We start from the raw sequence: 72,089 nt of genomic DNA, 5'->3' as shown, positions 1-72,089 counted from the left end.
GCTTTTTTTTCAGACAAAAAAACGACCATGTATAGTAAGGCTTTTTTTTCAGACAAAAAAACGACCATGTATAGTAAGGCTTTATTTTCTGACAAAAAAAACGACCATGTATAGTAAGGCTTTTTTTTCCGACAAAAAACGACCATGTATAGTAAGGCTTTTTTTTTCGACAAAAAACGACCATGTATAGTAAGGCTTTTTTTTTTCGACAAAAAAACGACCATGTATAGTAAGGCTTTTTTTTCGACATAAAAACGACCATGTATAGTAAGGCTTTTTTTTCCCGATAAAAAAAACGACCATGTATAGTAAGGCTTTTTTTTCTGACAAAAAAACGACCATGTATAGTAAGGCTTTTTTTACCGACAAAAAAACGACCATGTATAGTAAGGCTTTTTTTTTCCGACAAAAAAACGACCATGTATAGTAAGGCTTTTTTTTTCCGACAAAAAAACGACCATGTATAGTAAGGCTTTTTTTTTCCGACAAAAAAACGACCATGTATAGTAAGGCTTTTTTTTTCCGACAAAAAAACGACCATGTATAGTAAGGCTTTTTTTTTCCGACAAAAAAACGACCATGTATAGTAAGGCTTTTTTTTCTCCGACAAAAATAACGACCATGTACAGTAAGGCTTTTTTTTTACGACAAAAAAACGACTATGTATAGTAAGGCTTTTTTTTTTCCGACATAAAAACGACCATGTATAGTAAGGCTTTTTTTTTTCGACAAAAAAACGACCATTTATAGTAAGGCTTTTTTTTCCGACAAAAAAACGACCATGTATAGTAAGGCTTTTTTTTCCGACAAAAAAACGACCATGTATAGTAAGGCTTTTTTTTCCGACATAAAAACGACCATGTATAGTAAGGCTTTTTTTTCAGACAAAAAAACGACCATGTATAGTAAGGCTTTTTTTTCAGACAAAAAAACGACCATGTATAGTAAGGCTTTTTTTTCCGACAAAAAAACGACCATGTATAGTAAGGCTTTATTTTCCGACAAAAAAAACGACCATGTATAGTAAGGCTTTTTTTTCCGACAAAAAAACGACCATGTATAGTAAGGCTTTTTTTTTCCGACAAAAAACGACCATGTATAGTAAGGCTTTTTTTTCTCCGACAAAAATAACGACCATGTACAGTAAGGCTTTTTTTTCCGACAAAAAAACGACCATATATAGTAAGGCTTTTTTTTCCGACATAAAAACAACCATGTATAGTAAGGCTTTTTTTTCCGACATAAAAACGACCATGTATAGTAAGGCTTTTTTTTCAGACAAAAAAACGACCATGTATAGTAAGGCTTTTTTTTCCCGATAAAAAAAACGACCATGTATAGTAAGGCTTTTTTTTCCGACATAAAAACGACCATGTATAGTAAGGCTTTTTTTTCCCGACAAAAAAACGACCATGTATAGTAAGGCTTTTTTTTCAGACAAAAAAACGACCATGTATAGTAAGGCTTTTTTTTCAGACCAAAAAAACGACCATGTATAGTAAGGCTTTTTTTTCAGACAAAAAAACGACCATGTATAGTAAGGCTTTATTTTCTGACAAAAAAAACGACCATGTATAGTAAGGCTTTTTTTTCCGACAAAAAACGACCATGTATAGTAAGGCTTTTTTTTTCGACAAAAAACGACCATGTATAGTAAGGCTTTTTTTTTTCGACAAAAAAAACGACCATGTATAGTAAGGCTTTTTTTTCGACATAAAAACGACCATGTATAGTAAGGCTTTTTTTTCCCGATAAAAAAAACGACCATGTATAGTAAGGCTTTTTTTTCTGACAAAAAAACGACCATGTATAGTAAGGCTTTTTTTTTCGACAAAAAAACGACCATGTATAGTAAGGCTTTTTTTTTCCGACAAAAAAACGACCATGTATATTAAGGCTTTTTTTTTCCGACAAAAAAACGACCATGTATAGTAAGGCTTTTTTTTTCCGACAAAAAAACGACCATGTATAGTAAGGCTTTTTTTTTCCGACAAAAAAACGACCATGTATAGTAAGGCTTTTTTTTCTCCGACAAAAATAACGACCATGTACAGTAAGGCTTTTTTTTACGACAAAAAAACGACTATGTATAGTAAGGCTTTTTTTTTTCCGACATAAAAACGACCATGTATAGTAAGGCTTTTTTTTTTCGACAAAAAAACGACCATGTATAGTAAGGCTTTTTTTTCCGACAAAAAAACGACCATGTATAGTAAGGCTTTTTTTTCCGACAAAAAAACGACCATGTATAGTAAGGCTTTTTTTTCCGACATAAAAACGACCATGTATAGTAAGGCTTTTTTTTCAGACAAAAAAACGACCATGTATAGTAAGGCTTTTTTTTCCGACAAAAAAACGACCATGTATAGTAAGGCTTTATTTTCCGACAAAAAAAACGACCATGTATAGTAAGGCTTTTTTTTCCGACAAAAAAACGACCATGTATAGTAAGGCTTTTTTTTTCGACAAAAAACGACCATGTATAGTAAGGCTTTTTTTTCTCCGACAAAAATAACGACCATGTACAGTAAGGCTTTTTTTTTCGACAAAAAAACGACCATGTACAGTAAGGCTTTTTTTTCCGACAAAAAAACGACCATGTATAGTAAGGCTTTATTTTCCGACAAAAAAAACGACCATGTATAGTAAGGCTTTTTTTTCCGACAAAAAAACGACCATGTATAGTAAGGCTTTTTTTTCCGACAAAAAAACGACCATGTATAGTAAGGCTTTTTTTTCCGACAAAAAAACGACCATGTATAGTAAGGCTTTTTTTTCCGACAAAAAAATGACCATGAATAGTAAGGCTTTTTTTTCCGACAAAAAAACGACCATGTATAGTAAGGCTTTTTTTTCCCGACAAAAAAACGACCATGTATAGTAAGGCTTTTTTTTTCAGACAAAAAAACGACCATGTATAGTAAGGCTTTTTTTTCCGACAAAAAAACGACCATGTATAGTAAGGCTTTTTTTTTCCGACATAAAAACGACCATGTATAGTAAGGCTTTTTTTTTTCGACAAAAAAACGACCATGTATAGTAAGGCTTTTTTTTCCGACAAAAAAACGACCATGTATAGTAAGGCTTTTTTTTCCGACAAAAAAACGACCATGTATAGTAAGGCTTTATTTTCCGACAAAAAAACGACCATGTATAGTAAGGCTTTTTTTTCCGACAAAAAAACGACCATGTATAGTAAGGCTTTTTTTTCCCGACAAAAAAACGACCATGTATAGTAAGGCTTTTTTTTTCAGACAAAAAAACCACCATGTATAGTAAGGCTTTTTTTTCCGACAAAAAAACGACCATGTATAGTAAGGCTTTTTTTTCAGACAAAAAAACGACCATGTATAGTAAGGCTTTTTTTTCTGACAAAAAAAACGACCATGTATAGTAAGGCTTTTTTTTCCGACAAAAAAACTACCATATATAGTAAGGCTTTTTTTTCAGACATAAAAACGACCATGTATAGTAAGGCTTTTTTTTCCGACATAAAAACGACCATGTATAGTAAGGCTTTTTTTTCCGACATAAAAACGACCATGTATAGTAAGGCTTTTTTTTCTCCGACAAAAATAACGACCATGTACAGTAAGGCTTTTTTTTCCGACAAAAAAACGACTATGTATAGTAAGGCTTTTTTTTCCGACATAAAAACGACCATGTATAGTAAGGCTTTTTTTTTCCGACAAAAAAACGACCATGTATAGTAAGGCTTTTTTTTCCGACATAAAAACGACCATATATAGTAAGGCTTTTTTTTCAGACATAAAAACGACCATGTATAGTAAGGCTTTTTTTTCCGACATAAAAACGACCATGTATAGTAAGGCTTTTTTTTCCGACATAAAAACGACCATGTATAGTAAGGCTTTTTTTTCCCGACAAAAAAACGACCATGTATAGTAAGGCTTTTTTTTTAAGACAAAAAAACCACCATGTATAGTAAGGCTTTTTTTTCCGACAAAAAAACGACCATGTATAGTAAGGCTTTTTTTTCAGACAAAAAAACGACCATGTATAGTAAGGCTTTTTTTTCTGACAAAAAAAACGACCATGTATAGTAAGGCTTTTTTTTCCGACAAAAAAACTACCATGTATAGTAAGGCTTTTTTTTCCGACAAAAAAACGACCATGTATAGTAAGGCTTTATTTTCCGACAAAAAAACGACCATGTATAGTAAGGCTTTTTTTTCCGACAAAAAAACGACCATGTATAGTAAGGCTTTTTTTTTCGACAAAAAACGACCATGTATAGTAAGGCTTTTTTTTCTCCGACAAAAATAACGACCATGTACAGTAAGGCTTTTTTTTCCGACAAAAAAACGACTATGTATAGTAAGGCTTTTTTTTCCCGACATAAAAACGACCATGTATAGTAAGGCTTTTTTTTTCCGACAAAAAAACGACCATGTATAGTAAGGCTTTTTTTTCCGACATAAAAACGACCATATATAGTAAGGCTTTTTTTTCCGACATAAAAACAACCATGTATAGTAAGGCTTTTTTTTCCGACATAAAAACGACCATGTATAGTAAGGCTTTTTTTTCAGACAAAAAAACGACCATGTATAGTAAGGCTTTTTTTTCCCGATAAAAAAAACGACCATGTATAGTAAGGCTTTTTTTTCCGACATAAAAACGACCATGTATAGTAAGGCTTTTTTTTCCCGACAAAAAAACGACCATGTATAGTAAGGCTTTTTTTTCAGACAAAAAAACGACCATGTATAGTAAGGCTTTTTTTTCAGACCAAAAAAACGACCATGTATAGTAAGGCTTTTTTTTCAGACAAAAAAACGACCATGTATAGTAAGGCTTTATTTTCTGACAAAAAAAACGACCATGTATAGTAAGGCTTTTTTTTCCGACAAAAAACGACCATGTATAGTAAGGCTTTTTTTTTCGACAAAAAACGACCATGTATAGTAAGGCTTTTTTTTTTCGACAAAAAAAACGACCATGTATAGTAAGGCTTTTTTTTCGACATAAAAACGACCATGTATAGTAAGGCTTTTTTTTCCCGATAAAAAAAACGACCATGTATAGTAAGGCTTTTTTTTCTGACAAAAAAACGACCATGTATAGTAAGGCTTTTTTTTTCGACAAAAAAACGACCATGTATAGTAAGGCTTTTTTTTTCCGACAAAAAAACGACCATGTATATTAAGGCTTTTTTTTTCCGACAAAAAAACGACCATGTATAGTAAGGCTTTTTTTTTCCGACAAAAAAACGACCATGTATAGTAAGGCTTTTTTTTTCCGACAAAAAAACGACCATGTATAGTAAGGCTTTTTTTTTCCGACAAAAAAACGACCATGTATAGTAAGGCTTTTTTTTCTCCGACAAAAATAACGACCATGTACAGTAAGGCTTTTTTTTACGACAAAAAAACGACTATGTATAGTAAGGCTTTTTTTTTTCCGACATAAAAACGACCATGTATAGTAAGGCTTTTTTTTTTCGACAAAAAAACGACCATGTATAGTAAGGCTTTTTTTTCCGACAAAAAAACGACCATGTATAGTAAGGCTTTTTTTTCCGACAAAAAAACGACCATGTATAGTAAGGCTTTTTTTTCCGACATAAAAACGACCATGTATAGTAAGGCTTTTTTTTCAGACAAAAAAACGACCATGTATAGTAAGGCTTTTTTTTCCGACAAAAAAACGACCATGTATAGTAAGGCTTTATTTTCCGACAAAAAAAACGACCATGTATAGTAAGGCTTTTTTTTCCGACAAAAAAACGACCATGTATAGTAAGGCTTTTTTTTTCGACAAAAAACGACCATGTATAGTAAGGCTTTTTTTTCTCCGACAAAAATAACGACCATGTACAGTAAGGCTTTTTTTTTCGACAAAAAAACGACCATGTACAGTAAGGCTTTTTTTTCCGACAAAAAAACGACCATGTATAGTAAGGCTTTATTTTCCGACAAAAAAAACGACCATGTATAGTAAGGCTTTTTTTTCCGACAAAAAAACGACCATGTATAGTAAGGCTTTTTTTTCCGACAAAAAAACGACCATGTATAGTAAGGCTTTTTTTTCCGACAAAAAAACGACCATGTATAGTAAGGCTTTTTTTTCCGACAAAAAAATGACCATGAATAGTAAGGCTTTTTTTTCCGACAAAAAAACGACCATGTATAGTAAGGCTTTTTTTTCCCGACAAAAAAACGACCATGTATAGTAAGGCTTTTTTTTTCAGACAAAAAAACGACCATGTATAGTAAGGCTTTTTTTTCCGACAAAAAAACGACCATGTATAGTAAGGCTTTTTTTTTCCGACATAAAAACGACCATGTATAGTAAGGCTTTTTTTTTTCGACAAAAAAACGACCATGTATAGTAAGGCTTTTTTTTCCGACAAAAAAACGACCATGTATAGTAAGGCTTTTTTTTCCGACAAAAAAACGACCATGTATAGTAAGGCTTTATTTTCCGACAAAAAAACGACCATGTATAGTAAGGCTTTTTTTTCCGACAAAAAAACGACCATGTATAGTAAGGCTTTTTTTTCCCGACAAAAAAACGACCATGTATAGTAAGGCTTTTTTTTTCAGACAAAAAAACCACCATGTATAGTAAGGCTTTTTTTTCCGACAAAAAAACGACCATGTATAGTAAGGCTTTTTTTTCAGACAAAAAAACGACCATGTATAGTAAGGCTTTTTTTTCTGACAAAAAAAACGACCATGTATAGTAAGGCTTTTTTTTCCGACAAAAAAACTACCATATATAGTAAGGCTTTTTTTTCAGACATAAAAACGACCATGTATAGTAAGGCTTTTTTTTCCGACATAAAAACGACCATGTATAGTAAGGCTTTTTTTTCCGACATAAAAACGACCATGTATAGTAAGGCTTTTTTTTCTCCGACAAAAATAACGACCATGTACAGTAAGGCTTTTTTTTCCGACAAAAAAACGACTATGTATAGTAAGGCTTTTTTTTCCGACATAAAAACGACCATGTATAGTAAGGCTTTTTTTTTCCGACAAAAAAACGACCATGTATAGTAAGGCTTTTTTTTCCGACATAAAAACGACCATATATAGTAAGGCTTTTTTTTCAGACATAAAAACGACCATGTATAGTAAGGCTTTTTTTTCCGACATAAAAACGACCATGTATAGTAAGGCTTTTTTTTCCGACATAAAAACGACCATGTATAGTAAGGCTTTTTTTTCCCGACAAAAAAACGACCATGTATAGTAAGGCTTTTTTTTTAAGACAAAAAAACCACCATGTATAGTAAGGCTTTTTTTTCCGACAAAAAAACGACCATGTATAGTAAGGCTTTTTTTTCAGACAAAAAAACGACCATGTATAGTAAGGCTTTTTTTTCTGACAAAAAAAACGACCATGTATAGTAAGGCTTTTTTTTCCGACAAAAAAACTACCATGTATAGTAAGGCTTTTTTTTCCGACAAAAAAACGACCATGTATAGTAAGGCTTTATTTTCCGACAAAAAAACGACCATGTATAGTAAGGCTTTTTTTTCCGACAAAAAAACGACCATGTATAGTAAGGCTTTTTTTTTCGACAAAAAACGACCATGTATAGTAAGGCTTTTTTTTCTCCGACAAAAATAACGACCATGTACAGTAAGGCTTTTTTTTCCGACAAAAAAACGACTATGTATAGTAAGGCTTTTTTTTCCCGACATAAAAACGACCATGTATAGTAAGGCTTTTTTTTTCCGACAAAAAAACGACCATGTATAGTAAGGCTTTTTTTTCCGACATAAAAACGACCATATATAGTAAGGCTTTTTTTTCCGACATAAAAACGACCATGTATAGTAAGGCTTTTTTTTCCGACATAAAAACGACCATGTATAGTAAGGCTTTTTTTTCAGACAAAAAAACGACCATGTATAGTAAGGCTTTTTTTTCCGACAAAAAAACGACCATGTATAGTAAGGCTTTTTTTTCCGACAAAAAAACGACCATGTATAGTAAGGCTTTTTTTTCCGACATAAAAACGACCATGTATAGTAAGGCTTTTTTTTCAGACAAAAAAACGACCATGTATAGTAAGGTTTTTTTTTAGACAAAAAAACGACCATGTATAGTAAGGCTTTTTTTTCAGACAAAAAAACGACCATGTATAGTAAGGCTTTATTTTCCGACAAAAAAAACGACCATGTATAGTAAGGCTTTTTTTTCCGACAAAAAAACGACCATGTATAGTAAGGCTTTTTTTTTCGACAAAAAACGACCATGTATAGTAAGGCTTTTTTTTCTCCGACAAAAATAACGACCATGTACAGTAAGGCTTTTTTTTCCGACAAAAAAACGACTATGTATAGTAAGGCTTTTTTTTCCGACAAAAAAACGACCATGTATAGTAAGGCTTTATTTTCCGACAAAAAAAACGACCATGTATAGTAAGGCTTTTTTTTCCGACAAAAAAACGACCATGTATAGTAAGGCTTTTTTTTTCGACAAAAAACGACCATGTATAGTAAGGCTTTTTTTTCTCCGACAAAAATAACGACCATGTACACTAAGGCTTTTTTTTCCGACAAAAAAACGACCATGTATAGTAAGGCTTTTTTTTCCGACAAAAAAACGACCATGTATAGTAAGGCTTTTTTTTTCGACAAAAAACGACCATGTATAGTAAGGCTTTTTTTTCTCAGACAAAAATAACGACCATGTACAGTAAGGCTTTTTTTTCCGACAAAAAAACGACCATGTATAGTAAGGCTTTTTTTTCCCGACAAAAAAACGACCATGTATAGTAAGGCTTTTTTGTCCGACAAAAAAACGACCATGTATAGTAAGGCTTTTTTTTCCCGATAAAAAAAACGACCATGTATAGTAAGGCTTTTTTTTCCGACAAAAAAACGACCATGTATAGTAAGGCTTTTTTTTCCGACAAAAAAACGACCATGTATAGTAAGGCTTTTTTTTCCGACAAAAAAACGACCATGTATAGTAAGGCTTTTTTTTCCGACAAAAAAATGACCATGAATAGTAAGGCTTTTTTTTCCGACAAAAAAACGACCATGTATAGTAAGGCTTTTTTTTCCGACATAAAAACGACCATGTATAGTAAGGCTTTTTTTTCCGACATAAAAACGACCATGTATAGTAAGGCTTTTTTTTCCGACATAAAAACGACCATGTATAGTAAGGCTTTTTTTTCCCGACAAAAAAACGACCATGTATAGTAAGGCTTTTTTTTTCAGACAAAAAAACGACCATGTATAGTAAGGCTTTTTTTTCCGACAAAAAAACGACCATGTATAGTAAGGCTTTTTTTTTTCCGACATAAAAACGACCATGTATAGTAAGGCTTTTTTTTCCGACAAAAAAACGACCATTTATAGTAAGGCTTTTTTTTCCGACAAAAAAACGACCATGTATAGTAAGGCTTTATTTTCCGACAAAAAAACGACCATGTATAGTAAGGCTTTTTTTTCCGACAAAAAAACGACCATGTATAGTAAGGCTTTTTTTTTCGACAAAAAACGACCATGTATAGTAAGGCTTTTTTTTCTCCGACAAAAATAACGACCATGTACTGTAAGGCTTTTTTTTCCGACAAAAAAACGACTATGTATAGTAAGGCTTTTTTTTCCGACATAAAAACGACCATGTATAGTAAGGCTTTTTTTTTCCGACAAAAAAACGACCATGTATAGTAAGGCTTTTTTTTCCGACAAAAAAACGACCATATAGTAAGGCTTTTTTTTCCGACATAAAAACGACCATGTATAGTAAGGCTTTTTTTTCCGACATAAAAACGACCATGTATAGTAAGGCTTTTTTTTCCGACATAAAAACGACCATGTATAGTAAGGCTTTTTTTTCCCGACAAAAAAACGACCATGTATAGTAAGGCTTTTTTTTTCAGACAAAAAAACCACCATGTATAGTAAGGCTTTTTTTTCCGACAAAAAAACGACCATGTATAGTAAGGCTTTATTTTCCGACAAAAAAACGACCATGTATAGTAAGGCTTTTTTTTCCGACAAAAAAACGACCATATATAGTAAGGCTTTTTTTTTCGACAAAAAACGACCATGTATAGTAAGGCTTTTTTTTCTCCGACAAAAATAACGACCATGTACAGTAAGGCTTTTTTTTCCGACAAAAAAACGACTATGTATAGTAAGGCTTTTTTTTCCGACATAAAAACGACCATGTATAGTAAGGCTTTTTTTTTCCGACAAAAAAACGACCATGTATAGTAAGGCTTTTTTTTCCGACAAAAAAACGACCATGTATAGTAAGGCTTTTTTTTCAGACAAAAAAACGACCATGTATAGTAAGGCTTTTTTTTCTGACAAAAAAAACGACCATGTATAGTAAGGCTTTTTTTTCCGACAAAAAAACGACCATGTATAGTAAGGCTTTTTTTTCCGACAAAAAAACGACCATGTATAGTAAGGCTTTATTTTCCGACAAAAAACGACCATGTATAGTAAGGCTTTTTTTTCCGACAAAAAAACGACCATGTATAGTAAGGCTTTTTTTTTCGACAAAAAACGACCATGTATAGTAAGGCTTTTTTTTCTCCGACAAAAATAACGACCATGTACAGTAAGGCTTTTTTTTCCGACAAAAAAACGACTATGTATAGTAAGGCTTTTTTTTCCGACATAAAAACGACCATGTATAGTAAGGCTTTTTTTTTCCGACAAAAAAACGACCATGTATAGTAAGGCTTTTTTTTCCGACATAAAAACGACCATATATAGTAAGGCTTTTTTTTCCGACATAAAAACGACCATGTATAGTAAGGCTTTTTTTTCCGACATAAAAACGACCATGTATAGTAAGGCTTTTTTTTCCGACAAAAAAACGACCATGTATAGTAAGGCTTTTTTTTCCGACAAAAAAACGACCATGTATAGTAAGGCTTTTTTTTCCGACAAAAAAACGACCATGTATAGTAAGGCTTTTTTTTCCGACATAAAAACGACCATGTATAGTAAGGCTTTTTTTTCAGACAAAAAAACGACCATGTATAGTAAGGTTTTTTTTTAGACAAAAAAACGACCATGTATAGTAAGGCTTTTTTTTCAGACAAAAAAACGACCATGTATAGTAAGGCTTTATTTTCCGACAAAAAAAACGACCATGTATAGTAAGGCTTTTTTTTCCGACAAAAAAACGACCATGTATAGTAAGGCTTTTTTTTCGACAAAAAACGACCATGTATAGTAAGGCTTTTTTTTCTCCGACAAAAATAACGACCATGTACAGTAAGGCTTTTTTTTCCGACAAAAAAACGACTATGTATAGTAAGGCTTTTTTTTCCGACAAAAAAACGACCATGTATAGTAAGGCTTTATTTTCCGACAAAAAAAACGACCATGTATAGTAAGGCTTTTTTTTCCGACAAAAAAACGACCATGTATAGTAAGGCTTTTTTTTTCGACAAAAAACGACCATGTATAGTAAGGCTTTTTTTTCTCCGACAAAAATAACGACCATGTACAGTAAGGCTTTTTTTTCCGACAAAAAAACGACCATGTATAGTAAGGCTTTTTTTTCCGACAAAAAAACGACCATGTATAGTAAGGCTTTTTTTTTCGACAAAAAACGACCATGTATAGTAAGGCTTTTTTTTCTCAGACAAAAATAACGACCATGTACAGTAAGGCTTTTTTTTCCGACAAAAAAACGACCATGTATAGTAAGGCTTTTTTTTCCCGACAAAAAAACGACCATGTATAGTAAGGCTTTTTTGTCCGACAAAAAAACGACCATGTATAGTAAGGCTTTTTTTTCCCGATAAAAAAAACGACCATGTATAGTAAGGCTTTTTTTTCCGATAAAAAAAACGACCATGTATAGTAAGGCTTTTTTTTCCGACAAAAAAACGACCATGTATAGTAAGGCTTTTTTTTCCGACAAAAAAACGACCATGTATAGTAAGGCTTTTTTTTCCGACAAAAAAATGACCATGAATAGTAAGGCTTTTTTTTCCGACAAAAAAACGACCATGTATAGTAAGGCTTTTTTTTCCGACATAAAAACGACCATGTATAGTAAGGCTTTTTTTTCCGACATAAAAACGACCATGTATAGTAAGGCTTTTTTTTCCCGACAAAAAAACGACCATGTATAGTAAGGCTTTTTTTTTCAGACAAAAAAACGACCATGTATAGTAAGGCTTTTTTTTTTCCGACATAAAAACGACCATGTATAGTAAGGCTTTTTTTTCCGACAAAAAAACGACCATGTATAGTAAGGCTTTTTTTTCCGACAAAAAAACGACCATGTATAGTAAGGCTTTATTTTCCGACAAAAAAACGACCATGTATAGTAAGGCTTTTTTTTCCGACAAAAAAACGACCATGTATAGTAAGGCTTTTTTTTTCGACAAAAAACGACCATGTATAGTAAGGCTTTTTTTTCTCCGACAAAAATAACGACCATGTACTGTAAGGCTTTTTTTTCCGACAAAAAAACGACTATGTATAGTAAGGCTTTTTTTTCCGACATAAAAACGACCATGTATAGTAAGGCTTTTTTTTTCTGACAAAAAAACGACCATGTATAGTAAGGCTTTTTTTTCCGACAAAAAAACGACCATGTATAGTAAGGCTTTTTTTTCCGACATAAAAACGACCATGTATAGTAAGGCTTTTTTTTCCGACATAAAAACGACCATGTATAGTAAGGCTTTTTTTTCCGACATAAAAACGACCATGTATAGTAAGGCTTTTTTTTCCCGACAAAAAAACGACCATGTATAGTAAGGCTTTTTTTTTCAGACAAAAAAACCACCATGTATAGTAAGGCTTTTTTTTCCGACAAAAAAACGACCATGTATAGTAAGGCTTTATTTTCCGACAAAAAAACGACCATGTATAGTAAGGCTTTTTTTTCCGACAAAAAAACGACCATGTATAGTAAGGCTTTTTTTTTCGACAAAAAACGACCATGTATAGTAAGGCTTTTTTTTCTCCGACAAAAATAACGACCATGTACAGTAAGGCTTTTTTTTCCGACAAAAAAACGACTATGTATAGTAAGGCTTTTTTTTCCGACATAAAAACGACCATGTATAGTAAGGCTTTTTTTTTCCGACAAAAAAACGACCATGTATAGTAAGGCTTTTTTTTCCGACATAAAAACGACCATATATAGTAAGGCTTTTTTTTCCGACATAAAAACGACCATATATAGTAAGGCTTTTTTTTCCGACATAAAAACGACCATGTATAGTAAGGCTTTTTTTTCAGACAAAAAAACGACCATGTATAGTAAGGCTTTTTTTTCCGACAAAAAAACGACCATGTATAGTAAGGCTTTTTTTTCCGACAAAAAAACAACCATGTATAGTAAGGCTTTTTTTTCGGACATAAAAACGACCATGTATAGTAAGGCTTTTTTTTCAGACAAAAAAACGACCATGAATAGTAAGGTTTTTTTTTAGACAAAAAAACGACCATGTATAGTAAGGCTTTTTTTTCAGACAAAAAAACGACCATGTATAGTAAGGCTTTATTTTCCGACAAAAAAAACGACCATGTATAGTAAGGCTTTTTTTTCCGACATAAAAACGACCATGTATAGTAAGGCTTTTTTTTCCGACATAAAAACGACCATGTATAGTAAGGCTTTTTTTTCCGACATAAAAACGACCATGTATAGTAAGGCTTTTTTTTCCCGACAAAAAAACGACCATGTATAGTAAGGCTTTTTTTTTCAGACAAAAAAACCACCATGTATAGTAAGGCTTTTTTTTCCAACAAAAAAACGACCATGTATAGTAAGGCTTTATTTTCCGACAAAAAAACGACCATGTATAGTAAGGCTTTTTTTTCCGACAAAAAAACGACCATGTATAGTAAGGCTTTTTTTCGACAAAAAACGACCATGTATAGTAAGGCTTTTTTTTCTCCGACAAAAATAACGACCATGTACAGTAAGGCTTTTTTTTCCGACAAAAAAACGACTATGTATAGTAAGGCTTTTTTTTCCGACATAAAAACGACCATGTATAGTAAGGCTTTTTTTTTCCGACAAAAAAACGACCACGTATAGTAAGGCTTTTTTTTCCGACATAAAAACGACCATATATAGTAAGGCTTTTTTTTCCGACATAAAAACGACCATGTATAGTAAGGCTTTTTTTTCCGACATAAAAACGACCATGTATAGTAAGGCTTTTTTTTCAGACAAAAAAACGACCATGTATAGTAAGGCTTTTTTTTCCGACAAAAAAACGACCATGTATAGTAAGGCTTTTTTTTCCGACAAAAAAACGACCATGTATAGTAAGGCTTTTTTTTCCGACATAAAAACGACCATGTATAGTAAGGCTTTTTTTTCAGACAAAAAAACGACCATGTATAGTAAGGTTTTTTTTTAGACAAAAAAACGACCATGTATAGTAAGGCTTTTTTTTCAGACAAAAAAACGACCATGTATAGTAAGGCTTTATTTTCCGACAAAAAAAACGACCATGTATAGTAAGGCTTTTTTTTCCGACAAAAAAACGACCATGTATAGTAAGGCTTTTTTTTTCGACAAAAAACGACCATGTATAGTAAGGCTTTTTTTTCTCCGACAAAAATAACGACCATGTATAGTAAGGCTTTTTTTTCCGACAAAAAAACGACCATGTATAGTAAGGCTTTTTTTTCCGACATAAAAACGACCATGTATAGTAAGGCTTTTTTTTCCGACATAAAAACGACCATGTATAGTAAGGCTTTTTTTTCCGACATAAAAACGACCATGTATAGTAAGGCTTTTTTTTCCCGACAAAAAAACGACCATGTATAGTAAGGCTTTTTTTTTCAGACAAAAAAACCACCATGTATAGTAAGGCTTTTTTTTCCGACAAAAAAACGACCATGTATAGTAAGGCTTTTTTTTCAGACAAAAAAACGACCATGAATAGTAAGGTTTTTTTTTTAGACAAAAAAACGACCATGTATAGTAAGGCTTTTTTTTCAGACAAAAAAACGACCATGTATAGTAAGGCTTTATTTTCCGACAAAAAAAACGACCATGTATAGTAAGGCTTTTTTTTCCGACATAAAAACGACCATGTATAGTAAGGCTTTTTTTTCCGACATAAAAACGACCATGTATAGTAAGGCTTTTTTTTCCGACATAAAAACGACCATGTATAGTAAGGCTTTTTTTTCCCGACAAAAAAACGACCATGTATAGTAAGGCTTTTTTTTTCAGACAAAAAAACCACCATGTATAGTAAGGCTTTTTTTTCCAACAAAAAAACGACCATGTATAGTAAGGCTTTATTTTCCGACAAAAAAACGACCATGTATAGTAAGGCTTTTTTTTCCGACAAAAAAACGACCATGTATAGTAAGGCTTTTTTTCGACAAAAAACGACCATGTATAGTAAGGCTTTTTTTTCTCCGACAAAAATAACGACCATGTACAGTAAGGCTTTTTTTTCCGACAAAAAAACGACTATGTATAGTAAGGCTTTTTTTTCCGACATAAAAACGACCATGTATAGTAAGGCTTTTTTTTTCCGACAAAAAAACGACCATGTATAGTAAGGCTTTTTTTTCCGACATAAAAACGACCATATATAGTAAGGCTTTTTTTTCCGACATAAAAACGACCATGTATAGTAAGGCTTTTTTTTCCGACATAAAAACGACCATGTATAGTAAGGCTTTTTTTTCAGACAAAAAAACGACCATGTATAGTAAGGCTTTTTTTTCCGACAAAAAAACGACCATGTATAGTAAGGCTTTTTTTTCCGACAAAAAAACGACCATGTATAGTAAGGCTTTTTTTTCCGACATAAAAACGACCATGTATAGTAAGGCTTTTTTTTCAGACAAAAAAACGACCATGTATAGTAAGGTTTTTTTTTAGACAAAAAAACGACCATGTATAGTAAGGCTTTTTTTTCAGACAAAAAAACGACCATGTATAGTAAGGCTTTATTTTCCGACAAAAAAAACGACCATGTATAGTAAGGCTTTTTTTTCCGACAAAAAAACGACCATGTATAGTAAGGCTTTTTTTTTCGACAAAAAACGACCATGTATAGTAAGGCTTTTTTTTCTCCGACAAAAATAACGACCATGTATAGTAAGGCTTTTTTTTCCGACAAAAAAACGACCATGTATAGTAAGGCTTTTTTTTCCGACATAAAAACGACCATGTATAGTAAGGCTTTTTTTTCCGACATAAAAACGACCATGTATAGTAAGGCTTTTTTTTCCGACATAAAAACGACCATGTATAGTAAGGCTTTTTTTTCCCGACAAAAAAACGACCATGTATAGTAAGGCTTTTTTTTTCAGACAAAAAAACCACCATGTATAGTAAGGCTTTTTTTTCCGACAAAAAAACGACCATGTATAGTAAGGCTTTTTTTTCTGACAAAAAAAACGACCATGTATAGTAAGGCTTTTTTTTCCGACAAAAAAACGACCATGTATAGTAAGGCTTTTTTTTCCGACAAAAAAACGACCATGTATAGTAAGGCTTTATTTTCCGACAAAAAAACGACCATGTATAGTAAGGCTTTTTTTTCCGACAAAAAAACGACCATGTATAGAAAGGCTTTTTTTTTCGACAAAAAACGACCATGTATAGTAAGGCTTTTTTTTCTCCGACAAAAATAACGACCATGTACAGTAAGGCTTTTTTTTCCGACAAAAAAACGACTATGTATAGTAAGGCTTTTTTTTCCGACATAAAAACGACCATGTATAGTAAGGCTTTTTTTTTCCGACAAAAAAACGACCATGTATAGTAAGGCTTTTTTTTCCGACATAAAAACGACCATATATAGTAAGGCTTTTTTTTCCGACATAAAAACGACCATGTATAGTAAGGCTTTTTTTTCCGACATAAAAACGACCATGTATAGTAAGGCTTTTTTTTCAGACAAAAAAACGACCATGTATAGTAAGGCTTTTTTTTCCCGATAAAAAAAACGACCATGTATAGTAAGGCTTTTTTTTCCGACAAAAAAACGACCATGTATAGTAAGGCTTTTTTTTCCGACATAAAAACGACCATGTATAGTAAGGCTTTTTTTTCCCGACAAAAAAACGACCATGTATAGTAAGGCTTTTTTTTCAGACAAAAAAACGACCATGTATAGTAAGGCTTTTTTTTTCAGACAAAAAAACGACCATGTATAGTAAGGCTTTTTTTTCAGACAAAAAAACGACCATGTATAGTAAGGCTTTTTTTTCAGACAAAAAAACGACCATGTATAGTAAGGCTTTTTTTTCCGACAAAAAAACGACCATGTATAGTAAGGCTTTTTTTTCCGACAAAAAAACGACCATGTATAGTAAGGCTTTTTTTTCAGAAAAAAAAACGACCATGTATAGTAAGGCTTTTTTTTCAGACAAAAAAAGACCATGTATAGTAAGGCTTTTTTTTCCGACAAAAAAACGACCATGTATAGTAAGGCTTTATTTTCCGACAAAAAAAACGACCATGTATAGTAAGGCTTTTTTTTCCGACAAAAAAACGACCATGTATAGTAAGGCTTTTTTTTTCCGACAAAAAAACGACCATGTATAGTAAGGCTTTTTTTTCCGACAAAAAAACGACCATGTATAGTAAGGCTATATTTTCCGACAAAAAAAACGAGCATGTATAGTAAGGCTTTTTTTTCCGACAAAAAAACGACCATGTATAGTAAGGCTTTTTTTTTCGACAAAAAACGACCATGTATAGTAAGGCTTTTTTTTCTCCGACAAAAATAACGACCATGTACAGTAAGGCTTTTTTTTCCGACAAAAAAACGACCATGTATAGTAAGGCTTTTTTTTCCCGACAAAAAAACGACCATGTATAGTAAGGCTTTTTTTCCCGACAAAAAAACGACCATGTATAGTAAGGCTTTTTTTTCCCGATAAAAAAAACGACCATGTATAGTAAGGCTTTTTTTTCCCGATAAAAAAAACGACCATGTATAGTAAGGCTTTTTTTTCCGACAAAAAAACGACCATGTATAGTAAGGCTTTTTTTTCCGACAAAAAAACGACCATGTATAGTAAGGCTTTTTTTTCCGACTAAAAAATGACCATGAATAGTAAGGCTTTTTTTTCCGACAAAAAAACGACCATGTATAGTAAGGCTTTTTTTTCCGACATAAAAACGACCATGTATAGTAAGGCTTTTTTTTCCGACATAAAAACGACCATGTATAGTAAGGCTTTTTTTTCCGACATAAAAACGACCATGTATAGTAAGGCTTTTTTTTCCCGACAAAAAAACGACCATGTATAGTAAGGCTTTTTTTTTCCGACAAAAAAACGACCATGTATAGTAAGGCTTTTTTTTCCGACAAAAAAACGACCATGTATAGTAAGGCTTTTTTTTCCGACAAAAAAACGACCATGTATAGTAAGGCTTTTTTTTTCGACAAAAAACGACCATGTATAGTAAGGCTTTTTTTTCTCCGACAAAAATAACGACCATGTACAGTAAGGCTTTTTTTTCCGACAAAAAAACGACTATGTATAGTAAGGCTTTTTTTTCCGACATAAAACCGACCATGTATAGTAAGGCTTTTTTTTTCCGACAAAAAAACGACCATGTATAGTAAGGCTTTTTTTTCCGACATAAAAACGACCATATATAGTAAGGCTTTTTTTTCAGACATAAAAACGACCATGGATAGTAAGGCTTTTTTTTCCGACATAAAAACGACCATGTATAGTAAGGCTTTTTTTTCCGACATAAAAACGACCATGTATAGTAAGGCTTTTTTTTCCCGACAAAAAAACGACCATGTATAGTAAGGCTTTTTTTTCAGACAAAAAAACGACCATGTATAGTAAGGCTTTTTTTTCAGACAAAAAAACGACCATGTATAGTAAGGCTTTTTTTTCAGACAAAAAAACGACCATGTATAGTAAGGCTTTTTTTTCTGACAAAAAAAACGACCATGTATAGTAAGGCTTTTTTTTCCGACAAAAAAACGACCATGTATAGTAAGGCTTTTTTTTCCGACAAAAAAACGACCATGTATAGTAAGGCTTTATTTTCCGACAAAAAAACGACCATGTATAGTAAGGCTTTTTTTTCCGACAAAAAAACGACCATGTATAGTAAGGCTTTTTTTTTCGACAAAAAACGACCATGTATAGTAAGGCTTTTTTTTCTCCGACAAAAATAACGACCATGTACAGTAAGGCTTTTTTTTCCGACAAAAAAACGACTATGTATAGTAAGGCTTTTTTTTCCGACATAAAAACGACCATGTATAGTAAGGCTTTTTTTTTCCGACAAAAAAACGACCATGTATAGTAAGGCTTTTTTTTCCGACATAAAAACGACCATATATAGTAAGGCTTTTTTTTCCGACATAAAAACGACCATGTATAGTAAGGCTTTTTTTTCCGACATAAAAACGACCATGTATAGTAAGGCTTTTTTTTCAGACAAAAAAACGACCATGTATAGTAAGGCTTTTTTTTCCGACAAAAAAACGACCATGTATAGTAAGGCTTTTTTTTCCGACAAAAAAACGACCATGTATAGTAAGGCTTTTTTTTCCGACATAAAAACGACCATGTATAGTAAGGCTTTTTTTTCAGACAAAAAAACGACCATGTATAGTAAGGTTTTTTTTTAGACAAAAAAACGACCATGTATAGTAAGGCTTTTTTTTCAGACAAAAAAACGACCATGTATAGTAAGGCTTTATTTTCCGACAAAAAAAACGACCATGTATAGTAAGGCTTTTTTTTCCGACAAAAAAACGACCATGTATAGTAAGGCTTTTTTTTTCGACAAAAAACGACCATGTATAGTAAGGCTTTTTTTTCTCCGACAAAAATAACGACCATGTATAGTAAGGCTTTTTTTTCCGACAAAAAAACGACCATGTATAGTAAGGCTTTTTTTTCCGACATAAAAACGACCATGTATAGTAAGGCTTTTTTTTCCGACATAAAAACGACCATGTATAGTAAGGCTTTTTTTTCCGACATAAAAACGACCATGTATAGTAAGGCTTTTTTTTCCCGACAAAAAAACGACCATGTATAGTAAGGCTTTTTTTTTCAGACAAAAAAACCACCATGTATAGTAAGGCTTTTTTTTCCGACAAAAAAACGACCATGTATAGTAAGGCTTTTTTTTCCGACAAAAAAACGACCATGTATAGTAAGGCTTTTTTTTCTGACAAAAAAAACGACCATGTATAGTAAGGCTTTTTTTTCCGACAAAAAAACGACCATGTATAGTAAGGCTTTTTTTTCCGACAAAAAAACGACCATGTATAGTAAGGCTTTATTTTCCGACAAAAAAACGACCATGTATAGTAAGGCTTTTTTTTCCGACAAAAAAACGACCATGTATAGAAAGGCTTTTTTTTTCGACAAAAAACGACCATGTATAGTAAGGCTTTTTTTTCTCCGACAAAAATAACGACCATGTACAGTAAGGCTTTTTTTTCCGACAAAAAAACGACTATGTATAGTAAGGCTTTTTTTTCCGACATAAAAACGACCATGTATAGTAAGGCTTTTTTTTTCCGACAAAAAAACGACCATGTATAGTAAGGCTTTTTTTTCCGACATAAAAACGACCATATATAGTAAGGCTTTTTTTTCCGACATAAAAACGACCATGTATAGTAAGGCTTTTTTTTCCGACATAAAAACGACCATGTATAGTAAGGCTTTTTTTTCAGACAAAAAAACGACCATGTATAGTAAGGCTTTTTTTTCCCGATAAAAAAAACGACCATGTATAGTAAGGCTTTTTTTTCCGACAAAAAAACGACCATGTATAGTAAGGCTTTTTTTTCCGACATAAAAACGACCATGTATAGTAAGGCTTTTTTTTCCCGACAAAAAAACGACCATGTATAGTAAGGCTTTTTTTTCAGACAAAAAAACGACCATGTATAGTAAGGCTTTTTTTTCCGACAAAAAAACGACCATGTATAGTAAGGCTTTTTTTTTCGACAAAAAACGACCATGTATAGTAAGGCTTTTTTTTCTCCGACAAAAATAACGACCATGTATAGTAAGGCTTTTTTTTCCGACAAAAAAACGACCATGTATAGTAAGGCTTTTTTTTCCGACATAAAAACGACCATGTATAGTAAGGCTTTTTTTTCCGACATAAAAACGACCATGTATAGTAAGGCTTTTTTTTCCGACATAAAAACGACCATGTATAGTAAGGCTTTTTTTTCCCGACAAAAAAACGACCATGTATAGTAAGGCTTTTTTTTTCAGACAAAAAAACCACCATGTATAGTAAGGCTTTTTTTTCCGACAAAAAAACGACCATGTATAGTAAGGCTTTTTTTTCCGACAAAAAAACGACCATGTATAGTAAGGCTTTTTTTTCTGACAAAAAAAACGACCATGTATAGTAAGGCTTTTTTTTCCGACAAAAAAACGACCATGTATAGTAAGGCTTTTTTTTCCGACAAAAAAACGACCATGTATAGTAAGGCTTTATTTTCCGACAAAAAAACGACCATGTATAGTAAGGCTTTTTTTTCCGACAAAAAAACGACCATGTATAGAAAGGCTTTTTTTTTCGACAAAAAACGACCATGTATAGTAAGGCTTTTTTTTCTCCGACAAAAATAACGACCATGTACAGTAAGGCTTTTTTTTCCGACAAAAAAACGACTATGTATAGTAAGGCTTTTTTTTCCGACATAAAAACGACCATGTATAGTAAGGCTTTTTTTTTCCGACAAAAAAACGACCATGTATAGTAAGGCTTTTTTTTCCGACATAAAAACGACCATGTATAGTAAGGCTTTTTTTTCCCGATAAAAAAAACGACCATGTATAGTAAGGCTTTTTTTTCCGACAAAAAAACGACCATGTATAGTAAGGCTTTTTTTTCCGACATAAAAACGACCATGTATAGTAAGGCTTTTTTTTCCCGACAAAAAAACGACCATGTATAGTAAGGCTTTTTTTTCAGACAAAAAAACGACCATGTATAGTAAGGCTTTTTTTTTCAGACAAAAAAACGACCATGTATAGTAAGGCTTTTTTTTCAGACAAAAAAACGACCATGTATAGTAAGGCTTTTTTTTCAGACAAAAAAACGACCATGTATAGTAAGGCTTTTTTTTCCGACAAAAAAACGACCATGTATAGTAAGGCTTTTTTTTCCGACAAAAAAACGACCATGTATAGTAAGGCTTTTTTTTCCGACAAAAAAACGACCATGTATAGTAAGGCTTTTTTTTCCGACAAAAAAACGACCATGTATAGTAAGGCTTTTTTTTTCAGACAAAAAAACGACCATGTATAGTAAGGCTTTTTTTTCCGACAAAAAAACGACCATGTATAGTAAGGCTTTTTTTTCCGACAAAAAAACGACCATGTATAGTAAGGCTTTTTTTTTCGACAAAAAACGACCATGTATAGTAAGGCTTTTTTTTCTCCGACAAAAATAACGACCATGTATAGTAAGGCTTTTTTTTCTCCGACAAAAATAACGACCATGTACAGTAAGGCTTTTTTTTCCGACAAAAAAACGACTGTGTATAGTAAGGCTTTTTTTTCCGACTAAAAAAACGAGCATGTATAGTAAGGCTTTTTTTTCCGACAAAAAAACGACCATGTATAGTAAGGCTTTTTTTTCCGACAAAAAAACGACCATGTATAGTAAGGCTTTTTTTTTCCCGACAAAAATAACGACCATGTACAGTAAGGCTTTTTTTTCCGACAAAAAACCGACCATGTATAGTAAGGCTTTTTTTTCCCGACAAAAAAACGACCATGTATAGTAAGGCTTTTTTTCCCGACAAAAAAACGACCATGTATAGTAAGGCTTTTTTTTCCCGATAAAAAAAACGACCATGTATAGTAAGGCTTTTTTTTCCGACAAAAAAACGACCATGTATAGTAAGGCTTTTTTTTCCGACAAAAAAACGACCATGTATAGTAAGGCTTTTTTTTCCGACAAAAAAACGACCATGTATAGTAAGGCTTTTTTTTCCGACAAAAAAATGACCATGAATAGTAAGGCTTTTTTTTCCGACAAAAAAACGACCATGTATAGTAAGGCTTTTTTTTCCGACATAAAAACGACCATGTATAGTAAGGCTTTTTTTTCCGACATAAAAACGACCATGTATAGTAAGGCTTTTTTTTCCGACATAAAAACGACCATGTATAGTAAGGCTTTTTTTTCCCGACAAAAAAACGACCATGTATAGTAAGGCTTTTTTTTTCCGACAAAAAAACGACCATGTATAGTATGGCTTTTTTTTCCGACAAAAAAACGACCATGTATAGTAAGGCTTTTTTTTTTCCGACATAAAAACGACCATGTATAGTAAGGCTTTTTTTTTTCGACAAAAAAACGACCATGTATAGTAAGGCTTTTTTTTCCGACAAAAAAACGACCATGTATAGTAAGGCTTTTTTTCTCCGACAAAAATAACGACCATGTACAGTAAGGCTTTTTTTTCCGACAAAAAAACGACTATGTATAGTAAGGCTTTTTTTTCCGACATAAAACCGACCATGTATAGTAAGGCTTTTTTTTTCCGACAAAAAAACGACCATGTATAGTAAGGCTTTTTTTTCCGACATAAAAACGACCATATATAGTAAGGCTTTTTTTTCAGACATAAAAACGACCATGTATAGTAAGGCTTTTTTTTCCGACATAAAAACGACCATGTATAGTAAGGCTTTTTTTTCCCGACAAAAAAACGACCATGTATAGTAAGGCTTTTTTTTTCAGACAAAAAAACGACCATGTATAGTAAGGCTTTTTTTTCAGACAAAAAAACGACCATGTATAGTAAGGCTTTTTTTTCAGACAAAAAAACGACCATGTATAGTAAGGCTTTTTTTTCTGACAAAAAAAACGACCATGTATAGTAAGGCTTTTTTTTCCGACAAAAAAACGACCATGTATAGTAAGGCTTTTTTTTCCGACAAAAAAACGACCATGTATAGTAAGGCTTTATTTTCCGACAAAAAAACGACCATGTATAGTAAGGCTTTTTTTTCCGACAAAAAAACGACCATGTATAGTAAGGCTTTTTTTTTCGACAAAAAACGACCATGTATAGTAAGGCTTTTTTTTCTCCGACAAAAATAACGACCATGTACAGTAAGGCTTTTTTTTCCGACAAAAAAACGACTATGTATAGTAAGGCTTTTTTTTCCGACATAAAAACGACCATGTATAGTAAGGCTTTTTTTTTCCGACAAAAAAACGACCATGTATAGTAAGGCTTTTTTTTCCGACATAAAAACGACCATATATAGTAAGGCTTTTTTTTCCGACATAAAAACGACCATGTATAGTAAGGCTTTTTTTTCCGACATAAAAACGACCATGTATAGTAAGGCTTTTTTTTCAGACAAAAAAACGACCATGTATAGTAAGGCTTTTTTTTCCCGATAAAAAAAACGACCATGTATAGTAAGGCTTTTTTTTCCGACAAAAAAACGACCATGTATAGTAAGGCTTTTTTTTCCGACAAAAAAACGACCATGTATAGTAAGGCTTTTTTTTCCCGACAAAAAAACGACCATGTATAGTAAGGCTTTTTTTTCAGACAAAAAAACGACCATGTATAGTAAGGCTTTTTTTTTCAGACAAAAAAACGACCATGTATAGTAAGGCTTTTTTTTCAGACAAAAAAACGACCATGTATAGTAAGGCTTTATTTTCTGACAAAAAAAACGACCATGTATAGTAAGGCTTTTTTTTCCGACAAAAAAAACGACCATGTATAGTAAGGCTTTTTTTTTCGACAAAAAACGACCATGTATAGTAAGGCTTTTTTTTTTCGACAAAAAAACGACCATGTATAGTAAGGCTTTTTTTTCGACATAAAAACGACCATGTATAGTAAGGTTTTTTGTCCCGATAAAAAAAACGACCATGTATAGTAAGGCTTTTTTTTCCGACAAAAAAACGACCATGTATAGTAAGGCTTTTTTTTCCGACAAAAAAACGACCATGTATAGTAAGGCTTTTTTTTTCCGACAAAAAAACGACCATGTATATTAAGGCTTTTTTTTTCCGACAAAAAAACGACCATGTATAGTAAGGCTTTTTTTTTCCGACAAAAAAACGACCATGTATATTAAGGCTTTTTTTTCCGACAAAAAAACGACCATGTATAGTAAGGCTTTTTTTTCCGACAAAAAAACGACCATGTATAGTAAGGCTTTTTTTTCCGACATAAAAACGACCATGTATAGTAAGGCTTTTTTTTCAGACAAAAAAACGACCATGTATAGTAAGGCTTTTTTTTCAGACAAAAAAACGACCATGTATAGTAAGGCTTTTTTTTCCGACAAAAAAACGACCATGTATAGTAAGGCTTTATTTTCCGACAAAAAAAACGACCATGTATAGTAAGGCTTTTTTTTCCGACAAAAAAACGACCATGTATAGTAAGGCTTTTTTTTTCGACAAAAAACGACCATGTATAGTAAGGCTTTTTTTTCTCCGACAAAAATAACGACCATGTACAGTAAGGCTTTTTTTTCCGACAAAAAAACGACTATGTATAGTAAGGCTTTTTTTTCCGACAAAAAAACGACCATGTATAGTAAGGCTTTATTTTCCGACAAAAAAAACGACCATGTATAGTAAGGCTTTTTTTCCGACAAAAAAACGACCATGTATAGTAAGGCTTTTTTTTCGACAAAAAACGACCATGTATAGTAAGGCTTTTTTTTCTCCGACAAAAATAACGACCATGTACAGTAAGGCTTTTTTTTCCGACAAAAAAACGACCATGTATAGTAAGGCTTTTTTTTCCCGACAAAAAAACGACCATGTATAGTAAGGCTTTTTTTTCCGACAAAAAAACGACCATGTATAGTAAGGCTTTTTTTTCCCGATTAAAAAAAACGACCATGAATAGTAAGGCTTTTTTTTCAGACAAAAAAACGACCATGTATAGTAAGGCTTTTTTTTCTGACAAAAAAAACGACCATGTATAGTAAGGCTTTTTTTTCCGACAAAAAAACGACCATGTATAGTAAGGGGTTTTTTTCCGACAAAAAAACGACCATGTATAGTAAGGCTTTATTTTCCGACAAAAAAACGACCATGTATAGTAAGGCTTTTTTTTCCGACAAAAAAACGACCATGTATAGTAAGGCTTTTTTTTTCGACAAAAAACGACCATGTATAGTAAGGCTTTTTTTTCTCCGACAAAAATAACGACCATGTACAGTAAGGCTTTTTTTTCCGACAAAAAAACGACTATGTATAGTAAGGCTTTTTTTTCCGACATAAAAACGACCATGTATAGTAAGGCTTTTTTTTTCCGACAAAAAAACGACCATGTATAGTAAGGCTTTTTTTTCCGACATAAAAACGACCATATATAGTAAGGCTTTTTTTTCAGACAAAAAAACGACCATGTATAGTAAGGCTTTTTTTTCCGACAAAAAAACGACCATGTATAGTAAGGCTTTTTTTTCCGACATAAAAACGACCATGTATAGTAAGGCTTTTTTTTCCCGACAAAAAAACGACCATGTATAGTAAGGCTTTTTTTTCAGACAAAAAAACGACCATGTATAGTAAGGCTTTTTTTTTCAGACAAAAAAACGACCATGTATAGTAAGGCTTTTTTTTCAGACAAAAAACGACCATGTATAGTAAGGCTTTATTTTCTGACAAAAAAAACGACCATGTATAGTAAGGCTTTTTTTTCCGACAAAAAACGACCATGTATAGTAAGGCTTTTTTTTTCGACAAAAAACGACCATGTATAGTAAGGCTTTTTTTTTTCGACAAAAAAACGACCATGTATAGTAAGGCTTTTTTTTCGACATAAAAACGACCATGTATAGTAAGGCTTTTTTGTCCCGATAAAAAAAACGACCATGTATAGTAAGGCTTTTTTTTCCGACAAAAAAACGACCATGTATAGTAAGGCTTTTTTTTCCGACAAAAAAACGACCATGTATAGTAAGGCTTTTTTTTTCCGACAAAAAAACGACCATGTATATTAAGGCTTTTTTTTTCCGACAAAAAAACGACCATGTATAGTAAGGCTTTTTTTTTCCGACAAAAAAACGACCATGTATAGTAAGGCTTTTTTTTTCCGACAAAAAAACGACCATGTATAGTAAGGCTTTTTTTTTCCGACAAAAAAACGACCATGTATAGTAAGGCTTTTTTTTCTCCGACAAAAATAACGACCATGTACAGTAAGGCTTTTTTTTACGACAAAAAAACGACTATGTATAGTAAGGCTTTTTTTTTTCCGACATAAAAACGACCATGTATAGTAAGGCTTTTTTTTTTCGACAAAAAAACGACCATGTATAGTAAGGCTTTTTTTTCCGACAAAAAAACGACCATGTATAGTAAGGCTTTTTTTTCCGACAAAAAAACGACCATGTATAGTAAGGCTTTTTTTTTCGACAAAAAACGACCATGTATAGTAAGGCTTTTTTTTCTCCGACAAAAATAACGACCATGTACAGTAAGGCTTTTTTTTCCGTCAAAAAAACGACCATGTATAGTAAGGCTTTTTTTTCCCGACAAAAAAACGACCATGTATAGTAAGGCTTTTTTTTCCGACAAAAAAACGACCATGTATAGTAAGGCTTTTTTTTCCCGATAAAAAAAACGACCATGAATAGTAAGGCTTTTTTTTCCGACATAAAAACGACCATGTATAGTAAGGCTTTTTTTTCAGACAAAAAAACGACCATGTATAGTAAGGCTTTTTTTTCCCGACAAAAAAACGACCATGTATAGTAAGGCTTTTTTTTCCGACAAAAAAACGACCATGTATAGTAAGGCTTTTTTTTCCCGATTAAAAAAAACGACCATGAATAGTAAGGCTTTTTTTTCAGACAAAAAAACGACCATGTATAGTAAGGCTTTTTTTTCTGACAAAAAAAACGACCATGTATAGTAAGGCTTTTTTTTCCGACAAAAAAACGACCATGTATAGTAAGGGGTTTTTTTCCGACAAAAAAACGACCATGTATAGTAAGGCTTTATTTTCCGACAAAAAAACGACCATGTATAGTAAGGCTTTTTTTTCCGACAAAAAAACGACCATGTATAGTAAGGCTTTTTTTTTCGACAAAAAACGACCATGTATAGTAAGGCTTTTTTTTCTCCGACAAAAATAACGACCATGTACAGTAAGGCTTTTTTTTCCGACAAAAAAACGACTATGTATAGTAAGGCTTTTTTTTCCGACATAAAAACGACCATGTATAGTAAGGCTTTTTTTTTCCGACAAAAAAACGACCATGTATAGTAAGGCTTTTTTTTCGACATAAAAACGACCATATATAGTAAGGCTTTTTTTTCAGACAAAAAAACGACCATGTATAGTAAGGCTTTTTTTTCCCGATAAAAAAAACGACCATGTATAGTAAGGCTTTTTTTTCCGACAAAAAAACGACCATGTATAGTAAGGCTTTTTTTTCCGACATAAAAACGACCATGTATAGTAAGGCTTTTTTTTCCCGACAAAAAAACGACCATGTATAGTAAGGCTTTTTTTTCAGACAAAAAAACGACCATGTATAGTAAGGCTTTTTTTTTCAGACAAAAAAACGACCATGTATAGTAAGGCTTTTTTTTCAGACAAAAAACGACCATGTATAGTAAGGCTTTATTTTCTGACAAAAAAAACGACCATGTATAGTAAGGCTTTTTTTTCCGACAAAAAACGACCATGTATAGTAAGGCTTTTTTTTTCGACAAAAAACGACCATGTATAGTAAGGCTTTTTTTTTCGACAAAAAAACGACCATGTATAGTAAGGCTTTTTTTTCGACATAAAAACGACCATGTATAGTAAGGCTTTTTTGTCCCGATAAAAAAAACGACCATGTATAGTAAGGCTTTTTTTTCCGACAAAAAAACGACCATGTATAGTAAGGCTTTTTTTTCCGACAAAAAAACGACCATGTATAGTAAGGCTTTTTTTTTCCGACAAAAAAACGACCATGTATATTAAGGCTTTTTTTTTCCGACAAAAAAACGACCATGTATAGTAAGGCTTTTTTTTTCCGACAAAAAAACGACCATGTATAGTAAGGCTTTTTTTTTCCGACAAAAAAACGACCATGTATAGTAAGGCTTTTTTTTTTCGACAAAAAAACGACCATGTATAGTAAGGCTTTTTTTTCTCCGACAAAAATAACGACCATGTACAGTAAGGCTTTTTTTTACGACAAAAAAACGACTATGTATAGTAAGGCTTTTTTTTTTCCGACATAAAAACGACCATGTATAGTAAGGCTTTTTTTTTTCGACAAAAAAACGACCATGTATAGTAAGGCTTTTTTTTCCGACAAAAAAACGACCATGTATAGTAAGGCTTTTTTTTCCGACAAAAAAACGACCATGTATAGTAAGGCTTTTTTTTCCGACATAAAAACGACCATGTATAGTAAGGCTTTTTTTTCAGACAAAAAAACGACCATGTATAGTAAGGCTTTTTTTTCAGACAAAAAAACGACCATGTATAGTAAGGCTTTTTTTTCCGACAAAAAAACGACCATGTATAGTAAGGCTTTATTTTCCGACAAAAAAAACGACCATGTATAGTAAGGCTTTTTTTTCCGACAAAAAAACGACCATGTATAGTAAGGCTTTTTTTTTCGACAAAAAACGACCATGTATAGTAAGGCTTTTTTTTCTCCGACAAAAATAACGACCATGTACAGTAAGGCTTTTTTTTCCGACAAAAAAACGACTATGTATAGTAAGGCTTTTTTTTCCGACAAAAAAACGACCATGTATAGTAAGGCTTTATTTTCCGACAAAAAAAACGACCATGTATAGTAAGGCTTTTTTTTCCGACAAAAAAACGACCATGTATAGTAAGGCTTTTTTTTTCGACAAAAAACGACCATGTATAGTAAGGCTTTTTTTTCTCCGACAAAAATAACGACCATGTACAGTAAGGCTTTTTTTTCCGTCAAAAAAACGACCATGTATAGTAAGGCTTTTTTTTCCCGACAAAAAAACGACCATGTATAGTAAGGCTTTTTTTTCCGACAAAAAAACGACCATGTATAGTAAGGCTTTTTTTTCCCGATAAAAAAAACGACCATGAATAGTAAGGCTTTTTTTTCCGACATAAAAACGACCATGTATAGTAAGGCTTTTTTTTCAGACAAAAAAACGACCATGTATAGTAAGGCTTTTTTTTCCGACATAAAAACGACCATGTATAGTAAGGCTTTTTTTTCCGACAAAAAAACGACCATGTATAGTAAGGCTTTATTTTCCGACAAAAAAAACGACCATGTATAGTAAGGCTTTTTTTTCCGACAAAAAAACGACCATGTATAGTAAGGCTTTTTTTTTCGACAAAAAACGACCATGTATAGTAAGGCTTTTTTTTCTCCGACAAAAATAACGACCATGTACAGTAAGGCTTTTTTTTCCGACAAAAAAACGACTATGTATAGTAAGGCTTTTTTTTCCGACAAAAAAACGACCATGTATAGTAAGGCTTTATTTTCCGACAAAAAAAACGACCATGTATAGTAAGGCTTTTTTTTCCGACAAAAAAACGACCATGTATAGTAAGGCTTTTTTTTTCGACAAAAAACGACCATGTATAGTAAGGCTTTTTTTTCTCCGACAAAAATAACGACCATGTACAGTAAGGCTTTTTTTTCCGACAAAAAAACGACCATGTATAGTAAGGCTTTTTTTTCCCGACAAAAAAACGACCATGTATAGTAAGGCTTTTTTTTCCGACAAAAAAACGACCATGTATAGTAAGGCTTTTTTTTCCCGATTAAAAAAAACGACCATGAATAGTAAGGCTTTTTTTTCAGACAAAAAAACGACCATGTATAGTAAGGCTTTTTTTTCTGACAAAAAAAACGACCATGTATAGTAAGGCTTTTTTTTCCGACAAAAAAACGACCATGTATAGTAAGGCTTTTTTTTCCGACAAAAAAACGACCATGTATAGTAAGGCTTTTTTTTCCGACAAAAAAACGACCATGTATAGTAAGGCTTTATTTTCCGACAAAAAAACGACCATGTATAGTAAGGCTTTTTTTTCCGACAAAAAAACGACCATGTATAGTAAGGCTTTTTTTTTCGACAAAAAACGACCATGTATAGTAAGGCTTTTTTTTCTCCGACAAAAATAACGACCATGTACAGTAAGGCTTTTTTTTCCGACAAAAAAACGACTATGTATAGTAAGGCTTTTTTTTCCGACATAAAAACGACCATGTATAGTAAGGCTTTTTTTTTCCGACAAAAAAACGACCATGTATAGTAAGGCTTTTTTTTCCGACATAAAAACGACCATATATAATAAGGCTTTTTTTTCCGACATAAAAACGACCATGTATAGTAAGGCTTTTTTTTCCGACATAAAAACGACCATGTATAGTAAGGCTTTTTTTTCAGACAAAAAACGACCATGTATAGTAAGGCTTTTTTTTCCCGATAAAAAAAACGACCATGTATAGTAAGGCTTTTTTTTCCGACAAAAAAACGACCATGTATAGTAAGGCTTTTTTTTCCGACAAAAAAACGACCATGTATAGTAAGGCTTTTTTTTCCGACAAAAAAACGACCATGTATAGTAAGGCTTTTTTTTCCGACAAAAAAACGACCATGTATAGTAAGGCTTTTTTTTTCGACAAAAAACGACCATGTATAGTAAGGCTTTTTTTTCTCCGACAAAAATAACGACCATGTACAGTAAGGCTTTTTTTTCCGACAAAAAAACGACTATGTATAGTAAGGCTTTTTTTTCCCGATAAAAAAAACGACCATGAATAGTAAGGCTTTTTTTTCCGACAAAAAAACGACCATGTATAGTAAGGCTTTTTTTTCCGACATAAAAACGACCATGTATAGTAAGGCTTTTTTTTCCGACATAAAAACGACCATATATAGTAAGGCTTTTTTTTCAGACAAAAAAACGACCATGTATAGTAAGGCTTTTTTTTCCCGATAAAAAAAACGACCATGTATAGTAAGGCTTTTTTTTCCGACAAAAAAACGACCATGTATAGTAAGGCTTTTTTTTCCCGACAAAAAAACGACCATGTATAGTAAGGCTTTTTTTTTCAGACAAAAAAACGACCATGTATAGTAAGGCTTTTTTTTCAGACAAAAAAACGACCATGTATAGTAAGGCTTTATTTTCTGACAAAAAAAACGACCATGTATAGTAAGGCTTTTTTTTCCGACAAAAAACGACCATGTATAGTAAGGCTTTTTTTTTCGACAAAAAACGACCATGTATAGTAAGGCTTTTTTTTTTCGACAAAAAAACGACCATGTATATAGTAAGGCTTTTTTTTCGACATAAAAACGACCATGTATAGTAAGGCTTTTTTGTCCCGATAAAAAAAACGACCATGTATAGTAAGGCTTTTTTTTCCGACAAAAAAACGACCATGTATAGTAAGGCTTTTTTTTCCGACAAAAAAACGACCATGTATAGTAAGGCTTTTTTTTTCCGACAAAAAAACGACCATGTATATTAAGGCTTTTTTTTTCCGACAAAAAAACGACCATGTATAGTAAGGCTTTTTTTTCCGACAAAAAAACGACCATGTATAGTAAGGCTTTTTTTTTCCGACAAAAAAACGACCATGTATAGTAAGGCTTTTTTTTTTCGACAAAAAAACGACCATGTATAGTAAGGCTTTTTTTTCTCCGACAAAAATAACGACCATGTACAGTAAGGCTTTTTTTTACGACAAAAAAACGACTATGTATAGTAAGGCTTTTTTTTTTCCGACATAAAAACGACCATGTATAGTAAGGCTTTTTTTTTTCGACAAAAAAACGACCATGTATAGTAAGGCTTTTTTTTCCGACAAAAAAACGACCATGTATAGTAAGGCTTTTTTTTCCGACAAAAAAACGACCATGTATAGTAAGGCTTTTTTTTCCGACAAAAAAACGACCATGTATAGTAAGGCTTTTTTTTCAGACAAAAAAACGACCATGTATAGTAAGGCTTTTTTTTCAGACAAAAAAACGACCATGTATAGTAAGGCTTTATTTTCCGACAAAAAAAACGACCATGTATAGTAAGGCTTTTTTTTCCGACAAAAAAACGACCATGTATAGTAAGGCTTTTTTTTTCGACAAAAAACGACCATGTATAGTAAGGCTTTTTTTTCTCCGACAAAAATAACGACCATGTACAGTAAGGCTTTTTTTTCCGACAAAAAAACGACTATGTATAGTAAGGCTTTTTTTTCCGACAAAAAAACGACCATGTATAGTAAGGCTTTATTTTCCAACAAAAAAAACGACCATGTATAGTAAGGCTTTTTTTTCCGACAAAAAAACGACCATGTATAGTAAGGCTTTTTTTTTCGACAAAAAACGACCATGTATAGTAAGGCTTTTTTTTCTCCGACAAAAATAACGACCATGTACAGTAAGGCTTTTTTTTCCGTCAAAAAAACGACCATGTATAGTAAGGCTTTTTTTTCCCGACAAAAAAACGACCATGTATAGTAAGGCTTTTTTTTCCGACAAAAAAACGACCATGTATAGTAAGGCTTTTTTTTCCCGATAAAAAAAACGACCATGTATAGTAAGGCTTTTTTTTCCGACAAAAAAACGACCATGTATAGTAAGGCTTTTTTTTCCGACAAAAAAACGACCATGTATAGTAAGGCTTTTTTTTCCGACATAAAAACGACCATGTATAGTAAGGCTTTTTTTTCCGACATAAAAACGACCATTTATAGTAAGGCTTTTTTTTCCCGACAAAAAAACGACCATGTATAGTAAGGCTTTTTTTTTCAGACAAAAAAACGACCATGTATAGTAAGGCTTTTTTTTCCGACATAAAAACGACCATGTATAGTAAGGCTTTTTTTTCCGACATAAAAACGACCATGTATAGTAAGGCTTTTTTTTTCCCGATAAAAAAAACGACCATGTATAGTAAGGCTTTTTTTTCAGACAAAAAAACGACCATGTATAGTAAGGCTTTTTTTTCCGACATAAAAACGACCATGTATAGTAAGGCTTTTTTTTCCCGACAAAAAAACGACCATGTATAGTAAGGCTTTTTTTTCCCGACAAAAAAACGACCATGTATAGTAAGGCTTTTTTTTCAGACAAAAAAACGACCATGTATAGTAAGGCTTTTTTTTTCAGACAAAAAAACGACCATGTATAGTAAGGCTTTTTTTTCAGACAAAAAAACGACCATGTATAGTAAGGCTTTATTTTCTGACAAAAAAAACGACCATGTATAGTAAGGCTTTTTTTTCCGACAAAAAACGACCATGTATAGTAAGGCTTTTTTTTTCGACAAAAAACGACCATGTATAGTAAGGCTTTTTTTTTTCGACAAAAAAACGACCATGTATAGTAAGGCTTTTTTTTCGACATAAAAACGACCATGTATAGTAAGGCTTTTTTGTCCCGATAAAAAAAACGACCATGTATAGTAAGGCTTTTTTTTCCGACAAAAAAACGACCATGTATAGTAAGGCTTTTTTTTCCGACAAAAAACGACCATGTATAGTAAGGCTTTTTTTTTCCGACAAAAAAACGACCATGTATATTAAGGCTTTTTTTTTTCCCGACAAAAAAACGACCACGTATAGTAAGGCTTTTTTTTTCCGACAAAAAAACGACCATGTATAGTAAGGCTTTTTTTTTCCGACAAAAAAACGACCATGTATAGTAAGGCTTTTTTTTTCCGACAAAAAAACGACCATGTATAGTAAGGCTTTTTTTTCTCCGACAAAAATAACGACCATGTACAGTAAGGCTTTTTTTTACGACAAAAAAACGACTATGTATAGTAAGGCTTTTTTTTTTACGACATAAAAACGACCATGTATAGTAAGGCTTTTTTTTTTTCGACAAAAAAACGACCATGTATAGTAAGGCTTTTTTTTCCGACAAAAAAACGACCATGTATAGTAAGGCTTTTTTTTCCGACAAAAAAACGACCATGTATAGTAAGGCTTTTTTTTCCGACATAAAAACGACCATGTATAGTAAGGCTTTTTTTTCAGACAAAAAAACGACCATGTATAGTAAGGCTTTTTTTTCAGACAAAAAAACGACCATGTATAGTAAGGCTTTTTTTTCAGACAAAAAAACGACCATGTATAGTAAGGCTTTATTTTCCGACAAAAAAAACGACCATGTATAGTAAGGCTTTTTTTTCCGACAAAAAAACGACCATGTATAGTAAGGCTTTTTTTTTCGACAAAAAACGACCATGTATAGTAAGGCTTTTTTTTCTCCGACAAAAATAACGACCATGTACAGTAAGGCTTTTTTTTCCGACAAAAAAACGACCATGTATAGTAAGGCTTTTTTTTCCCGACAAAAAAACGACCATGTATAGTAAGGCTTTTTTTTCCGACAAAAAAACGACCATGTATAGTAAGGCTTTTTTTTCCCGATAAAAAAAACGACCATGAATAGTAAGGCTTTTTTTTCCGACAAAAAAACGACCATGTATAGTAAGGCTTTTTTTTCCGACATAAAAACGACCATGTATAGTAAGGCTTTTTTTTCCGACATAAAAACGACCATGTATAGTAAGGCTTTTTTTTCAGACAAAAAAACTACCATGTATAGTAAGGCTTTTTTTTTCAGACAAAAAAACTACCATGTATAGTAAGGCTTTTTTTTTCAGACAAAAAAACGACCATGTATAGTAAGGATTTTTTTTCAGACAAAAAAACGACCATGTATAGTAAGGCTTTATTTTCTGACAAAAAAAACGACCATGTATAGTAAGGCTTTTTTTTCCGACAAAAAACGACCATGTATAGTAAGGCTTTTTTTTTCGACAAAAAACGACCATGTATAGTAAGGCTTTTTTTTCCGACAAAAAAACGACCATGTATAGTAAGGCTTTTTTTTCCCGATAAAAAAAACGACCATGAATAGTAAGGCTTTTTTTTCCGACAAAAAAACGACCATGTATAGTAAGGCTTTTTTTTCCGACATAAAAACGACCATGTATAGTAAGGCTTTTTTTTCCGACATAAAAACGACCATGTATAGTAAGGCTTTTTTTTCAGACAAAAAAACTACCATGTATAGTAAGGCTTTTTTTTTCAGACAAAAAAACTACCATGTATAGTAAGGCTTTTTTTTTCAGACAAAAAAACGACCATGTATAGTAAGGCTTTTTTTTCAGACAAAAAAACGACCATGTATAGTAAGGCTTTATTTTCTGACAAAAAAAACGACCATGTATAGTAAGGCTTTTTTTTCCGACAAAAAACGACCATGTATAGTAAGGCTTTTTTTTTCGACAAAAAACGACCATGTATAGTAAGGCTTTTTTTTCGACATAAAAACGACCATGTATAGTAAGGCTTTTTTGTCCCGATAAAAAAAACGACCATGTATAGTAAGGCTTTTTTTTCCGACAAAAAAACGACCATGTATAGTAAGGCTTTTTTTTCCGACAAAAAAACGACCATGTATAGTAAGGCTTTTTTTTTCCGACAAAAAAACGACCATGTATATTAAGGCTTTTTTTTTCCCGACAAAAAAACGACCATGTATAGTAAGGCTTTTTTTTTCCGACAAAAAAACGACCATGTATAGTAAGGCTTTTTTTTTCCGACAAAAAAACGACCATGTATAGTAAGGCTTTTTTTTTCCGACAAAAAAACGACCATGTATAGTAAGGCTTTTTTTTCTCCGACAAAAATAACGACCATGTACAGTAAGGCTTTTTTTTCCGACAAAAAAACGACCATGTATAGTAAGGCTTTTTTTTCCCGATAAAAAAAACGACCATGTATAGTAAGGCTTTTTTTTCCGACAAAAAAACGACCATGTATAGTAAGGCTTTTTTTTCCGACAAAAAAACGACCATGTATAGTAAGGCTTTTTTTTCCGACATAAAAACGACCATGTATAGTAAGGCTTTTTTTTCCGACATAAAAACGACCATTTATAGTAAGGCTTTTTTTTCCCGACAAAAAAAGACCATGTATAGTAAGGCTTTTTTTTTCAGACAAAAAAACGACCATGTATAGTAAGGCTTTTTTTTCCGACATAAAAACGACCATGTATAGTAAGGCTTTTTTTTCCGACATAAAAACGACCATGTATAGTAAGGCTTTTTTTTTCCCGATAAAAAAAACGACCATGTATAGTAAGGCTTTTTTTTCAGACAAAAAAACGACCATGTATAGTAAGGCTTTTTTTTCCGACATAAAAACGACCATGTATAGTAAGGCTTTTTTTTCCCGACAAAAAAACGACCATGTATAGTAAGGCTTTTTTTTCCCGACAAAAAAACGACCATGTATAGTAAGGCTTTTTTTTCAGACAAAAAAACGACCATGTATAGTAAGGCTTTTTTTTTCAGACAAAAAAACGACCATGTATAGTAAGGCTTTTTTTTCAGACAAAAAAACGACCATGTATAGTAAGGCTTTATTTTCTGACAAAAAAAACGACCATGTATAGTAAGGCTTTTTTTTCCGACAAAAAACGACCATGTATAGTAAGGCTTTTTTTTTCGACAAAAAACGACCATGTATAGTAAGGCTTTTTTTTTTCGACAAAAAAACGACCATGTATAGTAAGGCTTTTTTTTCGACATAAAAACGACCATGTATAGTAAGGCTTTTTTGTCCCGATAAAAAAAACGACCATGTATAGTAAGGCTTTTTTTTCCGACAAAAAAACGACCATGTATAGTAAGGCTTTTTTTTCCGACAAAAAACGACCATGTATAGTAAGGCTTTTTTTTTCCGACAAAAAAACGACCATGTATATTAAGGCTTTTTTTTTCCCGACAAAAAAACGACCACGTATAGTAAGGCTTTTTTTTTCCGACAAAAAAACGACCATGTATAGTAAGGCTTTTTTTTTCCGACAAAAAAACGACCATGTATAGTAAGGCTTTTTTTTTCCGACAAAAAAACGACCATGTATAGTAAGGCTTTTTTTTCTCCGACAAAAATAACGACCATGTACAGTAAGGCTTTTTTTTACGACAAAAAAACGACTATGTATAGTAAGGCTTTTTTTTTTACGACATAAAAACGACCATGTATAGTAAGGCTTTTTTTTTTTCGACAAAAAAACGACCATGTATAGTAAGGCTTTTTTTTCCGACAAAAAAACGACCATGTATAGTAAGGCTTTTTTTTCCGACAAAAAAACGACCATGTATAGTAAGGCTTTTTTTTCCGACATAAAAACGACCATGTATAGTAAGGCTTTTTTTTCAGACAAAAAAACGACCATGTATAGTAAGGCTTTTTTTTCAGACAAAAAAACGACCATGTATAGTAAGGCTTTTTTTTCAGACAAAAAAACGACCATGTATAGTAAGGCTTTATTTTCCGACAAAAAAAACGACCATGTATAGTAAGGCTTTTTTTTCCGACAAAAAAACGACCATGTATAGTAAGGCTTTTTTTTTCGACAAAAAACGACCATGTATAGTAAGGCTTTTTTTTCTCCGACAAAAATAACGACCATGTACAGTAAGGCTTTTTTTTCCGACAAAAAAACGACCATGTATAGTAAGGCTTTTTTTTCCCGACAAAAAAACGACCATGTATAGTAAGGCTTTTTTTTCCGACAAAAAAACGACCATGTATAGTAAGGCTTTTTTTTCCCGATAAAAAAAACGACCATGAATAGTAAGGCTTTTTTTTCCGACAAAAAAACGACCATGTATAGTAAGGCTTTTTTTTCCGACATAAAAACGACCATGTATAGTAAGGCTTTTTTTTCCGACATAAAAACGACCATGTATAGTAAGGCTTTTTTTTCAGACGAAAAAACTACCATGTATAGTAAGGCTTTTTTTTTCAGACAAAAAAACTACCATGTATAGTAAGGCTTTTTTTTTCAGACAAAAAAACGACCATGTATAGTAAGGCTTTTTTTTCAGACAAAAAAACGACCATGTATAGTAAGGCTTTATTTTCTGACAAAAAAAACGACCATGTATAGTAAGGCTTTTTTTTCCGACAAAAAACGACCATGTATAGTAAGGCTTTTTTTTTCGACAAAAAACGACCATGTATAGTAAGGCTTTTTTTTCGACATAAAAACGACCATGTATAGTAAGGCTTTTTTGTCCCGATAAAAAAAACGACCATGTATAGTAAGGCTTTTTTTTCCGACAAAAAAACGACCATGTATAGTAAGGCTTTTTTTTCCGACAAAAAAACGACCATGTATAGTAAGGCTTTTTTTTTCAGACAAAAAAACGACCATGTATATTAAGGCTTTTTTTTTCCCGACAAAAAAACGACCATGTATAGTAAGGCTTTTTTTTTCCGACAAAAAAACGACCATGTATAGTAAGGCTTTTTTTTTCCGACAAAAAAACGACCATGTATAGTAAGGCTTTTTTTTTCCGACAAAAAAACGACCATGTATAGTAAGGCTTTTTTTTCTCCGACAAAAATAACGACCATGTACAGTAAGGCTATTTTTTACGACAAAAAAACGACTATGTATAGTAAGGCTTTTTTTTTTCCGACATAAAAACGACCATGTATAGTAAGGCTTTTTTTTTTCGACAAAAAAACGACCATGTATAGTAAGGCTTTTTTTTCCGACAAAAAAACGACCATGTATAGTAAGGCTTTTTTTTCCGACAAAAAAACGACCATGTATAGTAAGGCTTTTTTTTCCGACATAAAAACGACCATGTATAGTAAGGCTTTTTTTTCAGACAAAAAAACGACCATGTATAGTAAGGCTTTTTTTTCAGACAAAAAAACGACCATTTATAGTAAGGCTTTTTTTTCCGACAAAAAAACGACCATGTATAGTAAGGCTTTATTTTCCGACAAAAAAAACGACCATGTATAGTAAGGCTTTTTTTTCCGACAAAAAAACGACCATGTATAGTAAGGCTTTTTTTTTCGACAAAAAACGACCATGTATAGTAAGGCTTTTTTTTCTCCGACAAAAATAACGACCATGTACAGTAAGGCTTTTTTTTCCGACAAAAAAACGACCATGTATAGTAAGGCTTTTTTTTCCCGACAAAAAAACGACCATGTATAGTAAGGCTTTTTTTTCCGACAAAAAAACGACCATGTATAGTAAGGCTTTTTTTTCCCGATAAAAAAAACGACCATGAATAGTAAGGCTTTTTTTTCCGACAAAAAAACGACCATGTATAGTAAGGCTTTTTTTTTTCCGACATAAAAACGACCATGTATAGTAAGGCTTTTTTTTTTCGACAAAAAAACGACCATGTATAGTAAGGCTTTTTTTTCCGACAAAAAAACGACCATGTATAGTAAGGCTTTTTTTTCCGACAAAAAAACGACCATGTATAGTAAGGCTTTTTTTTCCCGATAAAAAAAACGACCATGTATAGTAAGGCTTTTTTTTCCGACAAAAAAATGACCATGTATAGTAAGGCTTTTTTTTCCGACATAAAAACGACCATGTATAGTAAGGCTTTTTTTTTCCCGACAAAAAAACGACCATGTATAGTAAGGCTTTTTTTTCAGACAAAAAAACGACCATGTATAGTAAGGCTTTTTTTTTTCCGACAAAAAAACGACCATGTATAGTAAGGCTTTATTTTCTGACAAAAAAAACGACCATGTATAGTAAGGCTTTTTTTTCCGACAAAAAAACGACCATGTATAGTAAGGCTTTTTTTTTCGACAAAAAACGACCATGTATAGTAAGGCTTTTTTTTTCGACAAAAAAACGACCATGTATAGTAAGGCTTTTTTTTCGACATAAAAACGACCATGTATAGTAAGGCTTTTTTTTTCGACAAAAAATGACCATGTATAGTAAGGCTTTTTTTTCCGACATAAAAACGACCATGTATAGTAAGGCTTTTTTTTTTCCGACAAAAAAACGACCATGTATAGTAAGGCTTTTTTTTCCGACATAAAAACGACCATATATAGTAAGGCTTTTTTTTCCGACATAAAAACGACCATGTATAGTAAGGCTTTTTTTTCAGACAAAAAAACGACCATGTATAGTAAGGCTTTTTTTTCCCGATAAAAAAAACGACCATGTATAGTAAGGCTTTTTTTTCCGACAAAAAAACGACCATGTATAGTAAGGCTTTTTTTTCCGACATAAAAACGACCATGTATAGTAAGGCTTTTTTTTCCCGACAAAAAAACGACCATGTATAGTAAGGCTTTTTTTTCAGACAAAAAAACTACCATGTATAGTAAGGCTTTTTTTTTCGACAAAAAACGACCATGTATAGTAAGGCTTTTTTTTTTCGACAAAAAAACGACCATGTATAGTAAGGCTTTTTTTTTTCGACAAAAAAACGACCATGTATAGTAAGGCTTTTTTTTCCGACAAAAAAACGACCATGTATAGTAAGGCTTTTTTTTCACGATAAAAAAAACGACCATGTATAGTAAGGCTTTTTTTTCCGACAAAAAAACGACCATGTATAGTAAGGCTTTTTTTTCCCGACAAAAAAACGACCATGTATAGTAAGGCTTTATTTTCTGACAAAAAAAAACGACCATGTATAGTAAGGCTTTTTTTTCCGACAAAAAAACGACCATGTATAGTAAGGCTTTTTTTTTCGACAAAAAACGACCATGTATAGTAAGGCTTTTTTTTTTTCGACAAAAAAACGACCATGTAAGTATGTAGGCTTTTTTTTCCGACATAAAAACGACCATGTATAGTAAGGCTTTTTTTTCCGACAAAAAAACGACCATGTATAGTAAGGCTTTTTTTTCCCGATAAAAAAAACGACCATGTACAGTAAGGCTTTTTTTTCCCGATAAAAAAAACAACCATGTATAGTAAGGCGTTTTAATTTTGGGGGAAAAAACGACCATGTATAGTAAGGCGTTTTTTGCGGGGAGAAAAAAAACGACCATGTATAGTAAGGCGTTTTAATTTTGGGGAAAAAAACGACCATGTATAGTAAGGCGTTTTTTGGGGGGAGAAAAAAACGACCATGTATAGTAAGGCGTTTTTATTTTGGGAAAAAAAATGACCATGTATAGTAAGGCTTTTTTTTCCGACAAAAAAACGACCATGTATAGTAAGGCTTTTTTTTTTCGACAAAAAACGACCATGTATAGTAAGGCTTTTTTTTCTCCGACAAAAATAACGACCATGTACAGTAAGGCTTTTTTTTCCGACAAAAAAACGACTATGTATAGTAAGGCTTTTTTTTCCGACATAAAAACGACCATGTATAGTAAGGCTTTTTTTTTTCCGACAAAAAAACGACCATGTATAGTAAGGCTTTTTTTTCCGACATAAAAACGACCATATATAGTAAGGCTTTTTTTTCCGACATAAAAACGACCATGTATAGTAAGGCTTTTTTTTCAGACAAAAAAACGACCATGTATAGTAAGGCTTTTTTTTCCCGATTAAAAAAACGACCATGTATAGTAAGGCTTTTTTTTCAGACAAAAAAACGACCATGTGTAGTAAGGCTTTTTTTTCCCGATAAAAAAAACGACCATGTATAGTAAGGCTTTTTTTTCCGACAAAAAAACGACCATGTATAGTAAGGCTTTTTTTTCCGACATAAAAACGACCATGTATAGTAAGGCTTTTTTTTCCCGACAAAAAAACGACCATGTATAGTAAGGCTTTTTTTTTCAGACAAAAAAACGACCATGTATAGTAAGGCTTTTTTTTCAGACAAAAAAACTACCATGTATAGTAAGGCTTTTTTTTTCGACAAAAAACGACCATGTATAGTAAGGCTTTTTTTTTTCGACAAAAAAACGACCATGTATAGTAAGGCTTTTTTTTCCGACAAAAAAACGACCATGTATAGTAAGGCTTTTTTTTCACGATAAAAAAAACGACCATGTATAGTAAGGCTTTTTTTCCGACATAAAAACGACCATGTATAGTAAGGCTTTTTTTTCCGACAAAAAAACGACCATGTATAGTAAGGCTTTTTTTTCCGACAAAAAAACGACCATGTATAGTAAGGCTTTTTTTTCCGACATAAAAACGACCATGTATAGTAAGGCTTTTTTTTCAGACAAAAAAAAACGACCATGTATAGTAAGGCTTTTTTTTCAGACAAAAAAACGACCATGTATAGTAAGGCTTTTTTTTCCGACAAAAAAACGACCATGTATAGTAAGGCTTTTTTTTCCGACAAAAAAACGACCATGTATAGTAAGGCTTTTTTTTTCGACAAAAAACGACCATGTATAGTAAGGCTTTTTTTTCTCCGACAAAAATAACGACCATGTACAGTAAGGCTTTTTTTTCCGACAAAAAAACGACTATGTATAGTAAGGCTTTTTTTTCCGACATAAAAACGACCATGTATAGTAAGGCTTTTTTTTTTCCGACAAAAAAACGACCATGTATAGTAAGGCTTTTTTTTCCGACAAAAAAACGGCCATGTATAGTAAGGCTTTTTTTTCCGACATAAAAACGACCATGTATAGTAAGGCTTTTTTTTCAGACAAAAAAAAACGACCATGTATAGTAAGGCTTTTTTTTCCGACAAAAAAACGACCATGTATAGTAAGGCTTTTTTTTCCGACATAAAAACGACCATGTATAGTAAGGCTTTTTTTTCAGACAAAAAAAAACGACCATGTATAGTAAGGCTTTTTTTTCAGACAAAAAAACGACCATGTATAGTAAGGCTTTTTTTTCCGACAAAAAAACGACCATGTATAGTAAGGCTTTTTTTTCCGACAAAAAAACGACCATGTATAGTAAGGCTTTTTTTTTCGACAAAAAACGACCATGTATAGTAAGGCTTTTTTTTCTCCGACAAAAATAACGACCATGTACAGTAAGGCTTTTTTTTCCGACAAAAAAACGACTATGTATAGTAAGGCTTTTTTTTCCGACATAAAAACGACCATGTATAGTAAGGCTTTTTTTTTTCCGACAAAAAAACGACCATGTATAGTAAGGCTTTTTTTTCCGACAAAAAAACGGCCATGTATAGTAAGGCTTTTTTTTCCGACATAAAAACGACCATGTATAGTAAGGCTTTTTTTTCAGACAAAAAAAAACGACCATGTATAGTAAGGCTTTTTTTTCAGACAAAAAAACGACCATGTATAGTAAGGCTTTTTTTTTCGACAAAAAAACGACCATGTATAGTAAAAGGCTTTTTTTTCCGACATAAAAACGACCATGTATAGTAAGGCTTTTTTTTCCGACATAAAAACAACCATGTATAGTAAGGCTTTTTTTTCCCGATAAAAAAAACGACCATGTATAGTAAGGCTTTTTTTTCCGACAAAAAAAGGACCATGTATAGTAAGGCGTTTTTTGGGGGGGGGAAAAAAAAACGACCATGTATAGTAAGGCGTTTTTTGGGGGGTGAAAAAAAACGACCAAGTATAGTAAGGCGTTTTTATTTTGGGGGAAAAAACGACCATGTAAAGTAATGCGTTTTTATTTTTTGAAAGAAAAAAAACGACCATGTATAGTAAGGCGTTTTTATTTTGGGAAGAAAACGACCATGTATAGTAAGGCGTTTTTATTTTGGGAAGAAAACGACCATGTATAGTAAGGCGTTTTTATTTTGGGGAAAAAAAAACGACCATGTATAGTAAGGCGTTTTTATTTTGGGGAAAAAAAAGACCAAGGCGTTTTTATTTTGGGGAAAAAAAAACGACCATGTATAGGAAGGCGTTTTTATTTTGGGAAAAAAAACGACCATGTATAGTAACACGTTTTTATTTTGGGAAAAAAAACGACCATGTATAATAAGGCGTTTTTTTGGGGTGGGAAAAAAACGACCATGTATAGTAAGGCGTTTTATTCGGGGGGAAAAAACGACCATGTATAATAAGGCGTTTTTTTGGGGTGGGAAAAAAACGACCATGTATAGTAAGGCGTTTTATTGGGGGGGAAAAAACGACCATGTATAATAAGGCGTTTTTTTGGGGTGGGAAAAAAACGACCATGTATAGTAAGGCGCTTTTTGGGGGGTGAAAAAAAACGACCATGTATAGTAAGGCGTTTTAATTTTGGGGAAAAAAACGACCATGTATAGTAAGGCGTTTTTTTGGGGGAGAAAAAAACGACCATGTATAGTAAGGCGCTTTTTGGGGGGGGAAAAAACGACCATGTATAGTAAGGCCTTTTTATTTTGGGGGAAAAAAAACGACCATGTATAGTAAGGCATTTTTATTTTGGGAAAAAAAAACGACCATGTATAGTAAGGCGTTTTTATTTTGGGGAAAAAAAAACGACCATGTATAGTAAGGCGTTTTTATTTTGGGGAAAAAAAAGACCAAGGCGTTTTTATTTTGGGGAAAAAAAAACGACCATGTATAGGAAGGCGTTTTTATTTTGGGAAAAAAAAAATGACCATGTATAGTAAGGCGTTTTTATTTTGGGAAAAAAAACGACCATGTATAGTAACACATTTTTATTTTGGGAAAAAAAACGACCATGTATAATAAGGCGTTTTTTTGGGGTGGGAAAAAAACGACCATGTATAGTAAGGCGTTTTATTCGGGGGGAAAAAACGACCATGTATTATAAGGCGTTTTTTTGGGGTGGGAAAAAAACGACCATGTATAGTAAGGCGTTTTATTGGGGGGGAAAAAACGACCATGTATAATAAGGCGTTTTTTTGGGGTGGGAAAAAAACGACCATGTATAGTAAGGCGTTTTAATTTTGGGGAAAAAAACGACCATGTATAGTAAGGCGTTTTTTTGGGGGAGAAAAAAACGACCATGTATAGTAAGGCGCTTTTTGGGGGGGAAAAAAACGACCATGTATAGTAAGGCCTTTTTATTTTGGGGGAAAAAAAACGACCATGTATAGTAAGGCATTTTTATTTTGGGGAAAAAAAACGACCATGTATAGTAAGGCGTTTTTATTTTGGGGAAAAAAAAACAACCATGTTTTGTAAAACGTTCTTATTTTTGGGGAAAAAAAACGACCATGTATAGTAAGGCGTTTTTATTTTGGGAAAAAAAAAAACGACCATGTATAGTAAGGCGTTTTTTTGGGGGGTGAAAAAAAACGACCATGTATAGTAAGGCGTTTTTATTTTGGGAAAAAAAATGACCATGTATAGTAAGGCGTTTTTTTTGGGGGGGGGGGGAAACGACCATGTATAGTAAGGCCTTTTTATTTTGGGGGAAAAAAAACGACCATGTATAGTAAGGCATTTTTATTTTGGGGAAAAAAACGACCATGTATAATAAGGCGTTTTTTTGGGGTGGGAAAAAAACGACCATGTATAGTAAGGCGTTTTAATTTTGGGGAAAAAAACGACCATGTATAGTGAGGCGTTTTTTGGGGGGAGAAAAAAACGACCATGTATAGTAAGGCGTTTTTATTTTGGGAAAAAAAAGGACCATGTATAGTAAGGCGTTTTTATTTTGGGGAAAAAAAAAGACCAAGGCGTTTTTATTTTGGGAAAAAAAACGACCATGTATAGTAACACGTTTTTATTTTTGGAAAAAAAACGACCATGTATAGTAAGGCGTTTTTTTCGGGGGGAAAAAAACGACCATGTATAGTAAGGCGTTTTTTGGGGGAGAAAAAAAAACGACCATGTATAGTAAGGTGTTTTTATTTTGGGGAAAAAAACGACCATGTATAGTAAGGTGTTTTTATTTTGGGGAAAAAAAAAAAATGACCATGTATAGTAAGGCGTTTTATTTTTGTAAAAAAAACGACCATGTATAGTAAGGCGTTAAAAAAAACAAAACAAAAAAAAAACACACACACACAAAAAAAAGACCATGTATAGTAAGGCATTTTATTTAAATAAAAAAAGACACACACATCGACCTTGTATAGTCAGGCATTTTATTTATTCATTTTTTTTAATAACGACCATGTATAGTAAGGCGTTTTTATTTTGGGAAAAAAAAACGACCATGTATAGTAAGGCGTTTTATTTAAAAATAAAAATAAAAATGGACCATCTCACAATGTGAAAGCATTTTTTTCTGTTTTTCTGTGTGTTTCTGTGTTCATCTGTGTTTTCTGATCTCGATTTTGTACAAATAAAAAAAATATTATCGATCCTGACGTGGTGTGGTTTGTTTTGACCAACACATTTCCCAAAGCATGTCATTCCAATGACAGCTCAACAGCAAGCTCTCGAGAAGCCTGATTATGATCATCACCTGCTTTGGAATATGGAGGGAGACATGGAAATGTCCCGAGGACCAGGGTTGAAAAAGACTGGGTTCAAAAGTTGTGAGGGGGGAAGAAAAAAAAAAGTCCTCCACATATGCCAATGAGCCCATGAGTGGCTTGAGGGGGGAAAAAAAAAATGGCTTGGGTGCAGTACCACATGTCCTGAGCAGATGGCGCACTCCCTGGAAGGGTGACGTTTCAGGTTATTATATCTGGGTTTCGGCTCGTTTGGAATTGTTCAATAATGTGATAGAACAATAAGCGTGTCCTTATAAATCGCTCATCATTCAAGCCGCCAAAGAAAAACAGTAAAAAAAAACAACAAAAAACACACACAAAACAAAACAAGAATCGTTGAGAATTCTTTTGGGTGGTCAATCTAAATCGTCGTGGAAGAGGAAGACGGCGAAGCAACTGAGGTACGATGCAATACTGCCGTCCTGTGGTTGACTAGAGTAACTACATTCAGGGTGGGAATAGGTTTGATTTGTTCGTAAACTGTTAATCGATAAAACAAACGTTGGATTTCTACTTGAGTAGATTAAATAGTTGACTACCCGGATGTGGATGCGGGAATTGAAAGTAATACCCATACAAAAAACAATTAAAGAAAGAATTAACTGATGGTGTTAATGGCTGGTGAGGAGGGGAGAAGGTTGGGGGTGCCCCTGAGCGATCAAATTCCGGAGATTGCAAGAAGCGTACTCATCACCTTCATTTATTTTCGCCTGAAACACCATGAACAGATGGCCGAATGGAATAAGACAACGCCTTCCATGCTGGAGGTTGCGTGTTCGATCCTTGCTCTCGGTTGTCATTTTCAATAACTTGAGAACTAATTCCGCAAAAGCAGAAAGGTCCTGGAATCGAACCCGCATCTGTCGACACCGAAAGCGTTGTCGTAGACCACTCGACTAAATCGTCTGTAACAGATTCTGAATCTTATCACATTTATTGGGTGCACATACACATGTAGAAATCCTACAAATGCATAACATTACACGCCGAACAACTTCAGCCATGATGGCCGAATGGTATAAAACTTTGCCTCCGGTTCAGGTGATTCGGGTTCGATCCCCGCTGGTGCGCCCTCGCACTAACAAACATTACGATGAAATCGAAAGGTTGGAGAAAACGAGGATCGAACACGAGAACAAGTTAACCAAAGGCAATGTCGTATACCATTCGACCATCTCGGCATTGAGAACCTCGCCGTTGTTCGTTCTATTCATAGAATCATTGACTGTAATTTGGCCCACATTTGTGACTGCATAGCATAATTACGATCTACAAGAACCAACGTCAGTAAGTCTGTTTGGCCTAATGGTTAACGTCACGGGCACCGGCATAGACGAGCAGGGTTCGATCCTTGCGTCTGGCAACTAGCTGATTTTGTCAGGATTTTTCGTCTCCAGGCAATTGACTTTTTTTTTTTGTTCTCTTGGTTCAATAAAGCTTTTGAAAAAAACCTTGTTACCGAAAATCTATATAAGCTGTAACTAATTAAGCGAGCGATCTCTTTTCTTCACCAGTCTGACAGCTTCACGTCGACCTCCTCCGCCCGCTGTTCACCACTCATCGTGACAAGATGACCAAAAGCTTTGACAAGAGGTTTGTTTAAAGATTATTCTTACACTCGTACTTTTAACATGTTCACCTTTTCAGCGTGCAAAAACCTTGCTTGCGTGCTTGCTAAATGTTTGCTCGCTCACGGTCAACCCGTGTGATAAAATAAGACCAACGCCTTTGACGTTTGGCAATAAATGCTCGCGGTAAGTAAAGTACTTATTTGTTAAAGCTTTTAGTCATTAAATGCCCAACGGAAGATCTTAAAAAATAACACCATACTTTTTAACGCACTTTTTGCCTTTCCAGCGTCTGGAGAAGAGCACTGTCACTTTCTCGTCACTGGTGAGACACAAACACTCATACACGTTAATGTGATGATCACGTTTTAATTTGTTTCAGCACATTGTGAAGATGACTGAAGGGTAAAGACATGTCAGGTGACTTGCACTGACATCCTCTCTGTATATTTAAAAAAAAAATAATGTTTTTTTAATAATTTGTTTTTTTGCGTGCAGGTATAAATGGCATCTTGACTTCAATCAGAGCAGCCTGAGTAATCGTGTATGAGGCGGCCCATGGCTGGAGGGTGAGCATGCTGCAAAACAAAATGGCTGACAAACATTTGATCAACATAGTTGAACATCTTTTTTCGTAGTAAAGCTGCATTGAACTGCGCTTCACTGGGGACCCTTTAAAACAGGGGTCTCCAAGCACAAAAAAAAAGAGGGGTAAATATACCTTTTAGAGCAAGTTCCGTCCTCTAGAGCCCCTATCCAGCCAGTTTTCCATGTCTTCTTCCTTCAGCACAGCTGAATCTCATGATCAGCTAATCAAAACTTTGCAGAAGCTGATAACGATCATGTATCAGGTGTGTTGGTGGAGAGAAACATGGAAAACTGGCTGGATAGGGGCTCTAGAGGACCGCACTTGCTCTAAAAGGTACATTTACCTTTTTTTTTATTATTATTTTTTTTTTGTGCTGACACATTAACATTGATTTTCTTCTGATTATGTCCACTAGTGTGTTGCCAAAGCATTTCTGGGCCCTGGAGAAGCTGAATCACACTGTCTTGAATTGGCCATCATGGAGAAACTGCTTGGTCACCAAGATCCTGCACCTGTGGGGAAGACAAACATGTACATCATCTTCATTGCCTTTTTTTTCCCCCCTGCACGGCGGCTTGTTGACACGTAATAAACTAAAGCTGGACTGGTTGGAATACGGTTTGTCATTGTTTTCTTCGTGGTTAGCTTCCTGTGAATGCAGCTGTGTCGTCACTGACTCTCCTGCATTGGTGGGTTTCATCCTGTCAAATATTTGTTGTATTTATTAAAAAAAAAAAAAAAAGCACTTCACTACCTGTTGCTGCAGTCGCGTCCACTTCACCAGGCAGTGACTCTTCTCTTGGTGCCGCATTGATGCCATCAGCTTGAAGATGACGCGATTCAAGGTAAGCTTGTCGACTCTGCGAGCTTCTCCTCTGTCTTCCAATGTTTGTTCTGCCCCAGGCGCCGAGGAACATGGCGGGCTTCCTGGCGACGCGGCGTGGTGTGAGCCATCCCCTTCTGTGCTGGTGAGTTTCATCACATTTCAAAAACATTTACTGCACAACAAATTGACTTGAGTCACTGTTTTGTCTTAGGTCTGCATGATCTGCTCCTGCTGGCCCACAACTTGACCTGGTGACAAGGAGACAGCAATCAAGTCAGCCAACTTTTTCGTCTTTTTTTTTTTTTTGTGCCATTTAACATGTACTCTGCCAAAAATAAAGTTGACAACTTACATCTTTCTTTTGTAGTTTGACTTTTCCATTCACCATGTACTCTACAAAAACAGTTGACAAATTTGCATCTTAACGTTTTTTCAGTTTGGCATTTTGAGGTTCAACATACTCTGTAAAAAAAAAAAAGTTGGCAAATTGCATGTTAACTCTTGTAACATAAACCTCAGTTTATTTTATAAAATAAAAGGGTGTGGCCAAGTTCAACAGTGGGTGGAGTTATGCAAATTACTGAGCAGAATGAGGTCTGATTGGTGGGTTCTGTATTAAGTGCCAGAATCTAATTGGTTGGCTCCATAAGTGGGCGTGGTTTATGCAAATTTTTATGCCAAAGAATTTGCATAGGAAGGTGCGGCTATGCAAATTAGGAAATATATCCCATTTTTAAGGCGAAAGTGGGCGTGGCCATGCAAATTTATTTGCATACAGCCATCCGATTGGTCGATTCTGAGAGGGAGTGGTCAATTATGCAAATAAGTTACGATTTTTTCCTAAAGTGGGTGGAGCTATGTCAGTCAATTTGCATGTTGAAGTTTAATAGTAGCAAAAAAGCATTTTTCATGCCTTGAATGGATTGCAAGTGGATTGTTCAGGTTTTTCTTGAAGATGTTTTGGCCTCTGGTCCAAACAGGCTTCCTCGATTCATGCTCAAAATCGCGCCATCTGCCCTTGAGAATGAACCGAAAAAGCAGGCTCGGACGTTAGGCCAAAAGTCTTTCAAGGAAAACCTGATCAGTTCACTTGAAATCCATTCAAGACCTGAGAATACAACCACCTGAACGCACGACACTGAACTGAAAAATCCTATTAAGAAATAAAACACGGAGACACTCATTCCAGTTGAACAATATATTTGACTTTAGACAAGCAATTTTTTGGACACAGCAACAATGTTGGAATCAAGTTACAAAAACTGGTTGACAGGCTATACATGGAAGCATGTTGTGTGTGTGATGTCACATGAGCACAAGCGATCCATCTCTCCATGTACCAACAGACAAGAAAATCATTCAATGCTTCTGGACATGTGCGGAATATTTCATACTATTATTTACATAAGTGGGCAAAAATAACATCAAATGATTGATTTCAAAATACCTTAGTGATATTTTGCCAAAACAATCATTTAATAAAGCACATGTTCAACAGCACTGAATGATGTTCTACTGTGTGTGTAGTACATCAAGCAGAGGTTAAAGCGCACTGAGAAATGGCTTAGTGACATCACATACCTCAAGCACACAACATTTGCCTTCAAGTAGCGCACACCTGCCCAAAAGCAGCTTGAAGCGCAGATCCAGCCATGTCCTCAAGTCTTGAGTCTGTTGGCTGCGTGTTCGTCCAAGACCTCCTTCATCCTGTCAGGCAAAAACAAAACGAGTCAGTCATGCTCATTCACAGCAAATTAAGGGTCACAGCTAAGTCCAATGCAACCAAGGTCACCCCCCTCAAAATAATAATAATAATAATAACAAAAATAAAAACTCAGTAAACAATGATGCCAAATTGCCATTAAAATGCCTCAGTTAAAGACCGTTAAAAAAGGTTAGCATATGGAATAATCAGTAAAAACAATTCAAAGCAAATTTGAAACTATTTCTACGTACATTTGAAGTAGCACACATCCCTGAATACCATGTTGAAGTTCACAGACCACATGACACAGCACTATGTCCTCATAGTCAAGAAATAAGACTGAGCATGTACCTAATATTTGGACACTTGATTAGGTACACAACTCATGACTCGTCTATCTCCTAACAACATAACCATTAGTCAAGACAACAACTCGCATGTAGGAAAGGCCATTTTAGAGAGTCATTAGTTACATGAACGCAAGCAAAAGCAGTCCAAGTCCAAAAACCAACTGGCTGACCCATCTCTCTATAAGCCAAACACAATTCATCTTCTGCACAACACTGCCACACATGAAACAAGACAACAAGTACATCATTCAATGCTCATGGACATGTGCTTTGAAGATTTTTTTGTTTGTTTGTTTGTACAAACTATTTATTTTTATAAGTACACAACATAATATCAAAATAATAGATTTTTTTAAAATACATTTTAAAAATAAAAATGTTTTTATTTTGTTTGTAAGTTGTTTATATTTTCTAAATAATTCATTTTTCAATGTGATTTTTTTTAAGCACATGTTCAAAACAATTGAATGTTGTGGTGTGTGCAAGTACATCAAGCGGAAGTCAAAGTACACTGACAAAATGGCTAAGTTGCATCACACACACCTCCTCAAGCACACAGCATGGCATCCAGTGTAAAAAAAACAAAGTACACGCACCTGTCTAAAGGCAGATTGAAGTTCACAGACCACATGACACAGCACTATATCCTCATAGTCAAGAAATAAGACTGAGTGAGCATGTACCTAATATTTGGACACTTGATTCGGTACACAACTCATGACTAGTCTATCTCCTAACAACATAACCATTAGTCAAGACAACAACTAGCGTGTACCAAAGGCCATTTTAGAGAGTCATTAGTTACATGAACGCAAGCAAAAGCAGTCCAAGTCCAAAAACCAACTGGCTGACCCATCTCTCTATAAGCCAAACACAATTCATCTTCTGCACAACACTGCCACACATGAAACCAGACAACAAGTACATCATTCAATGCTCATGGACATGTGCTTTGAAGATTTTTTTATTTTTATTTTTATTTTTACAAACTATTTATTTTTCTAAGTAGGCAACATAATATCAAATTAATAGATTTTTTAAAATACATTTGAAAAATAAAAATGTTTTTTATTTTGTTTGTCAGTTGTTTATATTTTCTAAATAATTTATTTTTCAATAATTTGGGCCAGATCAATGTGCGTTTTTTTTTGGGTTTTTTTTAAAGCACATGTTCATAACAATTGAATGTTCTGGTGTGTGCAAGTACATCAAGTGGAAGTCAAAGTGCACTGACAAAATGGCTAAGTTGCATCAGACACGCCTCCTCAAGCACACAGCATGGCATCCAGTGTAAAAAAACAAAGTACACTCACCGTCTAAAAGCAGATTTCCAATTGCATGGTTGTAGTGCAGACCGTAGACTCATCCCTGTCGCAAACAGCATCCATCCTGTCAAGAAAACAGAAACGGAAGCAGTGAGTAATGCTCATTTGCATATCGCATGTGCTCATTTGCATAAAACACTTGTCTTTCATACAATTGAAAAACTCTTAAATATTGGTGTCACTACTTGCTAAATGTCATATTATTGAAGTTTTGACCCAAAAAATATTTTTGAAATTTTTTTATAGAATGCAAGGGATACATGCAGTGAACAAGCAGGTCAGTAGCTCCAAAATAAGCCACGCCCCCACCAGCTCACTCCACTCTGCCGACTCCACCCTTCTCACGCCCATCACCCGCACAAGACCGAACCTCCTCCACTGCTGCCCCGCCCTCTGGACCTTTTTTATTTTTTTTAACTTTATTGCAATTTACATAAACAGGCAAGACTGATGCCAGGATGGTCGGAAGTCGGCCTTTTCCACTGATCTAAATATATGACTGGACAGCCGATAGGACAAGACTTTTGAAGTCACGAGGCCGCCATATTGCTACTCCCACGAAATGTTTCTTGGCATATGCTCCTGTACATTTACAGTATCGGAATTGGAGAACATTTGAGACAGTACTTAGTAGAAACAGCCTGATTTATGTGGCTTTAAATTTGTTAAACATAAACAAGCGCACTTCAGACATTTTACAACTTAACTTAAATACATGCATAAATAATATGCTTAATGACGTTTATAGGGAGGAACTTGGATATATTTTTTTTAAATTAAAAAATTATATATATTTTTTAAAATGCCTCTGCCAAATCTAATATGGGGATCTAAGGAACTGTTATTAAAAAAAGGGGTCTGAAAGCAGCACATAGCATTGTTGTTGTTTTTTTACCACCCAGCCCCTCAACCTTATACTAACCTACCTACGAGCTGTATGTCTCATCTGTTCGTATACCTTATCGTTTTTACAGTAGTTTGCTCGAGAGATAGGAGGAGCAAGATGGCCGCCCCGTGACTTCAACGTCTTGCACGGGCATGTATAGGCATCGGCTATCCAGTCATATATTCAGATCAGTGGATTTTTCCGACTTCAAGGCACGAAGTGCACGGCGTTTGAACTCGGAAACCGACAGAGCCCCTAAGATGACGCAAATATCAAAAAAAAAAAAAAAATGACGCAAATATCGCGTTCACGAGCAAAAAAAAATAAAAAATGCTGCGAGAACTTGTTAATGTACTTCCGGGTCATCGTCCGTGTGACCAAAAGCGACGAGAATGGAGCGAGTAAACAAAGCAGTGGGAAATCCTCGTCGCTTTTGATCACACGAAAGATGACCCGGAAGTACCTGGTTTATAATAATAAAAAAAAAGGCGTTATCTCGCAATCTTTGCGAGAGAAGGCAAACGTACCGTAAAAACACAACTTGTGAAGTCGAGCAAAGAAAAAGAAAGAAGAAAAAAAAGCACCCCTTACTGACGGACTACAATGTGACGTCACTCTACAATGGCGACCCCTTCGGAAACACAGACCGTCTAAAACACGAGTTACTCGAGTATAGAACTAGATAGCTTTCTTCATTCATAAATAAATATTAGACATGACTCCGCGCAACACAACGTACGCCTCTATCCCCATGAAATTATACGGTAAACTACTCAACTGTATGAAATGCTTATGAAATAAGATAAAAACAATAAATGAAGCCATATACCGAGAAGGCAAGTTTGCTGGAAGTCAAAATTAGTTTTGAGGACAATAAAAAAATAATAATAAAAATAATGGGTTTACTTTCGAATGCTTTCAGGTCGGAACTGGGACAAGGCTCATTTGAACCGTTTCAAATGCTCAAACTTGATTTTCTTTAATCCCGTTGTATGTTATTTTTTGTATTTCTTATTATCTCACGGTTTCTGGCTTTTTTACAAGTAGACTAATAAACACATTTTACAATGGACAATAGTATTGTAGCTCGTTAGATTGTGTAAACGCATCGAAATGTTTCGATCTAATCGAGTTAAATGAGGACACGCTAACGCTAAATATGAGACGATGGTTCTTTTTTTTTTGTAAATGTACTTTTAGAGGAACTTGCAGTGAAAACGTGAAAAAGTTGAGCGCCAGTTACCTTTTCACAACACGTCGCCACTTTTCTTTCGTCAGATGATGAGCAGGTAGACGGGCAGCAGTCGACGTGGAGACAATATTCCTTTATTGTGGACGCCTCTGTGCATGTAAACAATCAAAACATTACATACTACTACCGTAAATTAAACCACGTGCTCGACTTTCAAACAAAACGCGAGGTCAAACACTTCCTAGTTTCCTTTCCTGGTCGATGTTTAACTTCCGGGTCACAGCTAAATCGCGCGCTAACCAGCTAAAATAATAAACGCCGTAGCGAATAAACGAACTAGAGGGAAAATTTGTCATGTGTATCGAACGGTACATCCAGAAATTAAAGTTTAAACATCTTTGCAGTAAGCGCTAGCGCATTTAGCGGCAGCGGCATGTGTCGTGGCATCGGGGACGTCACTTCCGCTTATGCCGCGACACCAGCGACTTCACTTTCGCGTAGGCAGCGGCTTCACGTACGTCACTTCCGCTTATGCGACGGCGTCGGTGGCTGCCGTTGCCTGCCCTCTTTCCCTCGGGACATGTCGCGACTCCATTAGACTTGGTGCCGCTGCCATTACTCATCGTATGCATTTATAAACGGATTATTTTTTGGTTTATGTGTGTTTACGAGGCTTTTGTGTGTGTGTGTGTTTTTTTTAATTTCATTTCATTTTTAAATGACTCGTTCGCACAAACCAGTTAACCTTGCCACCAAGCTTAATTCTCGCGGTATTTGTGAGTTTGCAAACTCCGGAGAAACTTTTTTTTTTTTTAACACGATCATGTATAGTAGGCATTTTTTTTTAAACAACCATAAGCGTAGGTAAGGCTTTTTTTTTTTTAAATGTCCATGTATATATTAAGGCGTTTTTGTTTAAAAAAAAAAGCCCATGTATAGTAAGGTGTGTTGTTGTTGTTGTTGTTTTTTAAACAGCAGTTGGTTAAATTCAAGTTTTTGTTTGCGTGTTTTTGTTTGCGTGAAGGTTTTAGATATTTCTGCCGATCAACACACCTGATCAGGATTGTTACCAAGCATGCTGATGAGCTGATTATATGAATCAGGTGTGCCAGTAGGTGGAAACCGACCTTTTCTTTTCTTTTTTTTTTTTTTTAAAGGACCATCCATGGTAAGGTGGTTTTCTTAAACGACTGTGCATGGGAAGGCATTTTTGTTTTAAAAAACGACCATGTATAGTAAGGCGTTTTATTTAAAAACAAACAAACAAAAAAACGACCAGTAAGGCCTTTTTTTTTTAATGTCCATGTATATATTAAGGTGTTTTTTTTTTTTTTTTTTTTTTTTAACGACCATGTATAGTCAGGCGTTTTTTGTTTTAAAAAGGTCCATGTATAATAAGGTGTTTTTTTTGGGGGGGGGGAAACGACCATGTCTCGTAAGGCGTTTTTATTTTGGGGGGAAAAAAACGATCATGTATAGTAAGGCGTTTTTTTGGGGGGGAAAAAAACGACCATGTATAGTAAGGCGTTTTTTTGGGGGTGTGGGGGAACGACCATGTATAGTAAGGCGTTTTTTTTGGAGGGGGGACGACCATGTATAGTAAGGCGTTTTTTGGGGGGGAAACGACCATGTATATATAGTAAGGCGTTTTTTTTTTGGGAAAAAAAACGACCATGCATAGTAAGGCGTTTTTATTTTGGGAAAAAAAACGACCATGTATAGTAAGGCGTTTTTTTGGGGGGGGGAAAACGACCACGTATAGTAAGGCGTTTTTATTTTGGGGAGAAAAAAAACGACCATGTATAGTAAGGGGTTTTTTTCCGACAAAAAAACGACCATGTATAGTAAGGCTTTTTTTTCCGACAAAAAAACGACCATGTATAGTAAGGCTTTTTTTTCCGACAAAAAAACGACCATGTATAGTAAGGCTTTTTTTTCCGACAAAAAAACGACCATGTATAGTAAGGCTTTTTTTTCCGACAAAAAAACGACCATGTATAGTAAGGCTTTTTTTTCCGACATAAAAACGACCATATATAGTAAGGCTTTTTTTTCCGACATAAAAACGACCATGTATAGTAAGGCTTTTTTTTCCGACATAAAAACGACCATGTATAGTAAGGCTTTTTTTTCCGACAAAAAAACGACCATGTATAGTAAGGCTTTTTTTTCCGACATAAAAACGACCATGTATAGTAAGGCTTTTTTTTTCCGACATAAAAACGACCATGTATAGTAAGGCTTTTTTTTTCAGACAAAAAAACGACCATGTATAGTAAGGCTTTTTTTTCAGACAAAAAAAACGACCATGTATAGTAAGGCTTTTTTTTTCCGACAAAAAAACGACCATGTATAGTAAGGCTTTATTTTCTGACAAAAAAAACGACCATGTATAGTAAGGCTTTTTTTTTCCGACAAAAAAACGACCATGTATAGTAAGGCTTTATTTTCTGACAAAAAAAACGACCATGTATAGTAAGGCTTTTTTTTCCGACAAAAAAACGACCATGTATAGTAAGGCGTTTTTATTTTGGGAAAAAAAACGACCATGTATAGTAAGGCGTTTTTTGGGGGGAGAAAAAAATGACCATGTATAGTAAGGCGTTTTTATTTTGGGGGAAAAAACGACCATGTATAGAAAGGCGTTTTTATTTTGGGAAAAAAAACGACCATGCATAGTAAGGCGTTTTTATTTTTGGAAAAAAAACGACCATGTATAGTAAGGCGTTTTTTGGGGGGGAAACGACCATGTATAGTAAGGCGTTTTTATTTTGGGGGTGAAAAAAAACGACCATGTATAGTAAGGCGTTTTTATTTTGGGGGAAAAAAACGACCATGTATAGTAAGGCGTTTTATTTTTGTAAAAAAACGACCATGTATAGTAAGGCGTTTTATTTAAAAAACAAACAAACAAACACACACACACAAAAAAACAACCATGTATAGTAAGGCGTTTTATTTAAAAAAAAAAAAAAAAAAAAACACAAAAAAAAACCCACCATGTATAGTAAGGCGTTTTATTTTTGTAAAAAAACGACCATGTATAGTAAGGCTTTTTTTTCCCGATAAAAAAAACGACTATGTATAGTAAGGCTTTTTTTTCCGACAAAAAAACGACCATGAATAGTAAGGCTTTTTTTTCCGACAAAAAACGACCATGTATAGTAAGGCTTTTTTTTCCGACATAAAAACGACCATGTATAGTAAGGCTTTTTTTTCCGACATAAAAACGACCATGTATAGTAAGGCTTTTTTTTTCGACAAAAAAACGACCATGTATAGTAAGGCTTTTTTTTCCGACATAAAAACGACCATGTATAGTAAGGCTTTTTTTTCCGACATAAAAACGACCATGTATAGTAAGGCTTTTTTTTCCGTCAAAAAAACGACCATGTATAGTAAGGCTTTTTTTTTCCCGATAAAAAAAACGACCATGTATAGTAAGGCTTTTTTTTCCGACAAAAAAACGACCATGTATAGTAAGGCTTTTTTTTCCGACAAAAAAACGACAATGTATAGTAAGGCTTTTTTTTCCGACATAAAAACGACCATGAATAGTAAGGCTTTTTTTTCCGACATAAAAACGACCATGAATAGTAAGGCTTTTTTTTCCGACAAAAAAACGACCATGTATAGTAAGGCTTTTTTTTTCGACACAAAAACGACCATGTATAGTAAGGCTTTTTTTTCCGACATAAAAACGACCATATATAGTAAGGCTTTTTTTTCCGACATAAAAACGACCATGTATAGTAAGGCTTTTTTTTCCGACATAAAAACGACCATGTATAGTAAGGCTTTTTTTTTTCCGATAAAAAAAACGACCATGTATAGTAAGGCTTTTTTTTCCCGATAAAAAAAACGACCATGTATAGTAAGGCTTTTTTTTCCGACAAAAAAACGACCATGTATAGTAAGGCTTTTTTTTCCGACATAAAAACGACCATGTATAGTAAGGCTTTTTTTTCCGACATAAAAACGACCATGAATAGTAAGGCTTTTTTTTCCGACAAAAAAACGACCATGTATAGTAAGGCTTTTTTTTCCGACATAAAAACGACCATGTATAGTAAGGCTTTTTTTTCCGACAAAAAAACGACCATGTATAGTAAGGCTTTTTTTTCCGACATAAAAACGACCATGTATAGTAAGGCTTTTTTTTTTCCGACAAAAAAACGACCATGTATAGTAAGGCTTTTTTTTCCCGACAAAAAAACGACCATGTATATAGTAAGGCTTTTTTTTCAGACAAAAAAAACGACCATGTATAGTAAGGCTTTTTTTTCCGACAAAAAAACGACCATGTATAGTAAGGCTTTATTTTCTGACAAAAAAAACGACCATGTATAGTAAGGCTTTTTTTTCCGACAAAAAAACGACCATGAATAGTAAGGCTTTTTTTTCCGACAAAAAAACGACCATGTATAGTAAGGCTTTTTTTTCCGACAAAAAAACGACCATGTATAGTAAGGCTTTATTTTCTGACAAAAAAAACGACCATGTATAGTAAGGCTTTTTTTTCCGACAAAAAAACGACCATGAATAGTAAGGCTTTTTTTTCCGACAAAAAAACGACCATGTATAGTAAGGCTTTTTTTTCCGACATAAAAACGACCATGTATAGTAAGGCTTTTTTTTCCGACATAAAAACGACCATGTATAGTAAGGCTTTTTTTTCCAACAAAAAAACGACCATGTATAGTAAGGCTTTTTTTTCCGACATAAAAACGACCATGTATAGTAAGGCTTTTTTTTCCGACATAAAAACGACCATGTATAGTAAGGCTTTTTTTTCCGACAAAAAAACGACCATGTATAGTAAGGCTTTTTTTTCCCGATTAAAAAAGACGACCATATATAGTAAGGCTTTTTTTTCCGACAAAAAAACGACCATGTATAGTAAGGCTTTTTTTTTCAGACAAAAAAACGAACATGTATAGTAAGGCTTTTTTTTCCGACAAAAAAACGACCATGTATAGTAAGGCTTTTTTTTTCCGACATAAAAACGACCATGAATAGTAAGGCTTTTTTTTCCGACAAAAAAACGACCATGTATAGTAAGGCTTTTTTTTCCGACATAAAAACGACCATGTATAGTAAGGCTTTTTTTTTTCCGACATAAAAACGACCATGTATAGTAAGGCTTTTTTTTTCCCGACAAAAAAACGACCATGTATAGTAAGGCTTTTTTTTCAGACAAAAAAAACGACCATGTATAGTAAGGCTTTTTTTTCCGACAAAAAAACGACCATGTATAGTAAGGCTTTATTTTCTGACAAAAAAAACGACCATGTATAGTAAGGCTTTTTTTTCCGACAAAAAAACGACCATGTATAGTAAGGCTTTTTTTTCTCCGACAAAAATAACGACCATATACAGTAAGGCTTTTTTTTCCGACAAAAAAACGACTATGTGTAGTAAGGCTTTTTTTTCCGACATAAAAACGACCATGTATAGTAAGGCTTTTTTTTTCCGACAAAAAAACGACCATGTATAGTAAGGCTTTTTTTTCCGACAAAAAAACGACCATGTATAGTAAGGCTTTTTTTTCCCGATTAAAAAAACGACCATGTATAGTAAGGCTTTTTTTCCCGACAAAAAAACGACCATGTATAGTAAGGCTTTTTTTCCCGACAAAAAAACGACCATGTATAGTAAGGCTTTTTTTTCCGACAAAAAAACGACCATGTATAGTAAGGCTTTTTTTTCCGACATAAAAACGACCATGTATAGTAAGGCTTTTTTTTCAGACAAAAAAACGACCATGTATAGTAAGGCTTTTTTTTCAGACAAAAAAACGACCATGTATAGTAAGGCTTTTTTTTCCGACATAAAAAAGACCATGTATAGTAAGGCTTTTTTTTCTGACATAAAAACGACCATTTATAGTAAGGCTTTTTTTTCCGACAAAAAAACGACCATGTATAGTAAGGCTTTTTTTTCAGACAAAAAAAACGACCATGTATAGTAAGGCTTTTTTTTCCGACAAAAAAACGACCATGTATAGTAAGGCTTTATTTTCTGACAAAAAAAACGACCATGTATAGTAAGGCTTTTTTTTCCGACAAAAAAACGACCATGTATAGTAAGGCTTTTTTTTCTCCGACAAAAATAACGACCATGTACAGTAAGGCTTTTTTTTCCGACAAAAAAACGACTATGTGTAGTAAGGCTTTTTTTTCCGACATAAAAACGACCATGTATAGTAAGGCTTTTTTTTTCCGACAAAAAAACGACCATGTATAGTAAGGCTTTTTTTTCCGACAAAAAAACGACCATGTATAGTAAGGCTTTTTTTTCCCGATTAAAAAAACGACCATGTATAGTAAGGCTTTTTTTTCCGACAAAAAAACGACCATGTATAGTAAGGCTTTTTTTCCCGACAAAAAAACGACCATGTATAGTAAGGCTTTTTTTTCCGACAAAAAAACGACCATGTATAGTAAGGCTTTTTTTTCCGACATAAAAACGACCATGTATAGTAAGGCTTTTTTTTCAGACAAAAAAACGACCATGTATAGTAAGGCTTTTTTTTCAGACAAAAAAACGACCATGTATAGTAAGGCTTTTTTTTCCGACATAAAAAAGACCATGTATAGTAAGGCTTTTTTTTCTGACATAAAAACGACCATTTATAGTAAGGCTTTTTTTTCCGACAAAAAAACGACCATGTATAGTAAGGCTTTTTTTTTCCGACAAAAAAACGACCATGTATAGTAAGGCTTTTTTTTCCGACAAAAAAACGACCATGTATAGTAAGGCTTTTTTTTCCCGATAAAAAAAACGACCATGTATATATAGTAAGGCGTTTTTTTGGGGGTGTGGGGGAACGACCATGTATAGTAAGGCGTTTTTTTTGGAGGGGGGACGACCATGTATAGTAAGGCGTTTTTTGGGGGGGAAACGACCATGTATATATAGTAAGGCGTTTTTATTTTGGGAAAAAAAACGACCATGCATAGTAAGGCGTTTTTATTTAGGGAAAAAAAACGACCATGTATAGTAAGGCGTTTTTTTTTGGGGGGGGAAACGACCATGTATAGTAAGGCGTTTTTATTTTGGGGAGAAAAAAAACGACCATGTATAGTAAGGCGTTTTTTTGAGGGGAAAAAAGAGGACCATGTATAGTAAGGCGTTTTTTTTTGGGGGGGGGGGACCATGTATTAGTAATGCGTTTTTTTGGGGGGGTAGGGGGGGGGGGGGGGGGGACGACCATGTATAGTAAGGCGTTTTTTTGGGGGGTGGGGGGAAACGACCATGTATAGTAAGGCGTTTTTTTTTCAGACAAAAAAACGAACATGTATAGTAAGGCTTTTTTTTCCGACAAAAAAACGACCATGTATAGTAAGGCTTTTTTTTTCCGACATAAAAACGACCATGAATAGTAAGGCTTTTTTTTCCGACAAAAAAACGACCATGTATAGTAAGGCTTTTTTTTCCGACATAAAAACGACCATGTATAGTAAGGCTTTTTTTTTCAGACAAAAAAACGAACATGTATAGTAAGGCTTTTTTTTCCGACAAAAAAACGACCATGTATAGTAAGGCTTTTTTTTTCCGACATAAAAACGACCATGAATAGTAAGGCTTTTTTTTCCGACAAAAAAACGACCATGTATAGTAAGGCTTTTTTTTCCGACATAAAAACGACCATGTATAGTAAGGCTTTTTTTTTCCGACATAAAAACGACCATGTATAGTAAGGCTTTTTTTTTCCCGACAAAAAAACGACCATGTATAGTAAGGCTTTTTTTTCAGACAAAAAAAACGACCATGTATAGTAAGGCTTTTTTTTCTGACATAAAAACGACCATTTATAGTAAGGCTTTTTTTTCCGACAAAAAAACGACCATGTATAGTAAGGCTTTTTTTTTCCGACAAAAAAACGACCATGTATAGTAAGGCTTTTTTTTCCGACAAAAAAACGACCATGTATAGTAAGGCTTTTTTTTCCCGATAAAAAAAACGACCATGTATATATAGTAAGGCGTTTTTTTGGGGGTGTGGGGGAACGACCATGTATAGTAAGGCGTTTTTTTTTGGAGGGGGGACGACCATGTATAGTAAGGCGTTTTTTGGGGGGGAAACGACCATGTATATATAGTAAGGCGTTTTTATTTTGGGAAAAAAAACGACCATGCATAGTAAGGCGTTTTTATTTAGGGAAAAAAAACGACCATGTATAGTAAGGCGTTTTTTTGGGGGGGGGGGAAACGACCATGTATAGTAAGGCGTTTTTATTTTGGGGAGAAAAAAAACGACCATGTATAGTAAGGCGTTTTTTTGAGGGGAAAAAAGAGGACCATGTATAGTAAGGCGTTTTTTTTTTTGGGGGGGGGGACCATGTATAGTAATGCGTTTTTTTTTGGGGGGTGGGGGGGGGGGGGGGGGGACGACCATGTATAGTAAGGCGTTTTTTTGGGGGGTGGGGGGAAACGACCATGTATAGTAAGGCGTTTTTTTTCAGACAAAAAAACGAACATGTATAGTAAGGCTTTTTTTTCCGACAAAAAAACGACCATGTATAGTAAGGCTTTTTTTTTCAGACAAAAAAACGACCATGTATAGTAAGGCTTTTTTTTTCCGACATAAAAAAGACCATGTATAGTAAGGCTTTTTTTTCTGACATAAAAACGACCATTTATAGTAAGGCTTTTTTTTCCGACAAAAAAACGACCATGTATAGTAAGGCTTTTTTTTTCCGACAAAAAAACGACCATGTATAGTAAGGCTTTTTTTTCCGACAAAAAAACGACCATGTATAGTAAGGCTTTTTTTTCCCGATTAAAAAAACGACCATGTATATATAGTAAGGCGTTTTTTTGGGGGTGTGGGGGAACGACCATGTATAGTAAGGCGTTTTTTTTGGAGGGGGGACGACCATGTATAGTAAGGCGTTTTTTGGGGGGGAAACGACCATGTATATATAGTAAGGCGTTTTTATTTTGGGAAAAAAAAACGACCATGCATAGTAAGGCGTTTTTATTTAGGGAAAAAAAACGACCATGTATAGTAAGGCGTTTTTTTTGGGGGGGGGAAACGACCATGTATAGTAAGGCGTTTTTATTTTGGGGAGAAAAAAAACGACCATGTATAGTAAGGCGTTTTTTTGAGGGGAAAAAAGAGGACCATGTATAGTAAGGCGTTTTTTTTTGGGGGGGGGGGACCATGTATAGTAATGCGTTTTTTTTGGGGGGTGGGGGGGGGGGGGACGACCATGTATAGTAAGGCGTTTTTTTGGGGGGTGGGGGGAAACGACCATGTATAGTAAGGCGTTTTTTTTTCAGACAAAAAAACGAACATGTATAGTAAGGCTTTTTTTTCCGACAAAAAAACGACCATGTATAGTAAGGCTTTTTTTTTCCGACATAAAAACGACCATGAATAGTAAGGCTTTTTTTTCCGACAAAAAAACGACCATGTATAGTAAGGCTTTTTTTTCCGACATAAAAACGACCATGTATAGTAAGGCTTTTTTTTTCCGACATAAAAACGACCATGAATAGTAAGGCTTTTTTTTCCGACAAAAAAACGACCATGTATAGTAAGGCTTTTTTTTCCGACATAAAAACGACCATGTATAGTAAGGCTTTTTTTTTCCGACATAAAAACGACCATGTATAGTAAGGCTTTTTTTTTCCCGACAAAAAAACGACCATGTATAGTAAGGCTTTTTTTTCAGACAAAAAAAACGACCATGTATAGTAAGGCTTTTTTTTCTGACATAAAAACGACCATTTATAGTAAGGCTTTTTTTTCCGACAAAAAAACGACCATGTATAGTAAGGCTTTTTTTTTCCGACAAAAAAACGACCATGTATAGTAAGGCTTTTTTTTCCGACAAAAAAACGACCATGTATAGTAAGGCTTTTTTTTCCCGATAAAAAAAACGACCATGTATATATAGTAAGGCGTTTTTTTGGGGGTGTGGGGGAACGACCATGTATAGTAAGGCGTTTTTTTTGGAGGGGGGACGACCATGTATAGTAAGGCGTTTTTTGGGGGGGAAACGACCATGTATATATAGTAAGGCGTTTTTATTTTGGGAAAAAAAACGACCATGCATAGTAAGGCGTTTTTATTTAGGGAAAAAAAACGACCATGTATAGTAAGGCGTTTTTTTGGGGGGGGGGAAACGACCATGTATAGTAAGGCGTTTTTATTTTGGGGAGAAAAAAAACGACCATGTATAGTAAGGCGTTTTTTTGAGGGGAAAAAAGAGGACCATGTATAGTAAGGCGTTTTTTTTTTTGGGGGGGGGGACCATGTATAGCAATGCGTTTTTTTTTGGGGGGTGGGGGGGGGGGGGGGGGGGACGACCATGTATAGTAAGGCGTTTTTTTGGGGGGTGGGGGGAAACGACCATGTATAGTAAGGCGTTTTTTTTCAGACAAAAAAACGAACATGTATAGTAAGGCTTTTTTTTCCGACAAAAAAACGACCATGTATAGTAAGGCTTTTTTTTTCCGACATAAAAACGACCATGAATAGTAAGGCTTTTTTTTCCGACAAAAAAACGACCATGTATAGTAAGGCTTTTCTTTCCGACATAAAAACGACCATGTATAGTAAGGCTTTTTTTTTCAGACAAAAAAACGAACATGTATAGTAAGGCTTTTTTTTCCGACAAAAAAACGACCATGTATAGTAAGGCTTTTTTTTTCCGACATAAAAACGACCATGAATAGTAAGGCTTTTTTTTCCGACAAAAAAACGACCATGTATAGTAAGGCTTTTTTTTCCGACATAAAAACGACCATGTATAGTAAGGCTTTTTTTTTCCGACATAAAAACGACCATGTATAGTAAGGCTTTTTTTTTCCCGACAAAAAAACGACCATGTATAGTAAGGCTTTTTTTTCAGACAAAAAAAACGACCATGTATAGTAAGGCTTTTTTTTCCGACAAAAAAACGACCATGTATAGTAAGGCTTTATTTTCTGACAAAAAAAACGACCATGTATAGTAAGGCTTTTTTTTCCGACAAAAAAACGACCATGTATAGTAAGGCTTTTTTTTTTCGACAAAAAACGACCATGTATAGTAAGGCTTTTTTTTCTCCGACAAAAATAACGACCATGTACAGTAAGGCTTTTTTTTCCGACAAAAAAACGACTATGTGTAGTAAGGCTTTTTTTTCCGACATAAAAACGACCATGTATAGTAAGGCTTTTTTTTTCCGACAAAAAAACGACCATGTATAGTAAGGCTTTTTTTTCCGACAAAAAAACGACCATGTATAGTAAGGCTTTTTTTTCCCGATTAAAAAAACGACCATGTATAGTAAGGCTTTTTTTTCCGACAAAAAAACGACCATGTATAGTAAGGCTTTTTTTCCCGACAAAAAAACGACCATGTATAGTAAGGCTTTTTTTTCCGACAAAAAAACGACCATGTATAGTAAGGCTTTTTTTTCCGACATAAAAACGACCATGTATAGTAAGGCTTTTTTTTCAGACAAAAAAACGACCATGTATAGTAAGGCTTTTTTTTCAGACAAAAAAACGACCATGTATAGTAAGGCTTTTTTTTCCGACATAAAAAAGACCATGTATAGTAAGGCTTTTTTTTCTGACATAAAAACGACCATTTATAGTAAGGCTTTTTTTTCCGACAAAAAAACGACCATGTATAGTAAGGCTTTTTTTTTCCGACAAAAAAACGACCATGTATAGTAAGGCTTTTTTTTCCGACAAAAAAACGACCATGTATAGTAAGGCTTTTTTTTCCCGATAAAAAAAACGACCATGTATATATAGTAAGGCGTTTTTTTTGGGGGTGTGGGGGAACGACCATGTATAGTAAGGCGTTTTTTTTGGAGGGGGGACGACCATGTATAGTAAGGCGTTTTTTGGGGGGGAAACGACCATGTATATATAGTAAGGCGTTTTTATTTTGGGAAAAAAAACGACCATGCATAGTAAGGCGTTTTTATTTAGGGAAAAAAAACGACCATGTATAGTAAGGCGTTTTTTTGGGGGGGGGGGAAACGACCATGTATAGTAAGGCGTTTTTATTTTGGGGAGAAAAAAAACGACCATGTATAGTAAGGCGTTTTTTTGAGGGGAAAAAAGAGGACCATGTATAGTAAGGCGTTTTTTTTTTTGGGGGGGGGGACCATGTATAGTAATGCGTTTTTTTGGGGGGGTGGGGGGGGGGGGGGGACGACCATGTATAGTAAGGCGTTTTTTTGGGGGGTGGGGGGAAACGACCATGTATAGTAAGGCGTTTTTTTGGGGGGGAAAAAACGACCATGTATAGTGAGGCCTTTTTATTTTGGGAAAAAAAACGACTATGTATAGTAAGGCCTTTTTATTTTGGGAAAAAAAAAACACCATGTATAGTAAGGCGTTTTTATTTTGGGGGGAAAAAAACGACCGTGTATAGCAAGGCGTTTTATTTTTGGGGAAAAAAAATGACCATGTATAGTAAGGCGTTTTTTTTTGGGGGGGGGGACGACCATGTATAGTAAGGCGTTTTTATTTTGGGAAAAAAAAACGACCATGTATAGTAAGGCGTTTTTTGGGGGGAGAAAAAAACGACCATGTATAGTAAGGCGTTTTTATTTTGGGAAAAAAAACGACCATGTATAGTAAGGCGTTTTTTTGGGGGAGAAAAAAATGACCATGTATAGTAAGGCGTTTTTATTTTGGGGGAAAAAACGACCATGTATAGAAAGGCGTTTTTATTTTGGGGAAAAAAAACGACCATGTATATAGTAAGGTGTTTTTATTTTGGGAAAAAAAACGACCATGCATAGTAAGGCGTTTTTATTTTTGGAAAAAAAACGACCATGTATAGTAAGGCGTTTTTTCGGGGGGAAACGACCATGTATAGTAAGGCGTTTTTATTTTGGGGGTGAAAAAAAACGACCATGTATAGTAAGGCGTTTTTATTTTGGGGAAAAAAAACGACCATGTATAGTAAGGCGTTTTATTTTTGTAAAAAAACGACCATGTATAGTAAGGCGTTTTATTTAAAAAAAAAAACAAACAAACACACACACACAAAAAAACAACCATGTACAGTAAGGCGTTTTATTTTAAAAAAAACAAAAAAAAAACACAAAAAAAACCCCACCATGTATAGTAAGGCGTTTTATTTTTGTAAAAAAACGACCATGTATATAGTAAGGCTTTTTTTTCCGACATAAAAACGACCATGTATAGTAAGGCTTTTTTTTCCGACATAAAAACGACCATGTATAGTAAGGCTTTTTTTTCCGACATAAAAACGACCATATATAGTAAGGCTTTTTTTTCCGACATAAAAACGACCATGTATGGTAAGGCTTTTTTTTCCGACATAAAAACGAACATGAATAGTAAGGCTTTTTTTTCCGACAAAAAAACGACCATGTATAGTAAGGCTTTTTTTTCCGACAAAAAAACGACCATGAATAGTAAGGCTTTTTTTTCCGACAAAAAAACGACCATGTATAGTAAGGCTTTTTTTTCCGACAAAAAAACGACCATGTATAGTAAGGCTTTTTTTTCCCGATAAAAAAAACGACCATATATAGTAAGGCTTTTTTTTCCGACAAAAAAACGACCATGTATAGTAAGGCTTTTTTTTCCGACATAAAAACGACCATGTATAGTAAGGCTTTTTTTTCCGACATAAAAACGACCATGTATAGTAAGGCTTTTTTTTCCGACAAAAAAATGACCATGTATAGTAAGGCTTTTTTTTTCCGACAAAAAAACGACCATGTATAGTAAGGCTTTTTTTTCCGACATAAAAACGACCATGTATAGTAAGGCTTTTTTTTTCCGACATAAAAACGACCATGTATAGTAAGGCTTTTTTTTTCCCGACAAAAAAACGACCATGTATAGTAAGGCTTTTTTTTTCCGACATAAAAACGACCATGAATAGTAAGGCTTTTTTTTCCGACAAAAAAACGACCATGTATAGTAAGGCTTTTTTTTCCGACATAAAAACGACCATGTATAGTAAGGCTTTTTTTTTCCGACAAAAAAACGACCATGTATAGTAAGTCTTTTTTTTCAGACAAAAAAAACGACCATGTATAGTAAGGCTTTTTTTTCCGACAAAAAAACGACCATGTATAGTAAGGCTTTATTTTCTGACAAAAAAAACGACCATGTATAGTAAGGCTTTTTTTTCCGACAAAAAAACGACCATGTATAGTAAGGCTTTTTTTTTTCGACAAAAAACGACCATGTATAGTAAGGCTTTTTTTTCTCCGACAAAAATAACGACCATGTACAGTAAGGCTTTTTTTTCCGACAAAAAAACGACTATGTGTAGTAAGGCTTTTTTTTCCGACATAAAAACGACCATGTATAGGAAGGCTTTTTTTTTCCGACAAAAAAACGACCATGTATAGTAAGGCTTTTTTTTCCGACATAAAAACGACCATGTATAGTAAGGCTTTTTTTTTCCGACATAAAAACGACCATGTATAGTAAGGCTTTTTTTTCCGACAAAAAAACGACCATGTATAGTAAGGCTTTTTTTTCCCGATTAAAAAAACGACCATGTATAGTAAGGCTTTTTTTTCCGACAAAAAAACGACCATGTATAGTAAGGCTTTTTTTCCCGACAAAAAAACGACCATGTATAGTAAGGCTTTTTTTTCCGACAAAAAAACGACCATGTATAGTAAGGCTTTTTTTTCCGACATAAAAACGACCATGTATAGTAAGGCTTTTTTTTCAGACAAAAAAACGACCATGTATAGTAAGGCTTTTTTTTCAGACAAAAAAACGACCATGTATAGTAAGGCTTTTTTTTCCGACATAAAAACGACCATGTATAGTAAGGCTTTTTTTTCCGACATAAAAACGACCATTTATAGTAAGGCTTTTTTTTCCGACAAAAAAACGACCATGTATAGTAAGGCTTTTTTTTTCCCGACAAAAAAACGACCATGTATAGTAAGGCTTTTTTTTCAGACAAAAAAACGACCATGTATAGTAAGGCTTTTTTTTCAGACAAAAAAACGACCATGTATAGTAAGGCTTTTTTTTCAGACAAAAAAACGACCATGTATAGTAAGGCTTTTTTTTCCGACATAAAAACGACCATGTATAGTAAGGCTTTTTTTTTCCGACATAAAAACGACCATTTATAGTAAGGCTTTTTTTTCCGACAAAAAAACGACCATGTATAGTAAGGCTTTTTTTTTTCCGACAAAAAAACGACCATGTATAGTAAGGCTTTTTTTTCCGACAAAAAAACGACCATGTATAGTAAGGCTTTTTTTTCCCGATAAAAAAAACGACCATGTATATATAGTAAGGCGTTTTTTTGGGGGTGTGGGGGAACGACCATGTATAGTAAGGCGTTTTTTTTGGAGGGGGGACGACCATGTATAGTAAGGCGTTTTTTGGGGGGGAAACGACCATGTATATATAGTAAGGCGTTTTTATTTTGGGAAAAAAAACGACCATGCATAGTAAGGCGTTTTTATTTAGGGAAAAAAAAACGACCATGTATAGTAAGGCGTTTTTTTGGGGGGGGGGGAAACGACCATGTATAGTAAGGCGTTTTTATTTTGGGGAGAAAAAAAACGACCATGTATAGTAAGGCGTTTTTTTGAGGGGAAAAAAGAGGACCATGTATAGTAAGGCGTTTTTTTTTTTGGGGGGGGGGGGGACCATGTATAGTAATGCGTTTTTTTTGGGGGGGTGGGGGGGGTGGGCGACCATGTATAGTAAGGCGTTTTTTTGGGGGGTGGGGGGAAACGACCATGTATAGTAAGGCGTTTTTTGGGGGGGGAAAAAACGACCATGTATAGTGAGGCCTTTTTATTTTGGGAAAAAAAACGACTATGTATAGTAAGGCCTTTTTATTTTGGGAAAAAAAAACCCACCATGTATAGTAAGGCGTTTTTATTTTGGGGGGGAAAAAAACGACCGTGTATAGCAAGGCGTTTTATTTTTGGGGAAAAAAAATGACCAAATGACCATGTATAGTAAGGCGTTTTTTTTTGGGGGGGGGGAAACGACCATGTATAGTAAGGCGTTTTTATTTTGGAAAAAAAACGACCATGTATAGTAAGGCGTTTTTTTGGGGAGAAAAAAATGACCATGTATAGTAAGGCGTTTTATTTTGGGGAAAAAACGACCATGTATAGAAAGGCGTTTTTATTTTGGGGAAAAAAAAACGACCATGTATATAGTAAGGTGTTTTATTTTGGGAAAAAAAACGACCATGCATAGTAAGGCGTTTTATTTTTGGAAAAAAAACGACCATGTATAGTAAGGCGTTTTTTCGGGGGAAACGACCATGTATAGTAAGGCGTTTTTATTTTGGGGGTGAAAAAAAACGACCATGTATAGTAAGGCGTTTTTATTTTGGGGAAAAAAAACGACCATGTATAGTAAGGCGTTTTATTTTTGTAAAAAAACGACCATGTATAGTAAGGCGTTTTATTTAAAAAAAAAACAAACAAACACACACACAAAAAAAAACAACCATGTATAGTAAGGCGTTTTATTTAAAAAAAAACAAAAAAAAAAACACAAAAAAAACCCCACCATGTATAGTAAGGCGTTTTATTTTTGTAAAAAAACGACCATGTATATAGTAAGGCTTTTTTTTCCGACATAAAAACGACCATGTATAGTAAGGCTTTTTTTTCCGACATAAAAACGACCATGTATAGT

General features: G+C 34.0%; 1 protein-coding gene and 1 long non-coding RNA gene across 6 annotated transcripts; one reads left to right on the top strand and one right to left on the bottom strand.

Moving 5' to 3' along the window:
• Nucleotides 1-48,384: 48,384 nt before the first annotated feature.
• Nucleotides 48,385-50,322, top strand: LOC144009442 (uncharacterized). 2 transcript variants are annotated; one of them, XR_013280929.1, is made up of 7 exons: nt 48,385-48,604; nt 48,659-48,765; nt 48,869-48,999; nt 49,078-49,148; nt 49,584-49,857; nt 49,935-50,136; nt 50,206-50,322. It is a non-coding gene; the product is annotated as an uncharacterized LOC144009442 (long non-coding RNA). The 2 variants fall into 2 exon arrangements; XR_013280930.1 differs by lacking the exon at nt 48,659-48,765 and having other exon boundaries at nt 48,400-48,604.
• On the bottom strand, nt 48,933-55,912 carry LOC144009440 (uncharacterized). Of its 4 annotated transcripts, none has more exons than XM_077509177.1 (4): nt 51,951-52,273; nt 51,613-51,701; nt 49,923-50,095; nt 48,933-49,680 (listed from the first exon to the last, which is right to left on the bottom strand). In XM_077509177.1, exons 1-4 carry the CDS (start codon nt 51,966-51,968, stop codon nt 49,664-49,666), a joined length of 297 nt encoding a protein of 98 aa, XP_077365303.1. In that variant the 5' UTR covers nt 51,969-52,273; the 3' UTR covers nt 48,933-49,663. The 4 variants fall into 4 exon arrangements, 2 of the variants coding, with proteins under 2 accessions (XP_077365303.1, XP_077365302.1); XM_077509176.1 differs by having other exon boundaries at nt 49,923-50,133; nt 51,951-52,271; XR_013280925.1 differs by lacking the exons at nt 48,933-49,680; nt 49,923-50,095; nt 51,951-52,273 and adding exons at nt 53,363-53,438; nt 55,504-55,912 and having other exon boundaries at nt 51,178-51,701.
• Nucleotides 55,913-72,089: the final 16,177 nt, after the last annotated feature.

The sequence above is a fragment of the Festucalex cinctus genome, chromosome 20 (assembly GCF_051991245.1).
Source record: "Festucalex cinctus isolate MCC-2025b chromosome 20, RoL_Fcin_1.0, whole genome shotgun sequence".
NCBI lineage: Eukaryota > Metazoa > Chordata > Actinopteri > Syngnathiformes > Syngnathidae > Festucalex > Festucalex cinctus.
The sequence above is the reverse complement of the archived record's forward strand: the minus strand, read 5'-3'. Positions and strand labels throughout refer to the sequence as shown.

Excerpts from the sequence above, each read along its gene's own strand:
- LOC144009440 (XM_077509176.1), bottom strand. Across the intron at positions 50,134-51,612 it reads TTCAAGCTGCTTTTGGGCAG|CACAGAAGGGGATGGCTCAC; the intron begins GTGTGCGCTACT and ends GAAACTCACCAG. Across the intron at positions 49,681-49,922 it reads GGACGCGACTGCAGCAACAG|GTGCAGGATCTTGGTGACCA; the intron begins GTAGTGAAGTGC and ends TCTTCCCCACAG.